General features: G+C 42.2%; 3 protein-coding genes across 4 annotated transcripts in view; all 3 read left to right on the forward strand.

Annotated features, from left to right (window-relative positions):
- The first annotated feature begins 8,136 nt into the window (after window positions 1-8,136).
- On the forward strand, window positions 8,137-14,025 carry LOC102114783 (spermatogenesis-associated protein 31D1-like). The gene is given in 7 exon segments (XM_015437323.3): window positions 8,137-8,322; window positions 9,072-9,118; window positions 9,704-9,772; window positions 10,085-11,034; window positions 11,037-11,696; window positions 11,698-13,522; window positions 13,524-14,025. Coding segments are annotated over 7 exon segments (4,239 nt in total).
- An 8,683-nt stretch (window positions 14,026-22,708) lies between these two features.
- Window positions 22,709-29,181, forward strand: LOC102146462 (spermatogenesis-associated protein 31D1). 2 transcript variants are annotated; one of them, XM_005582007.4, is made up of 4 exons: window positions 22,709-22,925; window positions 23,675-23,720; window positions 24,314-24,374; window positions 24,666-29,181. In XM_005582007.4, exons 1-4 carry the CDS (start codon window positions 22,740-22,742, stop codon window positions 29,131-29,133), a joined length of 4,761 nt encoding a protein of 1,586 aa, XP_005582064.3. In that variant the 5' UTR covers window positions 22,709-22,739; the 3' UTR covers window positions 29,134-29,181. The 2 variants fall into 2 exon arrangements, with proteins under 2 accessions (XP_005582064.3, XP_045228500.2); XM_045372565.2 differs by having other exon boundaries at window positions 22,740-22,925; window positions 23,675-23,719; window positions 24,304-24,374.
- Window positions 29,182-68,978: 39,797 nt separating this feature from the next.
- SPATA31D1 (SPATA31 subfamily D member 1) overlaps window positions 68,979-72,089 on the forward strand; it is a 6,412-nt gene continuing 3,301 nt past the window's right edge. Inside the window, 4 exon segments of the mRNA XM_065531092.1 lie at window positions 68,979-69,164; window positions 69,920-69,964; window positions 70,567-70,637; window positions 70,925-72,089. The exon segment at window positions 70,925-72,089 is cut by the window's right edge and continues 3,129 nt beyond it. Of these exon segments, the coding sequence (XP_065387164.1) occupies window positions 68,979-69,164; window positions 69,920-69,964; window positions 70,567-70,637; window positions 70,925-72,089 (1,467 nt within the window).

Here is a 72,089-nt window from a genome sequence, read left to right on the forward strand (position 1 = left end):
AGTAGATGGAACTACAGGCACCCGCCACCACACCCGGCTAATTTTTTTGTATTTTTAGTAGAGACAGGGTTTTACCGTGTTAGCCAGGATGGTCTGGATCTCCTGACCTCGTGATCTGCCTGCCTCGACCTCCCAAAGTCCTGGGGTACAGGCGTGAGCCACCGTGCCTGGCCAAAAATGAGATTTGTTTTCTAGAGGGCACTTGAGTAGGTTTTCCAGAAAAATTTATGAATGCTTAGTGTCAAAACATAAGCAAAACAAAACAAATCAAAACGGATGTCCACTACAGTTCCCTCACTCAACCATCCTTCTCTGTACCTGTCCATGCTTATGCTGCTGACCCTGAAGTGTCTGAAGCTTGGGATTGCAGCAATAATTCAGATTTCAAGAAGACTTTAAGAAGGACAAAATTGGGATGAAACCAAGGGCAAAGAACTTGTGGAGGTGGAGAATCAGTCACCTGTGGATGCTGGGGGGATTCTCCATGTTCTTCTCTGTAAGCCTATCCTCTAAGTCTTGCAAGGCTGGAAGCTATGCTAATTGTTTTAAAATGGCTGAAGGGGGCCCAGTATTTGGTTTGATTTGGTTCTAAAATGAAGGTCAAGAGCCTTGAAATGAAAGGACAGAGTTGGAGTCTGCTCCTCTTCTCACCATGTCGATGAAGGTTGTACCTTGGTATCAGACATGAGCCCCCAGTTTGAAGGGGCTACATTATCTGGGGTATATGCCCTGGCGTTCATCATCCTGTGCCAGGAAAATTTAGAACACAGACACACATGGGGAGTTTAGGAGCAGAGGTTTAATAGGCAGAAGATAAGAGAAAGAGAAACAGTTCTCTCTATAGACCAGTAAGAGTCTCCAAGTGGAAAAGACTGGCTGGCAGCGAATGCACCAAATTTTATAGTCAGGTTTGAGGAGGCAGTGTCTGATTTCCACAGGGCTCACAGATTGGTTCAATCAGGTATGATGTTTACATAGTGTACGAGCAAGGCTGATTGACCCAACCTAATCTTATTACGCAAATGGGCTTTCCAGTTGATCGGTGCCATCTTGTCTGCTCCTTACTGTACATGTGGCTGACAGAGAAAAGAAGATGGAGCCACCATCTTGAACATGTCTAGTCCGCTAGTTCCTGCCAGCATTCATCTGTGCAAGCTCCAAGCTTGCTTGTCTATGTCTGTAGCTTGAATTTATAGGCTGCTCTTTGTTAGAAAATGATTTGGGGATGCTTCTCTTTAAAAAGAAAAGATTTACTGAGGACTCCCATACCCTTATTATTTGCCTAGGTAATTTCTTCTTAACTCCTGTATCAGCAACATTATAGCCCCAAAGTGAAAACAATTCAAATGTTCACCAACTAAATCAATGGATAAACAAAATGTGATATATCCATACAATGGGGTGTCATTTGTCCATAGAAAGAAAAATGAAGTATTAATACATGCTACAACATGAATGGACCTTGAAAACATCACGGTAAGAAGCCAGACACAAAAATCCACATATTGTATGATTCCATTTAGATGAAATGTCTAGAAATGAAAAATAGATAGAGACAGAGAGTAGATTACTGGTAACATAGGGAGGAATGCAAATATTGAAGAGTGAAGGCTAAGTGAAGCAGTTTATTTCTGGGGTGATGAAAATGTTCTAAAATTGATTGTGGTGATGCATGCACAACACTGAATATGCTCAAAGCTGTTGAGTGGTATACTTTCGGTGAGTGAATTATATAGTAAACAAATTATGTTTCAATAAAAACTTTTTTAAAAAGAAAGTTTGTATAGCAGCTTTATTCATAATTGTCCAAATTAGAAGCAACAGAAATGTCTTTCAGTAGGTAAACTTTTTTTGTATATCCAAAAATGGAACATCATATGCCATTGAAAAGAAATAAACTGGCAAAACACAAAAAAGGAAGAAACCTAAATGTGTATTATTAAGTGAAAGAATACAATCTGAAAAGGCTGTATGATTCTAACTGTATGACATTCGAAAATGGGCAAAACTATGAAGGCAGTAAAAACGGCAATGGTTGTCAGGGGCTAGTGAGGAGGGAGGGATGAAAAAAGAGCACAGAGGATTTTTAGGGCAGTGAACTATTCTATATGATAGTACAATGGTGGATATGTGTCATTATACATTTGTCAAAACCCACAGAATGTGCAACATCAAGAGTGACTGTTAATGTAAACTATGGACTTTGGGTAATAGTGATGTGTAATTGTACGTTCATCAATTGTAACAAATGTACCACTCTAGTATGGGATGTTGACAGTTGGGGAGGCTGTGCCTGTGTGGGGATAGACGGTATGTAGGAAGTTTCCCACTTACTTTTCCTGTTGACATAAAACCTCTGTAAAAAATAAAAGTCAATTAAAAAGAAGAAGATGAGGAGGAGGAGGAGGTTGTTAATATCTCACAAGGCCCAACATCAGAGAGTTGGCATCAACTCTCTGAAGTATTCCCTGAACTCTGCTTTCCCTTCCTCCTGGCAGAAGAATTTTACTTCTTTATCTATCTTCCCATTGTGTATTATCTTTGCTTGTTCTACAGCTTTTTGTAGCATATTTTATTATATTTGTTTGCAGGTCTCACTTCCTGGACTATGACCTGTCCAAGGGCAGAGGCAATATCTTCTTTTACTGATATTTTTACAGTAGTAGGAATACTATATAGTAAAGTTCAATAAATATTTGTTGTGTGAATGTATGAAGAACATCTTATAACTACTGTTGTATTATTTTTATTTTTTTTTAGACAGAGTCTCACTCTGTTGCCCAGGCTGGAATATAGTGGTGTTATCTCATCTCACTATAACCTCCCCTTCTGGATTCAATCTATTCTCCTGCCCCAGCCTCCCAAGTAACTGGGATTACAGGTGTCTGCCACCATGCTCGGTTAAGTTTTTGTATCTTTAATAGAGACTGGGTTTCACCATGTTGGCCAAGCTGGTCTTGAACTCCTGACTTCAGGTGATCCACTTGCCTTGGTCTCCCAAGGAACTGGGATAAAACTATTGTTTTAAAATATAATTATAGAGGATTTTGCCTCAGAACCTGTTCTGCTTCAGGCTTTTGGGGATCCTGAGAACAGCTGCCTCCAAGTGACTTATCCCAGGGACAGTGGTCAGGATGTGAGGGCGTGAGCATTGAGGAAACTTCCTAGGAAACTGGGAACATATGAAAGTCCTAAACGAATAGTTTATCTATACTGAGCACCCTCAGGTGGTATCATATTACTCTAAGAGCTTTTGGAAAAGATGCCTCCTTGGAGATAATAAAACCAAGTGCAGTGTAAAATCCAAGAGCAGACTTCGGGGTGGTGATATAGGTAAATTGGGAAGATGTCATGGGGTCAATGGTGAGACAGTCTCATCCTATCAGAAGCCACCTCTGCCACCTCCCAAAGGCTGCCTAAAATGCTTTGGTAAGTTTATTATAGGGCATGGAGGTAAATATATGTAGAATGGGTGAAATGTTTTCCTGGGAGGGATGACATTTTAAACTATTATTTTATACATTACTGGGAGTCATATGTAATATAGTTCTTGAAAAGAGATTTTGAGAGGGGGTTAGGAAAAAAAACTATGAAGACGTTGATGCTAAGAGTGGAAAGGAAAAGTTATCTAAGGTGTGATAGAGTACCAAAAATAGCTTTTTGTTACTTCCTAAATTTGTCAGTATTTAACGGACAAAGTCAATATTCTTTTTTTTTGAGATGGAGTCTTGCTCTGTCACCCAGGCTGGAGTGCAGTGGAGAGATCTCGGCTCACTGCAAGCTCCGCCTCCAGTGTTCACGCCATTGTCCTGCCTCAGCCTCCTGAGTAGCTGGGACTACAGGTGCCCGCCACCACGCCCGGCTAATTTTTTTGTATTTTTAGTAGAGACGGGGTTTCACCGTGGTCTTGATCTCTTGACTTCGTGATCCACCTGCCTTGGCCTCCCAAAGTGTTGGGATTACAGGCGTGAGCCACTGCGCCCAGCTCAAAGTGAATATTCTTAACCATACAGCTACTTTAATTTTAATATTAGGGCATACTTTTTACTTTAAGAAATTGCATATTAATATTACGTAAAGTAGAAGCATTATGAATGTAGAGAATTTATTCATTAGGGCTCTGATATTTACTGCTGTCTGATTTAGAGAAGTCACTTACCCTCTCTGGGCTTTGGTTTCATTCATTGATAAAATAGGCACTTGAGGTGAAGGGTAGAGCCCGTGGCTTACAGATGCTTGTGTCTCTTAGTTTCCAGCAGTAAATATTTATTAGATGAAAACTTGGCTGAGGCTGCATATCAAAGAGAGGAGGAAGGGGCATCTCTTGGCAGATTTTATCCTCAAGGCAGGTTACCTGCTCCTGCATAAATGAAAGGAGACCTGGCCTGAGTTGAAGGCTCTCTTAACCTTTCCAAAGAGATCAGTAACACTGGTGGCCCATGGGTAACAGTGGTGCCCCATGGTTGTCTAATAAGGAGCTTTACAGTATTAAAAGAAACTTCAGAGAAGTTAAGTTTAAAGGAGTTTAACTGAGCATGAAAGATTTGTGAATTGGTTAGCCCCCAGAATCACAGCAGATTCACAGAGACTCCACGGGTGCCTCATGGTTAGAACCAATTTATGGACCAAAAAGGCAAAATGACGTACATGAATCAGAAGTGCGGTACAGAAAGAGTGAGATTGATTACAACTTGGCCTTTGCCTTATTTGAACACAGTTTGAACATTCAGCAGTCTATGAGTGGTTGAAGTAGGGCCGCTGGGATTGGCCAACACTCAGCTATTGTTACAGGTCCATACTATTGAGTTAGGTTTTCAATTTGTCTAACTATTAGGCTAGGTTACAGTTCATCTGCAAGGACTCAAATATACAAGTATGGAGTCCTTCTCAGGCCATATTTGTTTGCTTTAACAATAGTTTAAGAAAGACATGAGAAGTTAAGAGCAGTTCAGAGGACAGCTGTCATGATAAAGAGTTTAGAAAAGAATGTGTAGGAAGACAGGTCAGGGGTGGGGGATATTGGGATCATTTAAACCTGACAAGAGTCATCTGAATAAAGTATGACAAGCAGTTGGTATTTGGACATTTGCAGAAGTGATTATATAGAATATAGAGCAGATGTTCTCAAGTTTTTTTGGATGCCAAGGCACTCAGGAAAAGATCACATTTACATGGCCCACAGTGTAATCAGGTGAGGTTGCCTAAGACTCTATTCTGCTCTAAGGCTTTGACATGCCTGGGTCCCACTCTGCTACCAAAGGCTGATGGCATCAGTAGTATCATCCAAAAGACCACCAAGATGGCTAAATAGTAGAAAGGAGAGCCTCATTGCTCTCATCAGTTTGCAAGCCAGGAAGGGAAAGCATCCAGTGTGGACTGAAGGTGCTCTCTGTTGGAATAGGGGAAGGACAGGTTGGGTTTTATATTCATATTCATACATATTCAAGAAGTTTGTGGGAAAAGCTATACATATTTATGCAGGTGCCGAGCACACCATAATGAATAAACGTATGTAACATACATCCCATGTTCACTTTGGAGTGGGGGTTTAGCACTAAAATGAGGTAGAATTTGGCCCTTTACATCATAAGATGAACTACAGGACACAGGTGGTTTGTGTGCCGCCTCTGTAAGTTGGCAGAAACTGGAAATCTGTAATATTAGTAACTTATCAGAAAAGAACGTAAGGCCGGTCCTCTGTCCAATCAGAGCTGATAGATGGTTTGGTTAGAGGGAGTTCAGTTATAGAAAGTTAGGAAATTTGCCATGCCATCTGGGCCCTGAACCCTTGACTCATAGGTAACTTTGTTTCCTTAACCTTAGGGTCTGTCTTTGTAGATAAAGGGGTATCTGTTTTGGTCTCTTAGATACAATAGCTTAGGGCACTGTAACCTATCCCTGCTTTAAGGAGTTGCATACTTGTTACCAAATTGATGTAGAGGGTTGGGACTGGCTGCATTTGAGGTAGTTAGAAAACGTGGGCTCAAAATGACAAATAAGAGACTGAAATAAATGGAGGAACTAATTGATTCTGGTTTTGGATATATTGATTGATTTGTCACAGGATGAGTGTGTGGATGTGTTTGTAAAGAAAAGAATTTTATCTGAGGACTGTGAGTCATTTTAAGTTATCAGGCCTAGAGAGACACTAAAATGAGACAGAAATCACAGCCGTATCTCCTCCTTGAGCTATGTATTCATCTCTTGAAACTGCTTGCTATTGCCACATGGAGCTATATAGTAACCCAGTAATGCCACATCTGACACTACAACCCACACCCTATAGCTTAACAGTGTATACCCAATCATTAATCTATGTCACTTCTGTAAACCAATGAGAATTCCTGATTACAACTTTGTATCAGCTCACTCCTTGTCCCCTTTTTGACTTAAAAACCCACTTGTAACTGCTGCTAATTGGAGTGTATATTTAGGTCGACTTACATCTGTGTTCCCAGGTTGCAATCCTCAAGCTTGACCCAAATGAACTCCCTACTTATAATAATTTTCCATCAGCTTCTTCCTTTATGTCAAGGAGTATGTGTGTCTGTGTACAGAGTATGTTCCAAAAGTGCTTGAACAGTTTAAACTTCACTAACTTCAGAAAAAAAAAGTTCTATAAATTTACACCTAAGATCCCTTGAAATTTTAATTATATACATTTATTGTACATTTATTTTCATTTTGTAGATGTTAAGTGATGAATTATTAGTGAAACCATGCCCCTGAGAGTTGAAGAAACCAATGACTAATAAAATTAATCAGTTTACAGGATAGCCGATTAAACAACAAAAACAACAATAACTTGCTAAAATGCCAGAACTCTCCCTGCTTCTGAGATTTAAAAATTGGCTAAAACGGATTAAAACTATTAAGGCCAACTGGAGTTTGCACAGAACAAGCTGGCTGACGTCACAGCCCAAATTTCTGCCACGTTTCAACCAACTCCCCACAAAAGTGCACATGTTATACATGAAGGAGCGTTAAACTAAACTGTGCATGCCGAGGACTTTCAGACCTCCTCTTTCCTTCCACCAATCAACTATTAATTCCAGAGGCCACCCCCTAAACCTCTTCTAATAAAATGACCACATGAAAGCCAGCAAAGGGGACATATTTGAGCTGGACTCCTGTCTCCTTGTTGGTTAATTTACAATAAAAAACTTCTTTTCTCAAAAACCAAATGGGGCTGTGAGCTTCTTTTCCTTGCTAACATTAGTCTTTTTTTTTTTTTTTTTTTTTTTTTTGAGACGGAGTCTGGTACTGTCGCCTAGGCTGGAGTGCAGTGGCCGGATCTCAGCTCACTGCAAGCTCTGCCTCCCGGGTTTACGCCATTCTCCTGCCTCAGCCTCCCGAGCAGCTGGGACTACAGGCGCCCGCCACCTCGCCTGGCTAGTTTTTTTTTTTGTATTTTTTAGTAGAGACGGGGTTTCACCGGGTTAGCCAGGATGGTCTCGATCTCCTGACCTCATGATCCGCCCGTCTCGGCCTCCCAAAGTGCTGGGATTACAGGCTTGAGCCACCGCGCCCGGCTTGCTAACATTAGTCTTAATCATTTGAGACAGTCCCTCTGATTGGAAATTGTAAAAACTGACTTAAAAAAAAAGTAATGTTCAACATTCACCAAACAAAATAAATATAAAGCAAATTTAAGTTTTATATCTGCATTTATGTAAGGCAAAAATATTGTGTAGATAAGATGGATTTGAGGACATATGTGATCCTGAGAGTAGCAAAGCCTGGGTACAACAAATATTCCAGACAGTATTTCAGGCTTTCAAGGGAGTGTACTTGGTGGGGTCCAAGTTAAGGGCTCCAAACAGTAAAGCAAGACTTGGGTAATGCCTGGTTTACTGTTGGAACAAACTGAAAATTCCACTAAGATAAATATATGACATGAAAAAGGATGGACTTGGGAAATGGAGTGGCAGGATAGGGCAAAGGGACCCAGAGAACCCAGGAGAGTCGGCTGTGCTGGTGGGGTTGGGGCTGTGGACACACCCCCCTTTTGTTGCTCCCTCCACCCTCAGAAACCCTCTGTGACTCTTCCATGCTCTGTGATGCAGGCCTGGGTTTATAGTTAAGCCTGGGCACCCTCAGTGCTCAGTTGCTTCAGGCAGCCGAGCTATTCAGACCATGGAGAATATCCTCTGTTTTCTGAACAGCTATATTGAGACAGGGTTGAGCCCTGACTCACATTACTTGGATATTGACCCCAACTTCATTTGCTTGAGTGGGTTGGGGTTGTTTATACTGTACTTGTTCTATGTGGTATTGATCCTGCATTCGTCACCCAGTGAAAAAAATAATGACATCCAAAAGGTAAGGAACTGTGGGTGAACACCCAAGAGAGATGCCCTGTTGTTGTTTCCCAATCCTATTCCCACACTTCTAAATAAGTCTGGTTGGTTCAGGCACATGTCTTACATGGGAAGTCTGAAGAGAGGATAGAGCTTCACTCTTCTGTGGAAGAGGTTGGGCAGACTTATTGGTTCAGGTGGACTAAGGTTTCCATCTGTAGCTCATAGACTACCTATCTGGCTGTGGTGGAGAGTTCCAGGATAAAATCCTAAACACAGTAATTCTGTGGTCCCAGATGGGATTATTTAGAGAGTATGGGCTCTCTGAAGGAGAACAGTCTCTGCTGAAATTTGATCATGAGTCACATTCCCATGTCACCTGTCATTCAACAAAGCCTTCCTTCATGTTGGGCTGACAGGGAAGTAATGCTGAGAGTCTCTGAGCAGAGGCTGGAGCCAGAGGTCTGTCTCTGGGACACTTGTCCTGTGAGGGAGCACAGATGTGACTGTTGGACTCTGAGACTGTGGCCTGGATGAGGACTTCTAACTCAGCACATCAAGTGTGGCTCTCACAGAAGAAATCCTCTTTCAGCTTTTCAGAGACGGAAAAACAGGAAATATTTTATCACCTTCAAATATTGACAACAGGATCATATTTCTATTAATTATAGTGTCATATAATTCTTGTATAATGAATAAATAAATGAATGAGCTTCATAGAGTGTGAGAGAAGTGTGTCCCAGTCTGTCATTATCTTTCTTTTGTTCTCAGCATCAGGGCAGACCCAGGAGGAGAAGGAAAGGTGGAACATTAAAAGGTAATGCCAGGCTGCTCTATCTGAGCTTCAGGGTGACCCTTCCTGTCTCTTTCATGAGGAGTCAGTCCCATGATTTCTTAGAATGTCAGTTACTAGATAGTTTCAGAAAACGCCCTCAGAAGACAGGCTCATGGGAAGCAATCAGACACGAGACACTACTCATAGTCCCTGCTCTGCCCATTCATGAGCATGATGGAGTGATGGACCTGAGTAATGGGTGTTACCCAATTGGTGGCCAACTGCGATATTGAGGAAGGACTACTGGTTGGCTTGGAGACACAGTTTCTGTCTCACAGCTTTGCAAAAGTACTTATCTTACTTGATGCTCAGATTCCTCCTGGAGGTAACCACTGATGTCTGTGTTTCATGTGGTGGTTTTGAGCATCACATGGGGTAATGTATATGAAAGGACTTTACTAATGATGCCAAATACAGATGAGAACTTGTGAATATTATCAATAACTATTTGCCTTTTCCTACTGATTCTTGGGGCTATCAGAGTTTAATATCCCAAGGGTCTTCCACAGAGTGACTTCTGTATGATTCCTGTGCCTCTACGTTCATTGCATATAATATATTGTTCTGTTTTCCCAGACGGCAAAAGTTTCCAGAGGGAAGTAGAAGAGGAAAGGAAGCTACTTTCTATTCTGAAAAGGTGATTAATCACTCTCCTTCTGTCCTGTTCCTACCCCCTCTTTTTATTTTATTTTTTTATTTTATTTTTTATTTTTAGCATGTTTTACTCATTTCAGGGATTCCTTGTAGCCTGCTGTAGTTTTGGGAGTGGGTAGCCATAGGAACGGGTATGTGAATGAATGCTTGTGGAGAGGCTATAGTGAGGTCATATGACCTCATATATGGTAAGGTCATGGGAGGGGGGCAATGTGAAGTGGGCAGCAGGATTCAGGGGGCCCCACCCCTGCCAGGATAATAGACCCTCCTTTCCTTGTTCTGGTTCTGGCTGCAGCTTTGGACCTCCTGTTTCCTGCGGTCCCCTGGGCCAGCATCATGATACCACCCGCTTTCGTCGACTGTTATGCCCAGACCCTGTCTGTCAGGTGTGTAACAGAGCAACTGCTGATATCCAGCGACTGCTGTCTTGGGAGTCCCTGAAAGATGCTGCTCCTTCTGTGTCTCCTTTGACTTCTGCAGCTTCTGCAACTGAGTCATCGTTCACTCTCTCTTCCACCCCCTCAGCAACCCCTCCAGAAGATGTAATACTGTCCCCTCGGCCTAAGCCTTCTCCACTGCCCCAGTTAATTCTCTCACCTGACTTGATCACCTCCTTAGCTAACTTGTTTTCACCCTCACCACTGAGGGACCCTCTGCCACCATAGCCTGTTTCTCCCCTGGATTCCAAGTTCCCCGTAGACCATTCCCCACTCGAAGAGCTTCCCTTTCCCCTTCTCCCACAACATCACATTCAGAGAGCGGAGCCCAATCTCTATCCTGTGGCCAGTATGTCTCTGAACCCCACCTTTTCACTTGACTCCACCATATGCCAAGATATTTCCCAGGCCATGAATCCCACTGATTTGCGTGCTTATCATCACAAACCACCAATCCCATCTGCTTTACCATCGGAAGACTGCACTGTGACTTCGTTGAAATCAAGACTCACCATCTTGAAGCCTTTTCTGGAGATGTTATCTCTTGGTGGCTCTGGTGGGACATCCACCTATGCCCCAACAATCAAAGGCATTGACCATTCATGCCCTGCATCTTCAGAATTCTCCTGGTGGCATCCTCATGCCAAGGGCTCTTTTTCCTCCAATTTTGTGCCATCTGATTTCATGGAGGAGCTTCTTACCCTTCATTCTTCTGAGGCCTCTTTAGCGGGGCACTCTGTGGCCAACGTCATACAGCCTGTTAACATCTCCTTTGTCAGTCATGACATTCTGGCACTCTTGGAGAGACAGTCAAAAAAAGGTGTGATCTTCTGATGTGGAAAGAAAATGAAAACAAAGCAGGATCTTTTCCAACACAACTTAGGCCAAACTACCAGCTAAAGTCTTCACGGAAAATGTTAGCCTCAATTGCTGATAAGCATGACTTGGCAGCCTCCCTTACTTTTTGGGCCAGTAAAGGCAAACTAGAGGGGCAGCACATCCATCAGCAGCCCCCATACTCTAAGTGCTTTGAAGACCATTTAGAACAAAAATATGTGCAGCTCTTCTGGGGTCTCCCATCTCTGCACAGCGAGTCTCTTCACCCTACTGTTCTTGTCAAACATGGCCATTCCTCCATGTTTGTAATCTTCAATGGCATTACAAATACATCTATATTCCATAAATTTTCAGTACTTCCCCCTCCCCAACCTCTGTCCTTGCCTAATACCCAAGCTCTGCCCTTGCCTCAAACCCTGCCCCAAGGTCAGTCCCCACATCTCACTCAGGTCCAGTCCCACAATCAACATCAATCTCTACTCCCAGCCCTACTACCTAGTTCTCCATTCCTGATTAGGATCTGTGGAGTGTGTTTTCATAGACCCCAGAATGAGGCACGGTCTCTTACGCCATCTGAAATTAATATTCTGGAGTGTAATGTGTTGCAGAAAGTGCAGGAAAGTGTGTGGGGAGAGCTTAGGTCAGAAACAACTTGAAAATGCCCTGACAGTACATTTGAGCAAGAAATTTGAGGAAATCAATGAGGGTCGAATGCCTGGGACTGTGCATAGTTCATGGCATTCAGTTAAGCAGACAATGTCTCTTGCTGAGGAATCCCACAGCCAAATAAAACATCGAAATTTGGCAGCATTGGTGAGTGAGGACCACGGCGTTGATACTTCCCAGGAGATTTCTTTCCTTAGCTCCAACAAACAAAAGACGTTTGAAACTCATATTAAATCTTCCCACAGGAAGATGCTGTGGGGCATTCCCCACAAGGTCCTGGAATACATAGAAATCTTCAAATTGAAAAAGGACCTTTCCAATTCCTTTTCCCATTTCAATTTTCCCTCCTCAGCCACCTTCATTTCTCGGGGAGATACCAAAGATGGGGTCTCTAACTCTAATAGACAAAGCACCTTCCAAGGAGGAAAGTTCGGAACAACAAGCTCAGTCCCTGTCCTCGATAATCCTCATCATGTCACCTCACCTGTTGGCAAAGAAAAACCGGAGACTCTAGGAAGACAATTTACTAATGCTGATCATGACCTTATAGAGACAGATTCCAAAGATGGGGCCTCCATGCCCCTTAGAAAAGGTACTACAGATTTTCAAGGAGAAAAGTTAGAAACAACCAGCTCATTCTCCACCCTGGGTCATCCTCAACTGGTCTCCTCACCTATTTATCAAGAAAAGCAGGAGACCCTGAGAAGAGAATTCGCTGATACTGACAATGATCTTACAGAAAGTGTCCCAACAACTGAGGATGGCGGACAGACTTTTCTGCCCCCCGCACACAGCATCATAGACGAAGTCAGTCAGAAACAGACTATACTGGCCAGTAGATGCAGCACAGAGCTGCCCATAATGCAAGCTGGAGTTGGCCGTGAGTCAAGGGATAAGAGAGAGAGTGCCAGTAATGTTAACAGGCTTCAGGGCAGTAGAAAGACCTATCCTGTCACCAATGGGTCGAAGGAGATGTGCAAGGAAGAGGAGAGCTGTGCTCTTCAATCACAAAATAGGAACAACTTGACATCCAGCAAGTCAGGAAGCTGCTAAGAGACAAATGTAAAAGCAAGCACATCTCATGAAACTGAAATTTTCCCACCAAGAGTATCAGTTCCCCAAGATCCTAAATCGTCATATCTTAAAAATCAGATGCTGAGTCAGTTAAAGTTGGTCCAGAGGAAGGATAGCCAACTTCAGAGTCATTTCACTGACATGTCTCTTGCCTTAGATAACTTGAGTTCCAAGGACTTACTGACTCATCCCCAGGGCATTTCAAGTCGGGACACAGAAACTTCCCAGGTGCTGCATGTCCACTTGGAGGACAGAGGGATCTGTGCGGCACAGCAGCAGGAGCCCAGTGTCCCTACCCATGTCTTACAGAAATGCCAAGTTAAGAATTTTTCACCAGTTACAAAGAGAGTGAGCCCTCTAAGACCCAAGGGAGGAGAGGTTGGTGGAGGGGATGCAGGGTTCAGGACATCCCAACTACACCAACTCAGGAGAAAGAGCCACGCTATTCATAACAAGACATCAAGGGAGTTGCTTGGGAGCAAATCTTACCTAACCTTGAAAACACAGCCTCCTCCTGAAAACCTTTTCAGAAAGTGGATGAAGACCTTTTTGCAGTGGTTTAATAAACCCAGCATGACATATGAAGATCAAGAAAGTTCCCAGGCAAAGGATAGCTCCCTGTCATCATCTGTGCAGAATAGAGGTCGAGTTACAAGTAAAGCTGCTTTTACTGGGACTACTGAAGCTCAGAAAATTAGGAAAGACACTGGGGAGTTCCTAGAAGCTGTGGCATAGGCCTGGGATAGATGTCACCTGTCCCCAAGAGCCCCTTGCCTCCCCAGTAGAACTTGGGAAAGCTAAGCACGGGCCAGATGTGGAGGGCAGAGCAGAGCCTGTCCAGGGCTATCCCCACAACTGCACAGCTGCCTCCTGCAAAGTGACATGTACCAAATCTTGCAGCCAACAAGCTATCTTTGTTGGCCAGAATTATCCTATAATGATTAAACAGATCATAGACAAGTACAGACAGCCCGAGAAAGTTGAGGCATTTAAGGGGAAGATATTGTGTCAAAGCCATCCCCCATCCATGCCCCACAGGAAGCCTATGCCACATTCAAACCCCACTTGTTGGTGTCATGTCACCCTGGTGTGTCCAGCTGTCCCAACCAGTGCTAAAAGCACTGTGTTCAGTGATGTGCCTTTACCAACTGGACAGAAAATGCTTCCGAAGCATTTCCAGGGAGGAAAATTTTCCCCCACAAAATCATTCACTGCTTGTTGAGAACCTTGACTCTCCCTAATAAATGTTCTAATAAGATTGGTGTCTTTTCTGTGTGTTGTGTTAGGAGGTATAGGTTTTGGGCAACCGAAGCTTGTGGTTAGGGAAAGGTAGGCGTTAGTTCAGCTCTTACTGACTCCCTCATTTGACTTTTAAAAGGTGACCAATCCTCTGGAGCTCTTGTGGAGGAATGAGTATCACGTGCCTCCAAAAGTCCATTTTCTCCCTGATGAAGTCTGAGGAGATGAGCTCTTTTCTACCTCTTTGCTTGAGATTTACTGATACCGTATGGCAGCCTGCACCTTCCTCCCCATTCACTGCTTCATGTCCTTTAGAGCAGTAGGAAGGCAGGCCTTGCATATCAGAAGAGAGGGTCAAAGACAGGTATGTTTTTCAGAAATAGGGGTTTAATCACTGTTTAAAAAACGTCACTGACCACAGCATTATGTAAGTTGGTGGTAGTGTTTGGGGTATTGCTGGTTGCGGTAGGGTGTCAGGAACACTGTGGATGCTGCTTAAGAATTTGAAAAGCAGGGCATCCTCATGATTTAGGGAAGCACATTTTGACCTCAACGTTGAGGTCTTTCTACTAATAAGTCACTTGGGGAAGTAGTTCCCTTCCCTGTGTATTTCTCCATGCTGCCTGGGTTGATGAAATTTTCACAGAGCAAAAAGATCACCTAGCTATCAGTGGTAGGAATGTTGACCAGACAACCACCTACCTCCTAGGGTAAAATATAGGTGAGAGTAAGGAAAAGATGTCTTATAATGAATGAGAAAGTAAGAAAAAAGTGAAGCTAGGAAAGGATGGTCATGCTAGTGGAAAAAGGTTTATGTCCCATCATGCCCATATCAGGACCCTTTGTCAATCTGGATCTAGGCACTACCCCCTTGAGGTTTACCAGGGCACTGCTAAGCTGACAGATGCCATTTTGGCAGAAGTGTCCATGGGGCTGTTGTTTCAGGACTAAAACAGTATCTGCAGGGCTGTTGTTAACACGGCATCCCTCTCTTTAGAGAAGGTGATCTTTGTGCCTTCTTTCTAGCCATGTTGATGGCAACATGCAAGATCTTCCCTTAGTGTATATGGTGCATCTATCAGGATGGACGTGTCACTTATGATCTTCATGAGCTTAGTGGAATATAACAGATATTGTCTAGAACACCTGCAGCTCACGATCCAGAGGCGAGTCCTTGACTATGCATGACGGTTAGAGATATTTGGAGGCTCATTATGAATCTTTACAGAATGCTCCTTATGGCTAAGAGTGTGCACATATACACCCTTAAAATATTAGAGGTCTGAAGAGAAGGCTACTCCATTTATACAGACTGGGACTAATAAATGAGGTGAGCTTTCTAGAGGTCACTTCAGGTAGGTTTTCCAGAAAAATTTGTGAATGCTTGGTGTCAAAACAAAAGCAAAACAAAACAAATCAAAATAGATGTCCACTACAGCTCGCTCAGTCAACCATCCTTCTGTTTACCTGTCCATGCTTATGCTACTGACCCTGCAGTGTCTGAAGCTTGGGATTGCAGAAATAATTCAGATTTCTTGAAGGCTTTAAGAAGCACAAAATTGGGATGAAGCTCAGGGTGAAGAACTTGTGGAGGTGGAGAATCAGTCACCCGTGGATGCTGGGGGGATTCTCCGTGTTCTTCTCTGTAAGCCTGTCCGCTAAATCCTGTAAGGCTGGCAGCCATGCTAACTGTTTTAAAATGGCTGAAGGGGGCCCAGTATTTGGTTTGATTTGGTTCTAAAATGAAGGCCGAGAGTCTCGAAATGAAAGGACAGACTCGGAGTCTGCTCCTCTACTCACCATGTCGATGAAGGTTATACCTTGGTATCAGACATGAGCCCCCAGTTTGAAGGGGCTACATTATCTGGGGTATATGCCCTGGCATTCATCATCATGTGTCAGGAAAATTTAGAACACAGACACACATGAGGAGTTTAGGAGCAGAGGTTTAATAGGCAGAAGATAAGAGAAACAGTTCTCTCTATAGACCAAGAAGAGTCTCCAAGTGGAAAAGACTGGCTGGCAGCGAATGCACCAAATTTTATAGTCAGGTTTGAGGAGGCAGTGTCTGACTTCCACAGGGCTCACAGATTGGTTCAATCAGGTATGATGTTTACAGAGTGTACGAGCAAGGTTGTAAAGCTGGTTGCCCCAACCTAATCTTATTATGCAAATGGGCTTTCCAGTTGATCGGTGCCATCTTGTCTGCTCCTTACTGTACATGTGGCTGACAGAGAAAAGAAGATGGAGCCACCATCTTGAACATATCTAGTCCCCTAGTTCCTGCCAGCATTCATCTGTGCAAGCTCCAAGCTTGCTTGTCTATGTCTGTAGCTTGAATTTACAGGCTGCTCCTTGTTAGAAAATGATTTGGGGCTGCTTCTCTTTAAAAAGAAAAGATTTACTGAGGACTCCCATACCCTTATTATTTGCCTAGGTAATTTCTTCTTAACTCCTGTATCAGCAACATTATAGCCCCAAAGTGAAAACAATTTAAACGTTCACCAACTAAATCAATGAATAAACAAAATGTGATATATCCATACAATGGGGTGTCATTTGTCCATAAAAAGAAATGAAGTATTAATACATGCTACAACATGAATGGACTTTGAAAACATCACGGTGAGAAGCCAGACACAAAAATCCACATATTGTATGATTCCATTTAGTTGAAATGTCTAGAAATGAAAAATAGATAGAGATAGAAAGTAGATTACTGGTAACATAGGGAGGAATGCAAATATTGAAGAGTGAAGGCTAAGTGAAGCAGAGTTTCTTTTTGGGGTAATGAAAATGTTCTAAAATTGATTGTGGTGATGCATGCACAACACTGTGAATATGCTCAAAGCTGTTGAGTGGTATACTTTCGGTGAGTGGATTGTATAGTAAATAAATTATGTTTCAATAAAAACTTTTTTAAAAAGAAAGTTTGTATAGCAGCTTTATTCATAATTGTCCAAATTAGAAGCAACAGAAATGTCTTTCAGTAGGTAAGTAAACTTTTTTTTATATCCAAAAATGGAACATCATATGCCATTGAAAAGAAATAAACTGGCAAAACACAAAAAAGGAGGAAACCTAAATGTGTATTATTAAGTGAAAGAACACAATCTGAAAAGGCTGTATGATACTAACTGTATGACATTCGAAAATGGGCAAAACTATGAAGGCAATAAAAAGGGCAATGGTTGTCAGGGGCTAGTGGGGAGGGAGGGATGAAAAAAGAGCACAGAGGATTTTTAGGGCAGTGAACTATTCTATATGAGATTACAATAGTGGACACGTGTCATTATACATTTATCAAAACCCACAGAATGTGCAACATCAAGAGTGACTGTTAATGTAAACTATGGACTTTGGGTAATAGTGATGTGTAATTGTACGTTCGTCAATTGTAACAAATGTACCACTCTAGTATGGGATGTTGACAGTTGGGGAGGCTGTGCCTGTGTGGGGATAGATGGTATGTGGGAGGTTTCCCACTTACTTTTCCTGTTGACATAAAACCTCTGTAAAAAATAAAAGTCAATTAAAAAGAAGAAGATGAGGAGGAGGAGGAGGAGGAGGAGGAGGAGGAGGAAGTTGTTAATATGTCACAAGGCCCAACATCAGAGAGTTGGCATCAACTCTCTGAAGTATTCCCTGAACCCTGTTTTCCCTTCCTCCTGGCAGAAGAATTTTACTTCTTTATCTATCTTCCCATTGTGTATTATCTTTGATTGTTTTACAGCTTTTTGTAGCATATTTTATTATACTTGTTTGCAGGTCTCACTTCCCGGACTATGACCTGTCCAAGGGCAAAGGCAATATCTTCTTTTACTGATATTTTTACAGTAGTAGGAATACTATGTAGTAAAGTTCAATAAATATATTTGTTGTGTGAATGTATGAATAACATCTTATAACTACTGTTCTATTATTTTTTTTTTAGAGAAAGTCTCATTCTGTCACCCAGGCTGGAGTATAGTGGTGTAATGTCATCTCACTATAACCTCCCCTTCTGGGTTCAATCTATTCTCCTGCCTCAGCCTCCCAAGTAACTGGGATTACAGGTGTCTGCCACCATGCCCGGTTAAGTTTTTGTATCTTTAGTAGAGACTGGGTTTCACCATGTTGGCTAAGCTGCTCTTGAACTCCTGACCTCAGGTGACTCACCTGCCTTGGTCTCCCTAGGAGCCAGGATAGACCTACTGTTTTAAAATATAATTATAGAGGATTTTGCCTCAGAACCTGTTCTGCTTCAGGCTTTTGGGCATCCTGAAAACAGCTGCCTCCAAGTGACTTATCCCAGGGACAGAGGTCAGGATGTGAGGGTGTGAGCATTGAGGAAACTTCCTAGGAAATTGGGAACATATGAAAGTCCTAAACGAATAGTTTATCTATACTGAGCATCCTCAAGTGGTAGCATATTACTCTAAGAGCTTCTGGAAAAGATTCCTCCTTGGAAATAATAAAACCAAGTGCAGTGTGAAATCCCAAGAACAGCCTTCGGGGTGGCAATGTAGGTAAATTGGGAGGATGTCATGGGGCCCATGGTGAGACAGTCTCATCCTACCAGAAGTGACCTCTGCCACCTCCCAAAGGCTGCCTAAAATGCTTTGGTAGGAGCTTATTAGAAGGCTTGGAGGTAGATGTATGTACAATATGTGAAATGTTTTCCTGGGAGGGATGGCATTTTAAACTTTTATTTTATACATTACTGGAAGTCGTATGTAATATAATTCTTGAAAACAGATTTTAAGAGGGGGCTACGGAAAAAAACTATGAAGACATTGATGCTAAGAGTGGAAAGGAAAAGTTATCTAATGGGTGATAGAGTACCAAAAATAGCTTTTCCCTTCCCAATTTTGTCAGCATTTAACGGACAAAATGAATATTCTTAACCATCCAACTACTTTAATATTAGGGTATACTTTTTACTTTAAGAAATTACATATTAATTTGTGTAAAATAAAAGCATTATGAATGTAGAGAATTTATTCATTAGGGCTCTGATATTTACTACTGTCTGATTTAGAGAAGTCACTTACCCTCTCTGGGCTTCGGTTTCATTCATTGATAAAATAGGCACTTGAGGTGAAGGGTAGAGCCCGTGGCTTACAGAGGCTTGTGTCTCCTAGCTTCCAGCAGTAAATATTTATTAGATGAAAACTTGGCTGAGGCTGCATATCAAAGAGAGGAGGAAGGGGCATCTCTTGGCAGATTTTATCCTCAAGGCAGGTTACCTGCTCCTGCATAAATGAAAGGAGACCTGGCCTGAGTTGAAGGCTCTCTTAACCTTTCCAAAGAGATCAGTAACACTGGTGGCCCATGGGTAACAGTGGTGGCCCATGGGTGTCTAATAAGGACCTCTATAGTATTAAAAGAAATTTCAGAGAAATTAAGTTTAAAGGAGTTTAACTGAGCATGAAAGATTTGCGAATTGGTTAGCCCCCAGAATCACAGCAGATTCACAGAGACTCCAGGGGTGCCTCATGGTTAGAACCAATTTATGGACCAAAAAGGCAAAATGACGTACATGAATCAGAAGTGCGGTACAGAAAGAGTGAGATTGATTACAACTCTGCCTTTGCCTTATTTGAACACAGTTTGAATATTCAGCAGTCTATGAGTGGTTGAAGTAGGGCCGCTGGGATTGGCCAACACTCAGCTATTGTTACAGGTCCATACTATTGAGTTAGGTTTTCAATTTGTCTAACTATTAGGCTAGGTTACAGTTCATCTGCAAGGACTCAAATATACAAGTATGGAGTCCTTTTCATGGCACAATTGTTTTCTTTCACAATAGTTTAAGAAAGACATGAGAATTTAAGAGCCAGTTCAGAGGACAGCTGTCATGATAAAGAGTTTAGAAAAGAATGCGTAGGAAGATGGGTCAGGGATGGGGGATATTTGGATCATTTAAACCTGACAAGAGTCACCTGAATAAAGTATGACAGGTAGTTGGTATTTGGACATTTGCAGAGGTGATTATGTAGAATAGAGAACAGATGTTCTCAAGTATTTTTGGATGCCAAGGCACTCAGGAAAAGATCACATTTACATGGCCCACAGTGTAATCAGGTGAGGTTGCCTAAGACTCCATTCTGCTCTAAGGCTTTGACACGCCTGGGTCCCACTCTGCTACCAAAGGCTGATGGCATCAGTAGTATCATCCAAAAGACCACCAAGATGGCTAAATAGTAGAAAGGAGAGCCTCATTGCTCTCATCAGTTTGCAAGCCAGGAAGGGAAAGCATCCAGTGTGGACTGAAGGTGCTCTCTGTTGGAATAGGGGAAGGACAGGTTGGGTTTTATATTCATATTCATACATATTCAACAAGTTTGTGGGAAAAGCTGTACATATTTATGCAGGTGCCGAGCACACCATAATGAGTAAACATATGTAACATACATCCCATGTTCACTTTGGAGTGGGGGTTTAGCACTAAAATGAGGTAGAATTTGGCCCTTTACATCATAAGATGAACTTCAGGACACAGGCGGTTTGTGTGCAGCCTCTATAAGCTGGTAGAAACTGGAAATCTGTAATATTAGTAACTTATCAGAAAAGAACGTTTGTAAGGCCGGTCCTCTGTCCAATCAGAGCTGATAACTGGTTTGGTTAGAGGGAGTTTAGTTATAGAAAGTTAGAAAATTTGCCATGCCATCCAGGCCCTGAATCCTCCACCACAGGTAACTTTGTTTCCTTAACCTTAGGGTCTGTCTTAGTTGATAAAGGGGCATCTGTTTTGGTCTCTTAGATACAATAGCTTAGGGCACTGTAACCTATCCCTGCTTTAAGGAGTTGCATACTTGTTACCAAATTGATGTAGAGAGTTGCGTCTTGTTGTGTTTGAGGTAGAGTTAGAAAATATGGTGTCAAAACGACAAGTAAGAGATTGAAATAAAAGGAGGAACTAATTGATTCTGGATTTGAAGATACTGATTGATTTGTCACAGGATTGGTGTGTGGGTGTGTTTGTTAAGAAAATAACTTTTATCTAAGGACTGTGAGTCTTCTTAAATTATCAGGCCTAGAGAGACACTAAAATGAGACAGAAATCACAGCTGTATCTCCTCCTTGAGCTATGCATTCATCTCTTGAAACTGCTTGCTATTGCCACATGGAGCTATATAGTAACCCAGTAATGCCACACCTGACACTACAAACCACCCCCTATAGCTTAACAATGTGTAGGCAATCACTAATCAATGTTGCTTCTGTAAACCAATGAGAATTCCTGATTACAACTTTGTATCAATCCACTCCTTGTTTCCTTTTTCAACTTTAAAAACCCACTTGTATTTACAGCTAATTGGAGTGTATATTTAGGCTGACTTGCATCTGTGTTCCCAGGTTGCAATCCTCAAGCTTGACCCAAATGAACTCCCTACTTATAATAATTTTCCATCAACTTCTTCCTTTTAGGTCGATGTGTATGTGTGTTTGTGTACAGAATATGTTCCAAAAGTGCTTGAACAGTTTAAACTTCACTAACTTCAGAAAAATAAGTTCTTTAAATTTACCCCTAAGGTCCCTCGAAGTTTCAATGATATACATTTATTGTACACTTATTTTCATTTTGTAGATGTTAAATAATGCATTATTAGTGAAACCATGCCCCAGAGACTTGAAGAAACCAATGACTAATGAAATTAATCAGTTTACAGGATAGCAGATCAAACAACAACAACAACAACAGTAACTTGCTAAAATGCCAAAACTCTCCCTGCTTCTGAGATTTAAAAACTGGCTAAAATGGATTAAAACTATTAAGGCCAACTGGAGTTTACACAGAACAAGCTGGCCAACGTCACAGCCCCAATTTCTGCCACGTTTCAACCAACTCCCCACGAATGTGCACACGTGATACATGAGGCAGTGTTAAACAAAACTGTGCATGCCGAGGACTTTCAGACCTCCCCTTTCCTTCCACCAACCAACTATTAAGTCCAGAGGCCATTCTCTAAACCTTTTCTAATAAAATGACTGCATGAAATGCACACGGGACAGGTCTGAGCTGGACTCCTGTCTCCTTGTTGGTTTATTTACAATAAAAATCTTCTTTTCTGAAAAACCCAAATTGGGCAGTGAGCTTCTTTTCCTTGAGAACATTAGTTTTAATCGTTTGAGTCAGTCTCTCTGATTGGAAATAGTAAAGGTTGACTTCAAAACAAAGAATGTAATGTTTGACATTCACAAAACAAAGTAAGTAGAAAGGAAATTTAAGTTTTATATCTGCGTTTATGTAAGGCAAAAACATTCTGCAGATAAGACGGATTTGAGGACATATGTGATCCTGAGAGTGGCAATGCCTGGGTACAACGAATATTCCAGACAGTATTTCAGGCTTTCAAGGGAGTGTACTTGGTGGGGTCTAAGTTAAGGGCTCCAAACAGTAAAGCGGGACTTGGGTAATGCCTGGTTTACTGTTGGAACAAACTGAAAATTCCACTAAGATAAATATATGACATGAAAAAGGATGGACTTGGGAAATGGAGTGGCAGGATAGGGCAAAGGGACCCAGAGAGCCCAGGAGAGTCGGCTGTGCTGGTGGGGTTGGGGCTGTGGACACACCCCCCTTTTGTTGCTCCCTCCACCCTCAGAAACCCTCTGTGACTCTTCCATGCTCTGTGATGCAGGCCTGGGTTTATAGTTAAGCCTGGGCACCCTCAGTGCTCAGTTGCTTCAGGCAGCCGAGCTATTCAGATCATGGAGAATATCCTCTGTTTTCTGAGCAGCTATATTGAGACAGGGCTGAGCCCTGACTCACATTACTTGGATATTGACCCCACCTTCATTTGCTTGAGTGGGTTGGGGTTGTTTATACTGTACTTGTTCTACATGGTATTGACCCTGTATTTGTCACCCACCGAAAAAAATAATGACATCCAAAAGGTAAGGGACTGTGGGTGAACACCCAAGAGAGATGCCCTGTTGTTTTTTCCCAATCCTATTCCCACACTTCTAAATAAGTCTGGTTGGTTCAGAGACATGTCTTACATGGGAAGTCTGAAGAGAGGATAGAGCTTCACTCTTCTGTGGAAGAGGTTGGGCAGACTTATTGGTTCAGGTGGACTAAGGTTTCCATCTGTAGTTCATAGACTACCTATCTGGCTGTGGTGGAGAGTTTCAGGATAAAATCCTAAACACAGTAATTCTGTGGTCCCAGATGGGATTATTTAGAGAGTATGGGTTCTCTGAAGGGGAACAGTCTCTGCTGAAATTTGATCATGAGTCACATTCCCATGTCACCTGTCATTCAACAAAGCCTTCCTTCATGTTGGGCTGACAGGGAAGTAATGCTGAGAGTCTCTGAGCAGAGGCTGGGGCCAGAGCTCTGTCTCTGGGACACTTGTCCTGTGAGGGAGCACAGATGTGACTGTTGGACTCTGAGTCTGTGCCCTGGATGAGCACTTCTAACTCAGCACATCAAGTGTGGCTCTCACAGAAGAAATCATCTTTCAGCTTTTCAGAGAAGGGAAAATGGGAAATATTTTATCACCTTTAAAAATTGATAAAAAGAATGTATTTCTATTAATTAGAGAGTCATATCATTCTTGTATAATGAATGAATGAATGAATGAGCTTCATAGAGTGTGAGACAAGTGAGTCGTAGCCTGTCATTATCTTTCTTTTGTTCTCAGCATCAGGGCAGAGCCAGGAGGAGAAGGAAAAGTGTGACATTTAAAGGTAATGTCAGCCTGCTTTATCTGAGCTTCAGGGTGACTCTTCCTGTCTCTTTCATGAGGAACTCAGTCCCATAATTTCTTAGAAGGTCAGTTACTAGACAGTCTCAGAAAACAGAGCCCTCGGAAGACAGGTTCATGGGAAAGCAATCAGACATGAGACACTACTCATAGGCCCTGCTCTGCCCATTCATGTGCATGACAAAATGATGGACCTGCCCAATGGGTGCTGCCCAACTGGCGGCCTACTGAGATATTGAGGAAGGACTACTGGTTGGCTTGGAGTCAGTGCTTCTGTCTCACAACTTTGCATAAGTACTTTGACTTCCTCGATGCTCGAATTCCTCCTAGAGGTTACCACCGATGTGTTTCACGTGGTGCTTTTGAGCATCACATGGGGTAATGTACGTGAAAGTTTACTAATGATTCCACATACACACGTGAACTTGTGAAAATTATCAATGACTATTTGCCCTTTTCTACTGATTCTTGGGGCTATCAGAGTTTAATATTCCAAGGGTCTTCCACAGAGTGACTTCTGTATGATCCCTGTGCCACTACGTTCATTGCATATAACATACTCTTCTGGTTTCCCAGACCGGAAAAATTTCCAGAGGGAAGCAGAAGAGGAAAGAAAGCTACTTTCTATTCTGAAAAGGTGATTAATCGTTCCCCTTGTGTCCTGTTCCACCCCCTCCTTTTTTTTTCTTTTTGCATGTTCTATTCACTTTAGGGATTCCTTGTAGCCTGCTGTAGTTTTGGGAGTGGGTAGCCATAGGAATGGGTATGTGAATGAATGCTTTGGGGAGAGGCTATAGTGAGGTCATATGACCTCATATATGGTGAGGTCATGGGTGGGGGGCAATGCGAAGCAGGTAGCAGGATTCAGGGGGCCCCACCCCTGCTAGGCTAACAGACCCTCCTTTCCTTGTTCTGATTCTGGCTGCAGCTTTGGACCTCCCGTTTCCTGCGGTCCCCTGGGCCAGCATCATGATACCACCTGCTTTCGTCGACTGTTATGCCCAGACCCCCTCTGTCAGGTGTGTAACAGAGCAACTGCTGATATCCAGCGACTGCTGTCTTGGGAGTCCCTGAAAGATGCTGCTCCCTGTGTGTCCCCTTTGCCTTCTGGAGCTTCTGTGACTGAGTCATCATTCACTCTGTCTTCCACCCCCTCAGCAATCCCTACAGAAGACCTAATATTGTCTCCTCGGCCTAAGCTCTCTCCACCTCCCCTGTTAATTCTCTCACCTGACTTGATCACGTCCTTAGCTAACTTGTTTTCACCCTCACCACTGAAGGACCCTCCGCCACCACAGCCTGTTTCTCCCCTGGATTCCAAGTTCCCCGTAGACCATTCCCCACCCCAACAGCTTCCCTCTCCCCTTCTCCCACCACATCACATTCAGAGAGTGGAGCCCAGTCTCCAACCTGAGGCCAGTTTCTGTCTGAACACCATCTTTTCACTTGACTCCACCCAATGCCAAGATATTTCCCAGGCCATGAATCCCACTGATTCATGTGCTCATCATAACAAACCACCAATCTCAGCTGCTTTACCACTGGAAGACTGCTCTGTGACTCAGTCGAAATCAAGACTCACCATTTTGAAGCCTTTTGCAGAGATGTTATCTCTAGGTGGCTCTGGTGAGACATCCACCTATGCCCCAATAATCAAAGGCATTGACCATTCATGCCCTGCATCTTCAGAATTCTCCTGGTGGCAGCCTCATGCCAAGGGCTCTTTTTCCTCCAATTTTGTGCCATCTGATTTCATGAAGGAGCTTCTTACCCTTCATTCTTCTGAGGCCTCTTTAGCGGGGCACTCTGTGGCCAACGTCATACAGCCTGTTAACATCTCTTTTGTCAGCCATGACATTCTGGCACTCCTGGAGAGACAAGTCAAAAAAAGGTGTGATTTCCTGATGTGGAAAGAAAATGGAAAGAAATCAGGATCTTTCCCAACACAACTTAGACAAAACTACCAACTAAATTCTTCACGGAAAATGTTAGCCTCAATTGCTGATAAGCATGACATGGTAGAATTCTTTCCTTTTGGGGCCAATAAAGGCAAACTAGAGGGGCAGCACATCCATCAGCAGCCCCCATACTCTAAGTGCTTTGAAGACCATTTAGAGCAAAAATATGTGCAGCTCTTCTGGGGTCTCCCATCTCTGCACAGCGAGTCTCTGCATCCTACTGTTCTTGTCCAACGTGGCCGTTCCTCCATGTTTGTATTCTTCAATGGCATTACAAATACATCTATATTCCATAAATTTCCAGTACTTCCCTCTCCCCAACCTCTGTCCTTACCTAATACCCAAGCTCTACCCTTGCCTCAAACCCTGCCCCGAGGTCAGTCCCCACATCTCACTCAGGTCCAGTCCCAGGCTCAACATCAATCTCCACTCCCAGTCCTACTACCTAGTCCTCCATTCCTGATTAGGATCTGTGGAGTGTGTTTTCATAGACCCCAGAACGAGGCACAGTTTCTTACGCCATCTGAAATTAATCTTCTGGAGTGTAACGTGTTGCAGAAAGTGCAGGAAAGTGTGTGGGGTTTACCCTCTGTGGTTAAAAAATACCAGGAAGACTTTTGTCCTCCAGCTCCCAATCTTGCATTGGTCAGAAAGTCCTTCAAGGTCCATGTTCCCATCTCTATAATTCCTGGAGATTTTCCACTGAGCTCTGAGGTAAGGAAGAAACTAGAGCAACACATTCGAAAGAGGCTCATCCAGCGCAGATGGGGCCTGCCCCGTAGAATCCATGAGTCTCTGTCATTACTACGTCCTCAGAGCAAAATTTCAGAGCTATCTGTGTCAGAGAGCATTCATGGACCCTTACATCACTCTTCAGTTGAGGGTCAGAGCCTCAATGTTCTAAAGAAGTTCGGATCAATCATCCCTAGAACCTTGCATGAGAGGAGCTCAAATATGCTTTCCCTGGAGAATGTGGGGAATTATCAGGGATGCAGCCAGGAGAATGGCCCAAAAAATCATCTGTTGCAAGATCCAGAGACATCTTCAGATGAGGATCTGAGGTCTAACTCTGAGAGAGACCTGGACACTCATATGATGCATCTGTCAGGGAATCATTCAGGGGAGAGCCTAGGTCAGAAACAACTTGAAAATGCCCTGACAGCACATTTGAGCAAGAAATTTGAGGAAATCAATGAGGGTCGAATGCCTGGGACTGTGCATAGTTCATGGCATTCAGTCAAGCAGACAATGTCTCTTGCTGAGGAATCCCACAGCCAAATAAAACATCGAAATATGGCAGCATTGGTGAGTGAGGACCACGGCGTTGATACATCCCAGGAGATTTCTTTCCTTGGTTCCAACAAACAAAAGATGTTGGAAGCCCATATTAAATCTTTCCGCATGAGAATGCTGTGGGGCCTTCCCCGCAAGGTCCTTGAATCCATAGAAATCTTCAAATTGAAAGAGGACCTTTTGAATTCCTTTTCCCATTTCGACCTTCCCTCCTCAGCCAGCTTTATTTCTCGGGGAGATTCCAAAGATGGGGTCTCTAAGTCTAATAGACAAAGCACTTTCCAAGGAGGAAAGTTGGGAACAACAAGCTCAGTCCCTGTCCTTGATCGTCCTCATCCTGTCACCTCATCTGTTGGCAAAGAAAAATCAGAGACTCTGGGAAGGCAATTTTCTGATACTGATCATGACCTGATAGAGACAGATTCCAAAGATAGGGCCTCCACGCCCCTTAGAAGAGGCACTACAGATTTTCAAGAAGAAAAATTAGAAACCACAAGCTCATTCTCCATCCTGGGTCATCCTCAACTGGTCACCTCACCTGTCGATCAAGAAAAGCATGAGACCCTGAAAAGAGAATTCGCTGATACTGACAATGATCTTACAGAAAGTGTCCCAACAACTGAGGATGGCAGACAGACTTTTCTGCCCCCCACACACGGCATCATAGACGAAGCCAGTCAGAGACAGACTGTACCGGCCAGTAGATCCAGCACAGAGCTGCCCATAATGCAAGCTGGAGTTGGCCGTGAGTCAAGGGATAAGAGAGAGAGTGCCAGTAATAATGTTAACAGGCTTCAGGGCAGTAGAAAGACCTTTCCTGTCACCAATGGGTCGAAGGAGATGTTCAAGGAAGAGGAGAGCTGTGCTCTTCAATCACAAACTAGGAACAACTTGACATCCAGCAAGTCAGGAAGCTGCTCAGTGACAAATGTGAAAACAAGCACATCTCATGAAACTGAAATTTTCCCACCAAGAGTATCAGTTCCCCAAGATCCTAAATCATCATATCTTAAAAATCAGATGCTGAGTCAGTTAAAGTTGGTCCAGAGGAAGGATAGCCAACTTCAGAGCCATTTCACTGACATGTCTCTTGCCTTAGATAACTTGAGTTCCAAGGACTTACTGACTCATCCCCAGGGCATTTCAAGTCGGGACATGGAAACTTCCCAGGTGCTGCATGTCCACTTGGAGGACAGAGGGATCTGTGCGGCACAGCAGCAGGAGCCCAGTGTCCCTACGCATGTCTTACAGAAATGCCAAGTTAAGAATTTTTCACCAGCTACAAAGAGAGTGAGCCCTCTAAGACCCAAGGGAGGAGAGGTTGGTGGAGGGGATGCAGGGTTGGGGACATCCCAATTCAGGAGAAAGAGCCACGTTATTCATAACAAGACATCAAGGGAGTTGCTTGGGAGCAAATCTTCCCCAACCTTGAAAACACAGCCTCCTCCTGAAAACCTTTTCAGAAAGTGGATGAAGACCTTTTTGCAGCGGTTTAATAAACCCAGCATAACATATGAAGATCAAGAAATTTCTCGGGCAAAGGATAGCTCCCTGTCGTCATCTGTGCAGAATAAAGGTCGAGTTAAAAGCAGAGCTGGCTTTACTGGAAGTATTGAAGCTCAGAAAATTAGGAAAGACACTGGGGAGTTCCTAGAAGAGAAGCTGGGGCATAAGCGTGGGATAGATATCACCTGTCCCCAGGAGCCCCTTGCCTCCCCGGTGGAGCTTGGGAAAGCTCAGCACAACCCAGAAGTGCAGTTCACAGCAGAGCTTGTCCAGGGCTATCCCCACAACTACATGGCTCCCTCCTGCAAAGTGACATGTACCAAATCTTACAGCCAACAAGCTATCTTTGTTGGCCAGAATCATCCTACAAGGATTAGACAGAACACAGACAAGGACAGACAGCCTGAGAAAGTTGAGGCATTTAAGGGGAAGATATTGTGTCAAAGGCATCCCCAATCCATGCCCCACAGGAAGCCTATGCCACATTCAAACCCCATTTGTCAGCATCAGGTCAACTTGGTGTGTCCAGCCCTCCCTACCAGTGCTAATAGCAGTGTGTTCAGTGATGTGCCTTTACTAACTGGACAGAAAATGCTTCCGAAGCATTTCCAGGGAGGAAAATTTCCCCCCACAAAATAATTCACTCCTTGTTGGGAATCTTGATTCTCCCCAATAAATGTACTAATAGGAAGGATGTCTTTTATGTGTATTGTGTTGGGGGGAATGTTTTGGGTAACCAAAGCTTGTGGTTAGGGAAAGGTAAGAGTTAGCTCAGCTCTTGCTGAGTCCCTCAGTTGACTTTTAAAAGGTGACTAATCCCCTGGAGCTCTTGTGGAGGAAAGAGTATCATGTGCCTCCAAAAGCCCCTTCTCTCCCTGATGAAGTCTGAGGAGATGAGCTCTTTTCTACTTCTTTGCTTGAGACTTACTGATGCCGTATGGCAGCCTGTACCTTCCTCTCCATTCACTGCTTCATGTGCTTTAGACCCATAAGGAAGTCAGGCCTTCTATATCTGAAGAGAGGGTCAAGGACAGGCACATTTTCCAGAAATAGTGGTTTAATCAGTATTTTAAAAAAGTTGTCACTGACCACAGGATCGTATAAATTGGTGGTAGTGTTTGGGGTATTGCTGTTTGGGGTAGGGTGTCAGGAACACTGTGGATGCTGCTTAAGAATTTGAAAAGCAGGGCATCCTCATGATTTAGGGAAGCACATTTTGACCTTCACTTTGAGGTCTTTCTACTAATAAGTCACTTGGGGAAGTAGTTCCCTTCCCTGTGTATTTCTCCATGCTGCCTGGATTGATGACTTTTTTACAGAGCAAAATATCACCTAGTTGTTTGTGACAGGAATGTTGACCAGGCAACCACCTACCTCCTAGGGTAAAATATAGGTGAGAGTAAGGAAAAGATGCCTTATAATGAATGAGAAAGTAAGAAAAAAGTGAAGCTAGGAAAGGATGACCATGGTAGTGGAAAAAGGTTTATGTCCCATCATGCCCATATCAGGACCCTTTGTCAATCTGGATCTAGGCACTACCCCCTTGAGGTTTACCAGGGCACTGCTGACAGATGCCATTTTGGCAGAAGTGTCCATGGGGCTATTGTTTCAGGACTAAAACAGTATCTGCAGGGATGTTGTCAAACATGGCATCCCTCTCTTTAGGGAAGCTGATCTTTGTGCCTTCTTTCTAGCCACATTGATGGCAACATGCAAGATTTCCCCTTAGTGTATATGGTGCACCTATCAGGGTGGAGGTATCCCCTATGATCTTCATGGGCTTAGTGGAATATAATAGATATTACATAGAACACCTGCAGCTCATGATCCAGAGGTGAGTCCTTGACTATGCATGAGGGTTACAGACATTTGGAGGCTGGCTATGAATCTTTACAGAATGCTCCTTATGGCTAAGAGTGTGCACATATATACCCTTAAAATATTAGAGGCCTGAAGAGAAGGCAACTCCACTTATACAGACTGGGACTAATAAATGAGGTGAGTTTTCTAGAGGGCAGTTGAGGTAGGTTTTCCAGAAAAATTTGTGAATGCTTGGTGTGAAAACTAAAGCAAAACAAAACAAAACAGATGTCCACTATAGCTCCATCACCATCCTTCTCCTTTCCTGTCCATGCTTAGGCCACAGACCCTGTTGTGTCTGAAGCTTAGGATTGCAGAAATAATTCAGATTTCGTGAAGGCCTTAAGAAGGACAAAATTGGGATGAAGCCCAGGCAAAGTACTTAAGGAGGTGGAGAATCCACGGAGCGTCCAATCATCCATGTGGATAGGCTTCCCAATAACCTGGTCTCTTAATTCCTCTGTCATTCCATCTTAGAGATGGATTGACTCTACCTCTAATCCTGTTTAGTAACTGCCACACCCAAGAAGCTATCATCAAAAACATCTAAACGTTATCATCAGAAACACCTCTGTTTTTGGAAGCAGAGTCTTGCTCAATTGCCCAGACTGGTGTGCAGTGGCATGTTCCTGGCTCACTGCAACCTCCATCTACTGGGTTCAAGTGATTCTCCTGCCTCAGCCTACTGAATAGCTGGGATTAAAGGCACATGCCATGATGCCGGCTTTTTTTTTTTTTTTTTTTTTTTTTTTCAGTAGAGCCAAGGTTTCACCATGTTGGCCAGGCTGCTCTTGAACTCCTGACCTCAAATGATCTGCCTGCCTTGGCCTCTCAAAGTGCTGGGATTATAGGTGTGAACCACTGCTCTCAGCCACCTTCTAAGGTTTTTATCTTCAGAGGAATTATACTTCCTGAAATGTCTCTATTGAGTGGTAGCTAAACTCTAGTCTTGATGGACTGATCCATTCTTGTTTTGTAATAGGTACACAGTATATGCTTTAAATGGGTGAATTTTGTAATATGTGTACTATATTGCAATAAAACTTAAAGGATTTAAAAGAAGGAGTGCTTGAGGATAATAAGAATACAAGAGGATACACCAAAAGAAGTTTACATATTCTTGGAAGATGAAATCCTGGTGGAGGAGAGAAAGCTGATTTAGCAAAGTAGACAAAGAACCAGCTATCCTTAGTGCTGCTTCCTTCTCTTCATGACGCACTGAACATGTTTTATTTCTTAAATCCTTTCATTGAAGAGATGGATAAACACATACAAGAGCAGGTATAACAATTTAACTCCCCATGTACCCACCACCTAAATTTCACAATTATCATTCGGTATGGATAATGAATCCCATCTTTTACACTATGATTAAAGTGCAAAAGTCCTTCTCTTCATGACGCACTGAACATGTTTTATTTCTTAAATCCTTTCATTGAAGAGATGGATAAACACATACAAGAGCAGGTATAACAATTTAACTCCCCATGTACCCACCACCTAAATTTCACAATTATCATTCGGTATGGATAATGAATCCCATCTTTTACACTATGATTAAAGTGCAAAAGTGCATTTAAACATCTTGCCATCCATCTCTTAGAAGATATGCCATGTGCCATCTGTCAATGCTGTCACATTCCCTTGATACGTATCACACGAGGAACACACTTATGTACAACAGATGTACACAGCATTGGTGACAAACACATTGAGCTTTAGCGGCCTTGGCAATCAGTTCTCCTTAAACTTCTCCTTTAAGTCAATCCCAAGTAGTCATTTGAATTTCTACCCACAGTCCATACAAGAAGCAACCTTACAGAGCAAATTCAGTGCACAATTTTGCAGTCCCTTAATCACACAGTAACTATAACATGAAAATAACAGTAGAAAACTGTGCATGTTGCTGAAACTTGAGATTGCCATATAAGTGTTTTCAAATATTTAAAAGAAATTTTTTTCTATAGCATATTTAAAATGAGTTTTCATGTTTCCATTTATATAAACTGGATCAACTATACATGTTTATCTACCCTCCTTCCCATAGTGTGATTAAGCGTAAAAGAGTATATGAAAAGATGCTCGACATCATTAATCATCAGAAAAATACAAATAAAAATCACTATGAGATAGCACTTCATGCCCACTAGGATGGCTGGAATAAAATAGACAAATGTTTTAGATAATTTGGGGAAATTGAAAGCCTCATACACTGAGAGTGGGAATGTGAAATGGTACAGCTGCTTTGGAAAACAGGCAGTTCCTCAAAATGTTGGCATATAACCCAGCAAATCCACTCCTAAGTATATACCAAAAGAAATGAAAATATGTGCGTGCAAAGAAACTTGTACACAAAGGTTCATCGCAGCATTATTCAAATAGCCAAAAGATGGAAACAACTCAAATGTCCACATGAATGTATAAACAAAATGTGGTATATCCATACAACAAATTATTATTCAGCCATAAAAAGGAATAAAGTATTGACACATGGTACAACATAGATAAATCTTGAAAATTTTACGCTGAGTGAAAGGTCAGTCACAAACAACCACAATGATTCCATTCTGATGTCCAGAATAGAGACATTTACACAGAGATAAAGTAGATTTAGAACTAGGTTAATGAGGTGCAAGAAGTGTAATAGCTAAAGGATATATGGTTTCTTTTTGAAGTCATAAAAATGTTTTTAAAATGACTAGTGATGGATGCACAACTCTGTGAATATAAAAATCATTGAACTACACACTTAAAATGGGTGACTTATATGGCATGTGAACTGTATTTCAATAAAACTGCTTTAAAAATTGAAGGATTTAAAAAATAAATGCTTGACATGACAGGGACAGGAGAGGATACAACAAAAAGGGTCAACCCATTTTTGGAAGGTGGAAATCTGGTAGAGGACAGGTAATTGACTTAGTGCCTGCAAACCAATTCACATCATGTATTGTCCATTTTCACACTGCTTTAAAGAACTACCTGAGACTGGGTAATTTATAAAGAAAAGAGCTTTCATTTACTCATAGTTCCACAATTTGTTCAGGAGGCATGGCTGGGGAGGCCTCAGGAAACTTACAATCATGTCTGAAGGCAAAGGGAAAGCAAGCATGTCTTCATACGGCACAGGAGAGAGAAAGCTAAGGAGGAAGTACTATACACTTTCAGACAATCAGATCTTGTGAAAACTTGCTATCACGAGAACAGCAATGGGAAAATCTGCCCCCATGATCCAATCACCTCCCACTGGATCTTTCCCCCAACACTGGAGGTTACAATTCAACATGAGATTTGGGAGGGGACACAGAGTCAAACCACATCACACCACAAAACTGCAGGATACAAGTGACATGATGGAATCAAACAAGAAATTAGGAGTTATATGCCATAAACAAGGTTCATTGAAATTTTGATTCTTTTTTGTTTTACATTGTCTGTTCTCATGGTGTGGATAAAGACATACCTGAGACTGGGTAATTTATAAAGAAAAAGAGGTTTAATGGACTGACAGTTCCATGTGGCTTGGAGGCCTCACAATCATGGCAGAAGGTGAAAGGCACATTTTACATGGAAATGGACAAGAGAGAATGACAGTCAAGTGAAAGGGGAAACCCCTTACAAAACAGTCAGCTATTGTGAGACTTATTCACTACCATGAGAATAGTATGGGGGAAACTGCCCCCATGATTCAGTGATCTCCCACCAGGTCCCTCCCACAACACATGGGAATTATGAGAGCTACAGTTCAAGATGAGATTTGGGGCTGGGCATGGTGGCTCATGCCTGTAATCCCAGCACTTTGGGAGGCCAAGGTGGGCGGATCATGAGGTCAGGAGATCGAGACCATCCTGATTAACATGGTGAAACCCCATCTCTACTAAAAATACAAAAAATTAGCCAGGCATGGTGGTGGGCACCTGAAGTCCCAGCTACTCGGGAGGCTGAGGCAAGAGAATGGCATGAACCTGGGAGGCGGAACTTGCAGTGAGCCGAGATCATGCAACTGCACTCCAGCCTGGGTGACAGAGTGAGACTCTCTTTCAAAAAAAAAAAAAAAAGATGAGATTTGGGTGGGGACACAGCCAAACTATATTATTCCTCCTCTGGCCCCTCCTAAATCTCATGTACTCACATTTCAAAACCAATCATGCCTTCCCAACAGTCCCCCAAAGTCTTGACTCACTTCAGCATTAACTCAAAAGTATACAGTTCAAAGTCTCTTCTGAGACAAAGCAAGTCCCTTCAACTTATAAGCCTGTAAAATCAAAAGCAAGTTAGTTACTTCCTAGATACAATGGGGATACAGGCATTGGGTATATATAGCCATTTCAAATCAGAGAAATTGGTCAAAACAAAGGGGCTCCAGGTCCCATGCAAGTCCAAAATCCAGCAAGTCAGTCAAATCTCCAAAATTATCTCCTTTCAATCCATTTCTCACATCCAGGTCATGCTGATGCAAGAGGTGAGTTCCCATGGTCTTGCATTTTCCTTCCACATTTCCCTAGCAGAGGTTCTCCATGAGGGCCCCACCCCTGCATCAAACTTCTGCCTGGTCATCCAGGCATTTCTATAGATCCTTTGAAATCTATGCAGAGGTTCCCAAATCTCAGTTCTTCTGTCCACCCACAGGCTCAATACCACGTGAAAGCTGCCAAGACTGTGGGCTTGTACCCTCTGAAGCCACAGCCTGAGTTGTGCCTTGGCCCCTTTTAGCCATGGGTAGAGCAGCTGGGATGCAGGGCACTAAGCACCTAGTCTTCACACAACAGGAGGATCCTGGGCCTGTCCCATGAAACCATTTTTTCCTCCTTGGCCTCTGGGCCTGTGATGGGAGGGGCTGCCACTAAGCTCTCTGACATGCCCTGGAGACATTTTCCCCATTGTCTTGAGGATTAACAATTGGGTCCTCATTACTCATGTAAATTTCTGCACCTGACTTGAATTTCTTCTCAGAAAATGGGTTTTTCTTTTCTATCTCATTGTAAGGCTGCAAATTATCCAAACCTTCATGCTCTGTTTTCTTTTTAAAACTGAATGATTTTAACAGCACCCAAGTCACCTCTTGAATGCTTTGTTGCTTAGAAATTTCTTCTGCCAGATACCCTAAATCATCTCCCTCAAGTTCAAAGTTCTGCAAATCTCTAGTTCAGGGGCAAAATTCTCCCAGTCTCTGTGCTAAAACATAGGATGATTCACCTTTATTTCGGTTCTCAACAAGTTCCTCACCTCATATGAGACCACCTCAGCCTGGATTTCATTGTCTATATCATCATCAACCTTTTGGTCAAAGCCATTCAACAAGTCTCTAGGAAGTTCCAAACTTTCCTACATTTTCCTGTCTTCTTCTGAGCCCTCCAAACTGTTACAACCTCTGCCTGTTACCCAGTTCCAAAGTAGTTTCCACGTTTTCAGGTATCTTTACAGCAGCACCCCACTACTTCTGGTACCACTTTACTTTATAAGTCCATTGTCACAATGCTGATAAAGACATATCTGAGACTAGGTAATTTATAAAGAAAGGTTGAATGGAATCAGAGTTCCATGTGGCTGCGGAGGCCTCACAATCATGGCGGATGGTAAAAGGCACATCTTACATGGCGGCAGAGATAATGAGAGCCAAGTGAAAGGGGAAACCCCTTATAAAACAGTCAGCTCTCATGAGATGTATTCACTACCATGAGAACAGGATTGGGGAAACTGCCCCCATGATTCAATTATCTCCCACCAGGGCTCTCCCACAACACATGGGAATTATGGGAACTACAATTCAAGATGAGATTTGGGTGGGGATACAGCCAAACCGTATCGCAGTGTATAAATTTTTTATACATAATTAAAAATATTTTTTTGGAGGAGTTCTTTTTCAGTCTATTGTAAAACCCTGTTGAAATGTTAGCATGCTTCAAATGTGGAAAGGGAATTCCAGGTTCTTGCCTGGAACAGAACCCAAAACAAGTATTTTAAAGTTGGCATGGCATACTACTTTGGTGTATTAGTACACCATGCCAACTTTGTACACTACTAGGTCTAGGTATGGTGGTGGCAACTGTGGGAATCAAAGACAAAAATCTCAAACGTTATATAAAAATATAGTCAATGGTTCATTTAAAAATGTTTTTATTTGAAGTTTAATGTAATTAAACTTGCAGAAGAGTTGCATGGATGGTAAGCAACAATATATTGCTACATTTGCATTCCCATAAAGAAATACTTGAGGCTGGGTAATTTATAACAAAAAGAATTTTATTTTGGCTCACAGTTCTTCAGGCTATACAAGAAAGGTGGCGCCAGCTTCTGCTTCTGGAGAGGGCCTCAGAAGATTTTCAGTCATGGAGGAAGGAAGACTAGAGCCAGCATGTCACATGGTGGGAGAGGGATCAAGAGAGAGGATGGGGGAGGTGGCACATTCTTTTAAACAACCAGATCTCATATGAACTCATAGAAAACTCATTTATTACCATGGTGGGGGCACCAAGCCATTCATGAGGGATCCAGCCCTTTGACACAAACACCTCCTGCTAGACCCACCTCCAACACTGGTGGTCATATTTTAACATGAGATTTGGAGGGAATGAAACATCCAAACCCTATCACAACAGTATAACCTTTATCCAGATTTGCCTATTCACATTTTGACCCATTGTGATCGCTCTTCAATCTCCCTCCCTCCTACCTCCTCTCTTCTCTCTCTCTCTCTACACACACACACACACACACACACACACACACACACACACACACGAATTCCTGGACATCTGAGAATACATTTCATACATCATCCACTTTCTCCTTGACTATTTCATTGTGTATTTCTTAAGAAAAGAATATTCTTGTACATAGTCAATTATCCCCTTCAGTAAATTGAGCATTGGTGTAAAACTTTTAACTAATCTCTTATCCATATTCCATTTTTGTCAGTAATATCCTTTGTGGCTTAAAAGTAACCTCCATTACAGGATCCAGTCTAGAATTATGTATTGCATTTAGTTCTCAAGTGTCTTTTGTCTCTAACCTAGAGCAGTTTCTCAACAGTTTTTTTATGGCATCACCCTTTTCAAAGAATATATTCAATGTGTAATTTTTATAATCCCATCTTCTTGGAAAGTATATGGTGGAGCTTATCTTGCTCTGACTTTAAAGGACATTTTTACATTTCTGAGTTCTAGGGACCACACAGGCTGTTAGGACCAGACATTATAAATAAACAGAATGAAACCAAACATACAAAACAACAAAAACCATCAGAGATGCAATGCTATATAGAGATATATTTCTCAACAGAGAGACCTCCTGTAGTCAAGGGAGGGTAGATGTGAGGAGGCAGGCTTAAAGTTTACCTCCTTTTGGGTAGAGAAAATGGAGAAGCTGTGGATACAGGAGAAGACAGGCAAAGCTGTCATCAGCGGTAAGCCCTCATCAGATGAAAAGGATTGGGTACCTGGGGCCAAGATGGAGGCATCAGACTCAATGAGGGAATTTAGGCAAGCAGTGTAAGGCAATGACACAGGGCTTAATTTCAGCAGTTCATAATCTAAGTAGAGAAGCTTCAAGGGTTGTAACTGTTAAATGATTGGCTAACATGAAGAGATAAATGTGTATATACCATAAACAACATTGACATTGTTTAAAAAAGTATAGAGGAGCCAAAAGGAATTGGGGTGAAAAGTTAGAAAGTAGATGGAAAAAAATCATAAAAACTTTCATAAAAGAAGTAATTATAGGTGTAATTCAAAACAAAATGCTATGCTAAGTTTCAATTGTGCTCATTATAGGCTATGTTACACTAAGGAGAAATCTGCTTCTTAAATCAGGATAGATTTGGTTATGTGGGCTGTGGTTCAGCACAGTTGCTCTGTGAAATTGAGGCAGAATTTTAAAATGCTGGGAAGAAGAGAGGTGGTTTGGTAGAGAGAAGAAAGCAGGTGCATAGAATAGAATACTGTATAGCTAGAGGGAGCTAGATTTGAGAGCCCTTAGGGGCCAATAGCCTAAAAGAGATTTGAGGAGAAAAAATTACTAAAAGAGTTCCAAAGTTTTTGCCATAGATGGGCTGTGCCTTTGTCTCCCTCTTTGTTGTACAGGTTACTCTGTTCTCTAATGGCTTTTGGTAAACATGGATCTTTTTGAAGAAATATGGAGAGGATAAGTTGCTGCTGAGTATATTCCTGGTTTTGTACATGTGAGAAAAAAAAAAAAACCATTGTGTTTGTGGGGAGGTTATAGTTGAGGACAGAGTAGATCTTGAAGGTGTAAATCCATGGCCACAGCACTTTCAAAGATAGTGGGTTCCAAAGGGGGATCATGAAGCAGTAAAAGGCAATAGGTGGAATAAATAGAAAATTTTACTGATGTAAACATATAGTATCGTGAAAGGGTGCAGTTGGAGGGTAAGATGGAAGACCTAAAGGGACCCAGGGGAATGGACATCAGTTGGGCTAGATAATAAGGGGAAGAACTGTGGGTTCATCTTCCATTTGTTGTCCCTGCTCCACCCTCAAGAACTTCTGGTGTCTGTGTTAAAGTTCCATGATATGGGCCTGGAACTCTGATCTGGAATGGTGACTTAGTACTCAGCTTCTGATAATGAAGACTCCCTTCTTTGTCTCAGAAGCCTTACTGCACCATGGCTGAGCTCCAGCTTGACTTCCCGGGTATTCTTATCCTTGCCTTCCTGTGTGGGATGGGGTTCCTCCTTCTATCTCTGTGCTACCGAAAGAGGAATCTGTGTTTTCCAGTATTTTGGAAACAGAGACATCTGTCAGTTAAGTGAGCCAGAGCTGCACAGAGATTTTAGGTCTTTATTCTTTTCTAACATGTGTATTTAATGCTAGAAATTTCCTTCTAAACACTGTTTTTGCTGAAATTTTCATTTTGCAGCAAATTTTGATTTTTCCATTTGCATTTAGTTTATAATATTTTAAATTTTCTCTTGATACTTCTTCTTTGCCCATGTGTGTTGTTTTAATCTTCATGTATTTTGGGATTTTCCAGATATCTTTAAGTTATTGATTTCTAGTTTTGCTACATTACTAAGAGTAGACATTATATAATTTCTTTTATAGTTATTAAGGTGTGCTTTATGGCCCAGAATGTGATCTACCTTAGCTAATGTTCCATGTAAGCTTGAACAGAATGCTGTTGAATGAAGTATTCAATATATGTCAATTAGATCAAGCTGATTAATAGTGGTGTTCCAATCAACGATATCTTCACAAATTTTCTGCTTTATCTGTCAATTACTAATAGAGACATTTTGAAGTCTCCCATAATAATAGTGGATTTATCTATTTTTCCTTGTAGTTCTACCACTTTTTGCCTCATATATTTTGACACTATTGTTGTTAGATGTGTACACATTAAGAATTATTATGGCTTCTTGGAAAATTGACCTCTTTGTTATCATGTAATGCCCGTCTTTATCCCTGACAATTTTCCTTGTGCTGAAATCGGATTTGTTTTAAATTAATATAGCTACCTCTATTTTCTTCTGATTACTGTTATTATGGTATGTTTATCTCCATCCCTTTGCTTTTAATCTATCTGTGCCTTTATATATTAGATGGCTATCTTGTGGGCCGGACGTAGTGGCTTACCTGAGGTGTAATCCCAGCACTTTGGGAGACCAAGGCAGGTGGATCACCTGAGGTCAGGAGTTTGAGACCAGCCTGGCCAACATGGTGAAACCCTGTCTCTACTAAAAATACAAAAATTAGCTGGGCATGGTGGCAGGTGCCTGTAATCCCAGCTACTTGTTGGGGCTGAGGCAGGAGAATCACTTGAACCCGGGAGACGGAGGTTGCGACAAGAGCAAAACTCTGTCTCAAAATAAAAGAATGAATGAATGAATAAATAAATAAATAAATAAATAAATAAATAAATAAATAAAATAAATGGGTATCTTGTGGACAACTCATAGTTGGGTCTTATTTTTTAATCTACTCTGACAGTTTGTGTTGTAATTGGTTAAAAAATAAGACCCAACTATGAGTTGTCCATAAGATACCCATTTATTTATTTTATTTTATTTATTTATTTAATTGGTTAATTTACGCCATTTACATTTAAAGTAATTTTTAAAATACAGTTGGATTAATATCATTTCTGCAACTGCTTACTATTCATTGTACCAGTTCTTTCCTTTTTTCTCCCGCACTTTTTTGCCTTCTATGGTTTTAAACAAGAATTTTATACTATTTATTTTTAATTATTTATATTTAAGGTATAAAACATGATGCTTTGATAAACAAAGTGAAATGATTACTACAGTCAAGCCAATTAACATAGTCATCATTTACTTTTTTTGTGGCAAGAGCATCTAAAATCTACTCTTTTAGCAAGCTTCCAGTATACAATACAATATTAACTAAAATCATGCTGTACATTATCAAGTCTCCAGACTTTTTTATCCTACATAACTACAACTTTGTACCTACTTCTTCCCCACTTCCTTCCTTCACTCCCACTGCCCCCACCCCGGTAACCACTATTCTACTGTTTCTTTATATTCGACTTTTTATAAAAACGATTCCACATACAAGTGAGACCATGTAGTATTTTTCATTCTGTGTCTTGACTTATTTCATTTAGCATAAGCCCTCCTGGTTCATCCATGTTGTTGCAAATGACAGGATCTCCTTCTTTTTTAAAGGCTGATATATATATCTCACAATTCCGTTATTCATTAACTGATGAACACTTCGGTTGTTCCTGTATCTTGGCTATTGTGAGTAATGTTGCAATGAACATGGGAGTGTAGCTATCTCTACAAGGTAGTGATTTCATTTTCTTTTGGCATATTATATCTATTTTGTCTGATGTAGTATAGCCACTCCTGCTCTCTTCCGGTTACCATTTGCACGAAATATATTTTTCCACCTCTTTACTTTCAGTTTATGTGTGTTCTTAAAGCTAAAATGAATCTTATAGGCAGCATAAGAGTCAGGTATATATTATTATTATTATTAATTTATTTATTTATTTTTGAGATGGAGTTTCTTGTTTTGAGATGGAGTCTCTTGTTGCCTAGGCAGGAGCACAGTGGCGTGATCTTGGCGCACCACAACCTCCGCCTCCTGGGTTCAAGCTATTCTCCTGCCTCAACCTCCTGAGTAGCTGGGATTACAGGCATGTGCCACCATGCCCAGCTAATTTTGTATTTTTAGTAGAGATGGGGTTTCTCCATGTTGGTCAGGCTGGTCACGAACTCCCAACCTCAGGTGATCCACCTGCCTCGGCCTCCCAAAGTGTTGGGATTACAGGCACGAACCACCGCGCCTGGTCAGTTATATCTTTTTTTAAAACCCAGGCACTCTATGTCTTTTGATGACACTCTATGTCTTTTGATGAGATTCACATTTAAAAGAATTATTGATATGTAAGGACTTACTATGACCATTTTATTAATTTCTGTTTTGTAGTTCCTTTGTTCCTTTTACCAACTTCCTTAATGATTTGAGGATTTTTTCAAAACAAGCATTTTATACGATTCAATTATTCTCTTTCCTCTTAGCTTATAAATTATATTTGATTATTTTTGATATAGGGTCTAGCTCTGTTGCCCAGGCTGGAGTACAGTGGGATGGTAACAACTCACTGCAGCCTTTACCTCTTGGGCTCACAAAATCCTCCCACCTCAGCCTCCCAAGTGGCTGGGATAACAGGAATGTGCCACCACGCCCAGCTAAGTTTTAAAAAATCTTTTTGTAGAGTTGGAGTCTCACTATGTTGCCTAGGTTGGTCTTGAACTCCTAGGTTAAAGTGATCCTCCTCCTTTGGCCTCCTAAAGTGCTGAGATTACAGGTATGAGCCACTATGCCCAGCCATAAATTACATTTCTTAAAAAAAAATTAGTGGTTGCCCTAGTTTGTAATATATTGCATTTACAGCCAATCTTAATTCACTTTCAAATAACACTATACTGTTTCACAGTATAGTAGCACAGGTACCTTAAAATAAAATGTTTCCAATGCTTTCTTCCTCTCACTTATAACATTATTGTCATTCATTTTACTCATCCATGATACTATAATCACACAAATGTTGTTTTTGGCGTTGTTATTATGACAATTAAGAACAATGAAAGTTTTATTTTACCTTTATTTATTCCTTTGTTGGTGCCCTTCCTTTTTTAAAAAAATAGATAGATAGATAGATAGATAGATAGATAGATAGATCTGAGTGATCATTTTCCTTTTCTCTGAAGAGCTACCTTTAAATTTCTTGTAGGGCGGATTTGCTGGTAATTAATTCCTCCTGCTTTTTTGTTTGTTTGTTTGTTTTGACCAGGGAAAGTTTTTATGTCTTCTTCACCTTTGAAAGATAATTTTGCTGGATTTTTCTGGGGGTGGGGTGTGGGGTGAAGGGGGTGGGCTTCTAGGCTTCTAGCAACACTTTAAATATTTTACTCTATTCTTCTTCCTTGCATTGTTTTATCATGAGAAATCCAAATTTTTTATTCTTGTTCCTCTATAGGTAAGGTGTTTTTTTTACCCCTCTGGATTCTTTCAATATTTTTTTCACTGGGTTTTCTGCAGTTTGAGTATGATATGCCCAGCCGTAGATTTTTTTTTTTTTTGAGACAGAGTCTCACTCTGTTGCCCAGTCTGGAGTGCAGCAGTGCGATCTCGGCTCACTGCAACCTCCGTCTCCTGGGTTCAAGCAATTCTTCTGCCTCAGCCTTCCGAGTGATTACAGGCACATGCCACCACATCCAGCTAATTTTTGTATTTTTAGTAGAGACAGAGTTTTGCCATGTTAGCCAGGCTGGTCTTGAACTCCTGACCTCAGTTGATCCATCCGCCTTGGCCTCCCAAAGTGCTGGGATTACAGGTGTGAGCCACTGCGCCCAGCCCTGGATGTAGATTTTTAAAGTATTTATTTTGCTTCGTGTTATCTGAGCTTCCATGATCTATAGCAATCTGTCATCAATTTTGGAAAATTCTGTCATTATTACTTTAAATATTTCTTCTGCTTTATCCTCTCTTCTCCTTCTGGTATTCCAATGATATATTATGGTAAACATTTTGAAACTGTCTCACAATTCTTGGGTAATTTGGGTTTTAAAATTTATTTTTTTTCCCTTCCCAGTTTGGGAAGTATCTATTGATATATATTCAAACTCACTCATTCTTTCCCTGGCCAAATGTAGTCTCCTGATGGCCCATCAAAGGCATTCTTCATGTCCACCGTGATTTTTTAAAATTTCTAACATTTCCTTTTGATTCTTAGGGCTTCCATCTCTTTATTTACAGTCCTCATCTGTTCTTGCATGTTGCCTACTTCTTCCATTAGAACCCTTATTAATCATAGTTTTTTCTATTCCATGTCTGATAAATCCTAAATTGGTGCCATATGTGAGTGCAGATCTGAGGCTAGATTTGTTTATTTAGAATTCTTTTCTTGCCTTTTGGCATGCCTTATGATTTTCAGTTGAACGCCAGACCCAATGTATTGGGTAATAGGAAATGAGGTAAATAGGCTATTAGTGCTAGGATTTATGTTAATGTGGCTAGGACTTGAGCTGTGTTTTTTTTTGTTGTTGTTGTTGTTTTTTGTTTTGTTTTTTTTGAGTCGGAGTCTCGCTCTGTCGCCCAGGCTGGAGTGCAGTGGCCGGATCTCAGCTCACTGCAAGCTCCGCCTCCTGGGTCTACGCCATTCTCCTGCCTCAGCCTCCCGAGTAGCTGGGACTACAGGCGCCCGCCACCTCGCCCGGCTAATTTTTTGTATTTTTTTTGGTAGAGACGGGGTTTCACCGTGTTAGCCAGGCTGGTCTCGATCTCCTGACCTCGTGATCCGCCCGTCTCGGCCTCCCAAAGTGCTGGGATTACAGGCTTGAGCCACCGCGCCCGGCCTTTGAGCTGTGTTAAGTGTTTGCTGCTGTAGTACATAACAGAGCCTCCTCAATTTTCTCCAGTTTCCTTGTTTTTGTCTCCTCTGGTATCGTTAGCTTTCCCTAAGATTACCTTCTTAAATAAGAGTCTACACCTTGTAGCTCTTTGCACCATCATCCCGTTCCTATACTGGAGTTCTGTTAATGTGGTGCTAGGGTATGTAGGAGGTGATGCAATTAAATCTCAGTCTTTTAGTCCTGTGTCCCTGGGCTGTGATGTTCACCAGTGTTTCCAGGCTTTTTTCCCCCCACCTCTTAGGTGAGACGCGAAGGCTAGATGGGGCTGGAGTTGGGTAACTTCCTTTTGTCATGTAAGATCATGCTCTGGTATCCTTTTTCCCTAATGAATAGGCCTCTATTATGAAGAACACTCAGTATTTTGAAAATGGTAACCTTTCCCTTGTCCCTGCCAGAAGCATGAGTTTTCTCATTGCTCTTCATTGTGAGAACCTGATGGGTTTCCCAGAGGTAAAACCCATGAAAATGTAGGGGACTCCCTAAGACTGTGACCCTAGGAATTTTCTCACTCTCATACTAGTTCACAAACTTCCTCCAGCAATTTGTCAAAGTGTCCATCTAAGCGTTCCGACTAGTTTACGGCTTCAGTGGCTTCTGCTCCAGGTAAGCTGATCTCAATTATGATTCTCTTTATTCATATTTCTGAGGATTTTAGGGGGTGGTTTGCCCTACAACCTCAATTCCCCAGTGGCTCCAGGAAGTTATTTTCAATTTGTTCAGCCTTTTCCTTCCAAAGATGGGAGTGGTAAGTTTTTTGAATGTCAGAGCTGGAACCAGAAGTATCCCCTCAGAAAATGATTCCTTATTTTCCTGTTCTTCTTCCCACATTTATAAATGAGTTTGTTGGCTTAGAGAGACACTTGACATGGGAAGTCTGAGGAGAGGCTAGAACATCACTATTCTAAGGGAAGATGTCAGACAGAGGTAGGGGTTCAGGAGGACTAAGGTTTCCATCTGAAGCTCACAGACTCCCTATCTGGCTGTAATGGAGAATTCCAGGATAAAATCCAAAAAACAGTGATTCTGTGGTACTGGATTAAATTATTGAGACTGTGGACTCTCAAAAGAACAGCTTCTCCTGACACTCGATCATGAGTAATATTTCCATGTCACGTGTCACTCAGCCAAACCTTCCTTCATGTTGGGCTGATGAGGAGGGCAATGCTGAGAGCCTCTGAGCAGAAGCTGAAGCTGGAGTGCTGTTTCCAGGACACAGGTTCTGTGAGGGAGCAAGATGTGACTGTTGGCCTCTGAATCTGTGCCTTCCTTGAACTGAGGACTGCTAACTGAGAACATCAAGTGTAGCTCTCATAGACAAAACCGTCCTTTGAATTTTTCAAAGGGAAAAATTGGAAATATTTTATCACCTTTAAAACTTGAAAAAAGAAGCTTTTTTTTGAGACTGAGTCTTGCTCTATTGCCTAGGTTAGAGTGCAGTGGCATGACTTGGCCCACTGCAGTCTCTGCCTCCCGGGTTCAAAATATTCTCATGACTCAGCTTCCCGAGTAACTGGGATTACAGGCTTTCACCATCACACCCAGAATAAACACATTTCTATTAATTAAGATAGAGAGTCATATTATTCTTGTATAATCAATGTCTGAGCTTCCTAGAGGAGTGAGAGAAGTGAGTTCTGGCCTCGCATTATTTTCTTTTTGTTCTTAGCATCAAGGCAGAGCCAAGAGGAGAAAGAAAAATGGAACATTTAAAGGTAAGGTTCTGCCCATTCAACCTCAGCTCCCCAAAGATGACCCTTCCTATCTTTTCCATGAGGTTTCAGGTTCCCAATCTCTGAGGATGTCAGTTACTAGATACAGTCTCTCTTAGAAAACGGTCCTCACAGGAGAGGCTCACGGGAAAGCAATCAGACCTAAGACACTTCTCGGAGTTCCTGCTCTGCCCAACCATGCACAAGAAGGAGTGATGAACCTGGGCAATGGGTGTTGCTCAGTAGGTGGCCATGTGAGATCTACTGTGGAAGGACTACTGGGTGGTTGGTTTGGAGTCACAACTTCTGTCTCTCCACTTTGTATAAGTACTTTGACTTCCTCCTTTGTGAGATAACCGCTGACATCTGTGCTTCATGTGATTTATTTTTATTTTTATTTTATTTTTTTTGAGACAGAGTCTCACTTTGTTGCCCAGGCTGGAGTGCAGTGGTGTGATCTCCACTTACTGCAAGCTCCGCCTCCCGGGTTCACACCATTCTCCTGCCTCAACCTTTGAGTACCTGGGACTACAGGTGCTCACCACCACACCCGGCTAATTTTTTGTATTTTTAGTAGAGATGGGGTTTCACCATGTTAGCCAGGATGGTCTCAGTCTCCTGACCTCGTGATCCACCCACCTTGGCCTCCCAAAGTGCTGGGATTACAGGCATGAGCCACCGCACCTGGTCCCATGTGATGGGTTTGAACATCACATGGAATACTGTATGTAAAAGGACTTTATAAATGAAGCCACTTACATATGTGAACCGTGTTAATATTATCAATGACAATTTGAGCTTTTCTACAGATCCTTGAGGTTCTTCAAGACCAATCAACCAAGGGCACCCCTAAGGGGCATTCTACTTAGCCTTCTATAAGATCTCTTTGCTTCTAACTTCATCACTATCCTGTTACTCACCCTACTGGCTTTTCAGTTGGAGAACTTGCCAGAGTGAAGTAGAGGAAGAGAGGAAGCTGTTTTTTCTTCTGCAAAGGTGACTCAACATTATTCTTCTTTCCAGTATCCCTCTTTTTAGTAGAGTTCATGTAATTATAGGGTGCTACAAAAGCCTGGGGTTGAAATGGGAGGAAAAATCCAGTGTCAGAATGTAAAAGCCATAGGGAAAGGGGTAAAAGGTATACTGTGAGATAAGGAAAGTGGAAGGGGGCATATGAAAAGACAGCATGCATTGTGAGGTCTTATCTTTGCAAGACCTGTCAAGGTCACATATGTTTGTTTCAATCCTGGCTGCAGCTTTGTACCTCTTGTCTCCTGTAGTCCTCTGGGCCAGCATTACAATACCATCCGTTTTCATCAACTATTATGTCCAGACCTTCTCTGTGAGGTGTGTAATAGAGCAACTGCTGAGGTCAAGTGACTGCTGTTCCAGGAGTCCCCGTAAGATGCTGCTCCCTCTGTGTCCCCTTTGGCTTCCACAGCTTCTGTGACCAAGTCATCATTAACTCTAACCTCTGCCCTTCCAGCAACCCTTCTAGAAGACCTAATACTGGCTCCTCTCTGCCTGAGCCTTCTCCTCTGCCCTGCTCCATTCTCTCCCCTGACCTGAATATCCTCTTAGCTGACTTATTTTCACCCTCATCGCTGAGTGACACTCTGCCACCACAGCCTGTTCCTCCCTTGGATTCCAGATTCTCTGTGGACCATTCCCCATCCCAACAGCTTGCTTTTCCCCCTCTCCCACCACAACACACTCAGAAGGCAGATACTGATCTCCAACCCAAGGCCTCTCTGTCTCTGAACCCCGCCCTTGACCCCACCCTTTCCCAAGATATCAACCCCTTATCTGATGTTTCCCGGGCAATGAATCCCACTAATTCATGTGCTTGTGATCACACGCCACCAACCCTGTCTGCTTCACCACTGCAAGACTGAACTGTGACTCAATCTAAATCAAGTTCTGTCTTATTGAAACCTGTTTCAGAGATGCCCTCTATGGAAAGTCCCATTTGGTTGTCCACTTATGTTCCAACAATCAGAGGCATGGACCGTTCCAACTCAGAATTCTCCTGGTGGCATCCTCACATCAGGAACATGTTCCTCCCCAGATTACCATACCCTGATTTTCAGCGGGAGCATGTTTCCCTTCCTTCACCAGAGACCTGTCTCTGGGAAGATTCTGATACCAAGCACATGGAGGCCAGTAGCCATTCGTTTTTGGCCTTAAGATACAGGCACTCCTAGAAAAACAAATAAAAAAAGAATGGCTTTCCAGATTTTGGAGAAGAAAGAAGAGGAGAAGGGATTATTTTCAAAGTAAATGTGGTCAGAATACCAACTGACATCTTCAGGAAATTTATTGCAGTCCCTTGTTGATGAGCAGGACACCACAGGCCCCCAAACAAGCTGGAACACCAAAGGCACACCAGAGCAGCTGCGTGTTTGTCAGCAGCTCCTGCATGTCAAAACTTTGGGGGGAAGTGTGCAACAGAAATATAGCCACGGCCAGGCTTGGTGGCTCACGCCTGTAATCCCAGCACTTTGGGAGGCCGAGGGGGGCAGATCACGAGGTCAGAAGATCGAGACCATCCTGGCTAACACGGTGAAACCACGTCTCTACTAAAAACACAAAAGATTAGCGGGGCGTGGTGGTGGGCGCCTGTAGTCCCAGCTACTTGGGAGGCTGAGGCAGGAGAATGGCGTGAACCCGGGAGGCAGAGCTTGCAGTGAGCCGAGATCATGCCACTGCATTCCAGCCTGGGGAACAGAGCGAGACTCCATCTCAAAAAAACAAAACAAAACAAAACAAACCCAAAAAGAAATATAGCCAGCTTTTCTAGGGTCTTTCCTCTCTGCATAGTGTGTCCTTAGTGGTTACTCTCCTGGTCTCTAGGAGCAGCTCCCCACTAGTGTCTTGCTTTATTGTATTCAATACAGTCCAAATGCATGATCAAGAATCTCTACCACTTCCTCAGTTCCACCATCATCCCCTCACCCTTATACATCCCCAATCCTTTCCTCAAACCAACCACCAACCCCAGATCCTACCTATCACTCAGATCCATTCCCAGGCTCACCTTCACTCCTCACTCCCTACCCTACCATCATCTTCTCCATCCCAGGTTAAGGACTGTGGAATATCTTCCCATATACTCCAGAATGAGGCTGACTCTCACACCTCAAATCTACATCTGGAATGGCATGTGTTACAGAAACAACAGGAACGTTTGTGGGGTTTAGTCCCTTTGCTCCAAAAATCTTAAGAAGCCCTTCATCCTCCAGCTCCCAACCTTCCATTGGTCAGCCAGTCCTCCCAGGCCTATGTTCCAGTCTCCACTTTTCCTGGTTATTTTCATATCAGAAATGATCCCCAAGAGAAATTGGAGCTCCATGTTCCAAAGAGGCCAATCTTACGCTGGTGCCTTCATACCTGCAGGAATCTAGGGTCTCTATCACTGAGGAAGCCTCAGTGCAAATCAACAGAAATATCTTAGCAGAATTGTAGACATACTCACAACCCCTTGAGCTTCAGGGTCACAGTAGCAAAAATCTAGGGAAGACAGAATTGAGTCTCCCAGGAAGTTTCCATGAGAGGTCCCAACAAAGTTTCAGCTATGAAATGACACAGCAAACAATCTTGAGTATATCTTGGCGAAGTGCCCATTACATAACCCACCAATGGTCTCAGAAAACTACCTGGTGAAGGGTCTGAGGGCTGTCTCTGACAGAAAAAGTAACTGGGTAGGTCACTCAAGGAATGAATTACTAAGTGTATGAAGGAGGAACTTAGACCAGAATCAAGTGAAAACCATTCTTAGATTACATTTGAGCAGGAAGTTTTGGCAGGTCACTTTGGATAGGATTCCTATCTGAGTATGTTGTTCATGTCTGGCTCACAATACATTGCCTCCTTCTGGGAGTTCCCATACCAATAAGGAAAACAGAAATGTGGCACCATTGGTGGGAATGGTGTACTGCAAGATTACCACTCTGGAACTTTCCTTTCTTGATTCCAAAACCCATCAGGTATTAGAGGCTCATATGATGAGGGTTAGGGTAAGTCAGAGGTGGGGGTCTACCCTTCAAGGTTCTTGAATCCATAAAATTCTATATGTTGAGAAAAGCCAAAACATGGCCTCTTCCCCAACTTAACTTTCCTTTGTCTACCACTTATATTTCTAGGATGGTTTCTAAAGGTGTGGTTTCCAGGTCCCTTGAGGGATGCTCTAATGCTTTTCAGGGACACAAGTTAGAAATGACAAATCCAGTTCCCAGCTTGGATTGTCCTCTCCCTGCCACTTCATCTGTAAACACAGGATAGGGAGCCTTGAGACAATCACCCTCTCCTACTCGCTGTAAGCTTATAGAGACTGCCCAGACAATTGAGGATGGCAGACAGACTTTTCTGCCCCCTATACACAGCATCATAGACAAAGAGAATCATAATGAGACTGTACTAGCCAATAGACACAGCTCAGAGCTGTCCACAAGGCAAGACAGGGGTAGAGATGAATCAAGGAATGAGAAGGTGAGTCCCAGCAATAGTGTAGAAAGGCTTCAGGGCAAACAAAATGGTAGCAGAAACTTTAGAACATTTTTCTATGTCCAACGTGTCCAGGGAGATAGAGGAGCTCTGTGCTCTTCAATCATAATCTAATGATATCTTGACAACCAGTGAGTTGGGAAGCTCCTCAGTGATGAACGCAAGTAAAAGTAAAGAAGAAACTACTTTGACCTCCAAATACTCCCCACCAAGAATATTGATTGCTGAAGATCCTAAATCATCAGACTTTAAAGGACAGCTGGTTAGTGAGTTAAAGTTTAAATTGCAGAGTGGGGAGCATAGTAGGCTCAAGGTTGTCTCAGCAACATGTTCTTTACTTCAGATAGCTTGATTTCTGATTCCTCACTGGCTTACTCCCTGAGTGTCTCCAGTGAGGACAAGGCAGCTTTCCAGGTACTGCATATCCACCGGACAATGGAGGGATCAGCATGAAGCAGTTGCAAGAGCCCCAAGTCTCTAAGTATGTCTTATGGGAGTGCCAGGATAAGAATTTCCCATCAGCCAAGAGGGGACCCAAAGCAAGAGAATGTGGGAGCGAGGACTTGGGATTAGGGACATCCAAAGCCACAAGGAAGAGCCATCTTGGCAAGGACAGGAAATTAGAGGCGACTTCAAAGTCTCTGTCACAGAAAGAACCATTTCGTCCTGGAAGTTACTTCGGAAGAAAAGATGAGACATTTTCTTCAGTGGATTGGTTTTAAGAGAAAAAGCACGGGGCAGAAAGTCCCATGCAAAAAGACAAGTTAATGCCAGCCTTTGTACAGCACCAAGACCTAGCGGAAGGTAGACCTGTCTTTATGAGGCCTCTTGAAGCTCTTGAGCTCATGACAGCCAATGGGAAGATACTAGAGGAGAAACTGGCATGTAGGCAGGAACCTGAGGACTTGGAATTAAGTCAGCGGAAGAAAAGCTGCAGACTCAGGCAGAGCCTGACAACAGATGACCCTCCAACTATTGGCTTCCCTCTGAACACTGGCAAGGGGAAGGGGCAAGTACCAACCCTTATAACCAAGAAGCTGTGTCTGCTGACCCAAGTTATCTTTCAAGCATCACATGGATCAGGACTAGGATCAGTCATCCCCAGAAAGTTGTGACATTTAAAGAGCAGCTATTATGCCAGAGTAATCCCCCTTCCCTGCCCTCTAGTGAGTCTGTGTCCCATCCAAGCCCCACCTGCAGGCAAGTATGTGCCCCTGACATCACACCAGCTTAAGGCACTGTGTTCAAAGATTTGACCCTTCTTTGCAAACAGAAAATGCTTCTCCAGCACTTACAGGAAGGAAAAATTTTCCCCAAAGAATAATCCAGTTCTTGTAGAAAGAGCCTCTCAGTTTTCATGATAGTATATCCTCTGATGAGAGCAATCTCTTTTTAGCACAATCAAGACTATTGACCCTGCCCAACAAATGTTTCTTGTACTATAGAGTGGTGTTCTCCGTGTACTGCTCTGGAGGTGTGGGTTTTGGGTATCCCAGAGCTTGTGCTCAGGGAAAGGAAGGAATTAGTTTAGGTCTTATTGTTTTTCTCTTTTGCCTTCTAAAAGATGACCAGTCCCTTGTAGGGAGCCTGATAATGGCCTTCTCAGTCTTATCCTAGGGTCTTTTGACACTTTTCAGATGTCCTGTAATTAAAACACTATTATTTCATAAAAGTACAAAAAGTTTACTCTAAAACCTTTCAAGGCTTTTCAAAGTGAGAAAAACCCTTTGAAAAATCCAAAGTCCAGAACTTGGCTCAAATTATCCTTTTACTGGCTACCTGGCTATCTTAAAGTACATACAGCTGTAGAGTACAGTGAGTTACTCTGGCATAATAAAGCCAGAAATTCCCTTGCTGCCTCCAGGCAGTTTTTTTTTTTTTTTGAGACAGAGTTTTGCTCTTGTTGCCCAGGCTGGAGTGCAGTGGCATGATCTTGGCTCACTGCAACCTCTGCCTCCTGGGTTCAAGTGATTCTCCTGCCTCAGCCTCCTGAGTAGCTGGTAATACAGGCATATGCCACCACACCTGGCTAATTTCATATTTTTAGTAGAGACGGGGTTTCTCCATGTTGGTCAGGCTGGTCTTGAACTCCTGACCTCAGGTGATCTGCCCACCTCGGCCTCCCGAAATGCTGGGATTATAGGCGTGAGCCACCGCGCCCAGCCATTAGGAAGTTTTAGAGTTGGAAGTGTGGTGGTTTTTAGACCCTGAAATCAGTGACAGGGAGAAATCTTTTTCTTGGATCTCTTGGTGAGGAATAAATATTCCTCCCAAGAGCCAGCCCTTCTCTCCCTCATGAAGTTTGGGGCAATGTGCCCTGTTCCCCACCTCCTACCTTACCCTAATGATAATGGAAAATGGGTAGTTGTATATCTTTTCCCTTTCTGTAGCCTTTTTGGAGCAGTAGTGGGGATAGAAAGTGCAGCTCTGAAAGAGGCCAGGAATAAAAATAATTTTCTGAAAACAGTAGTTTACTTTCATTTTTAAAAAGCTACTGACTCCAGAACATCAGACAGGTGAGTGGTCATTGTATGAGGCACGAATGGGTGGATTTTGCTATTGTGGACACTTATTTGGCTGAGGTATGGTCCAGGCAGTGGGTGGGTCCTGCTGAAAAATCTGTTATATGTGGCATATTACTCTGTCTAAAAAGAGTATTTTGAAGTTGACCGTAAGGTCTCTTTGCTTATGAGGTTATCTTGAGGAAAGAGAAGACTCCCTTCCTTAGGGAATCTCTTCAAGATGCATGGCTTGATAGCACTCTTACAAGACCAAGGGATTGCGTGGCAATGACTTGTAGGAATGGTCACCAGGCAGTTACTCAGAACTTGGGAGAAAAGGAGACAGAGAGCAAGAAAAATGTAATGGGAGAGTGAGTGGGCAAGGAAAATAAAAAGAAGAGGGAAAAGTATAACCTCATCATCCCTACTCATAACTCCATCCTGGCATCCACTGCACCCAACACTCCTTTACCTAGGCCTCACCTCCTAGAGTCTAATAAGGGATTTGTAGAGCACAATGATTCCACTTCAGTATAAGAGTACGAGGGATGATCTTTGAGCATAAAGACAATATTTGCAGGGATGTTGTCAGACACAATATCATCCTATTTGGAGAAGGTGATCTTGGTCCCTGCCTTCCAGTCATGCTGCTACACCTTACACCAAAGTTATGATGATTTACAACTATGTTAGATATGTATTGCTGTGTAATAGACACCTCAAAATTTAGTGGCCTAAAAAATATGTTATCTTACAGTTTGTGGATCAGGAATCCAGGCAAGGCCTAGCTGGGTTCTCTGCTTCAGGGTCTCTCACAAGGCTACAATCAAGGTGTCAGCTGGGGCTGGGGTCTCGTCTGAAGGCTTTACTGGGGAAGGATACCCTGCCATGCCCACTTATGTAGCTGTTGGCAGGATTCAGTTCCTCAAGGTCTATTGGACTAAGGTCCTCAATTCCTTGCTGACTGTTGGCTGGAGCTGGCTGGAGGCCACCTTCAGTTCCTTATCATGTGGGCCTCTCCAATGTGGTAGCTTGCTTCATCAAAGTCAGGAAAGGAGAGAGTCTGCTAACAAACCAGAAGTTATATCTTTTGTAAACTAAAATTGAAAATGATATCCCATCATCTCTCCCTTTTTTCTACTGGTTAGAAGCAAATCAGAAAGTCCAGCCCACATTTAAGGGGAGGGATAATTACACACATGTCAGTACCATGAGGTAGAGTCACTGGAGACTTCTTAGAAGACTTCCTAACAAAAGGGTCTCTTCTTGGCCATCCCATTGAGTTCACTGAAGCCAAAGTGGCCAAAGGTGCCAAATAGGTCGTCACCCTGATCCATATCCAGATTATCAAGGTGGAAGTTGTTTAACAGTTGAGTGGAGTGGTGGCTGGTTAAAAAACAAAAATAACTCCCCCCGCCGACAAATATCAAAGAAGTTGTAGCATCCAAAGAAAAAGAAAGTTGGTATGAAGGTAGAAGTGGTGTGGGGTCATCATGAATGGTAAAGTGAAAGGAGCCCTTAGAACCACCTGAAATACCACTGCCAGTATTCAAACTTAGAGGAGAAATTAGGGGCAAAAAGTCTGGAAGTAAGACTGGCCCTAGGCAGGAGGGTTCATACGGGGACTCCATTAATTTCCTCAGAATTCATTTCTATCCATGCCTTTGCTCTGTGTTATGAGTTGGCTTCATTAAGACTTTGTATCTGGTAAGTTCATAGCTATATTCTCCAGGCTTCAAGTGCAGATAAAAATAGGTTGCCTTTCCCATTAGTTCCTTCAAAAGTTCCATTAGTACCCTGCTGGCTCCAACTGGGTCGCATGCCCATTCCTAACCAATCACTATCGCCAAAAATGTGGAATGATCTTTTCAGCCAAGCCTGAGTTACATACCATCCTCAAAATAGTAGTGTTGGGAAAGGCAACTCCACCTGCACATGGACTGAAACCGAAACTGGGGTTAGTTCCCCATAAGGCAATAGAGGAAATATTTCCAGAAGGTGAGTAAATTCTGGGTGACAAAGATAAAATGGATTTACTAAAGCCCTCTCTCTTACTGCTCCATTTCTTCCTTCTTGTTCAGAGTCATGTCATTGACCAAAGCTTAGAAATTCAGGAAGAATGGTAATTCTGTGGATGCCTTGGGAGGGGAAAAAGTTGGGATGAGGTTCAGGGTAAGGAACCCTCAATGTGAAGGAAATCAGTTGAAGGCCTCAACATCCAGGTGAATAGATGTCATCTTAAAGCCCTTTACCTTCATTCCAGTCCAGTTATTGCCATACCCTAGAACTACCAGGAATATCTCTGCTTTTGGAAAAAAGACAGTCTGACATTCCACCCTTTATCCTTCTCACTTATGCCCTCAGTATGCCAGTTCTTCAACCAATTCAGGAATTGCAAACCACTTTAAACTTTCTCCTTGCCAATCAGGTAACCTTTTATTTCCCTCCTCTTCAAGAAAAACCTCATAATCCACACTTAACCACAAACCTGGTTAAGATCTGGACTTTATGATCTACTCCAAACAACCTATCCCAGTGTCTTTTCATCTTTCCTGCCTGGAAAAATCCAACTTGCTACCTTCACTAGACCTGTCTTCTAAAAACAAGCTGATTCTTTTTGGATAAAATCACACAATTAAGTGTTTGGTGCCACCATTAATTCATTATCTACAACTAATGGCCAGTTTCTAACACTGCCTGAAAATAATCCGTTCATTCCTCCAGTGAGTACTTTGTGCTAGGCAGTCTTCTAAGCACTTGGGTCATACCAGTGAGGGAGCAAAGCTCTCTGTGTTGTGGAGTTTATCTTATTATTTTCTTAGTAAATTTCTTTGCTTATCTACTCAAAATTACAATTTTACTTTCCTAATTTTCTCGACCGTACTCACCCATTGAACATATGTGCTGGACCACATATATTACAAAGGAATGAGAAGCCAACAGATGGGAACCTTTCATCACAAAACTTAAAAATATCTCAAACACCTTGAACTCCCATCAAATAACTTTGCTCTTTCCTTCCATTATACTGAAAGAGGTTTCCCTCAGATACCCGCCTTGATCCTCCCAAGCTGTGATCCGTCCTTGGTTTCCAGTTCACAACACCCTCCACAGTGTATTGGAATATTTGGCTTAATAGTCTGTCTTCCAGACTGAGATCATGTCTCCCTCATCAAGGCTCTGTGCCCAGCATTTAGTAATTAGATAGCTCAGAAACTTCTGGAGGAATGAAAGAGCAATAGGAAAGATTTCAGACAGAAGGCACTGCCTCCTGTCCAGATACTCCAGCATCTGTATAGCAAAATTGTATAGCGTCCTTTGGGGCCCAACCTTACCCGGGGGTGGAGCCACGGCCGGGGCGAGGCTTCATCCAGGGACCCGGCCTGAGAGGACGCGCTGCTGGGCTTCCTAAAGGCGGCAGCGTTGGCCACAAATCTCACCTCAGGCTTCTGGATTCTGTGTCCATCGCTTCCGGAAGACAAGAGCTGAGATTTGCTTCAAAGACATGGTCCTGGAAAAGGTCTCTGGTCACGGAGTACCCTTCTTCCCTACCCTGCTTGAAGGAGGATCCTTTCCTTTGTCCGCCATTTTCTTTTCTTTCTGTTTTTTCTTTCTTTTTTTTTTTTGAGACGGAGTCTCGCTCTGTGGCCCAGGCTGGAGTGCGGTGGCGCCATCTCGGCTCACTGCAAGCTCCGCCTCCCGGGTTCCCGCCATTCTCCTGCGTCAGCCTCCAGAGTAGCTGGGACTACAGGCGTCCGCCACCAGGCCGGCTAATTTTTTGTATTTTCAGTAGAAACGGGGTTTCCCCGTATTAGCCAGGGTGGTCTCCATCCCCGGACCTCGTGATCTGCCCGCCTCGGCCTCCCAAAGTGCTGGGACCACAGGCGTGAGCCACCGTGCCCGGCCTGGACCGCTAGTTTCATCCCAACTGGCAGCGCGCCTCGCTGACGTTCCCCCAACGGAACTCCAACGGCCCCGCCGGGGCTTGAGGCCTCGGAAACCGCTCAGAGCCCTGGGCGAGGGGCTGCACTCTCCAAGTATACTCGATGGAACTCGATGGAGATGATGGTATAATAATTACAGTAACAATGTTGACCGCTATTAAGGCTTCGCTTTGCATTGGCTGCCTGGCTTTGCATTGACTGCCTGGTTTGCACGAGTAACCTAACCTGAATCTCATATTTCACGTATTTTTGGGGGGAGATACTGATATCTGCTGGTAGGGTTGGCCCTGAGTGCTGCAATGAACGAGTAAAGAACTTTGTTCAGTTAAGGGCCGAAGTTAAGGAATGGGCTAAGGGCCCTGATGCAGTTACGACATGGCATTTTTCAGACACCGGAGAGGCCAGTGCCTTGGAAATAAATGCCTGCGCTGGACAGAAGGACAGTGTCAGATGCCAAAATGCTGGTCCATACACAAAATTAAGAGCTCATCATCCCTCTCTGTAGGATCAGTAACTGGAAGAAGGATGCTGGCTCTACACACTGTTTTTCAGAGGCGTCAAGTGCTCTAATCCCCTTCCCTCTGGAACCCAGAAGTGTGTCTAGTAGGAACGGTGGTTGGGAGCCCCAGATAAAGATCTACCAAGGCGCAGCGCCAGTGGACAGAGATAAGGTGTACTTCTGAGAGTGGAGGCACAGCCCTTTGTCATGCCTTTCAAGATCCAGGACAGCAAGACAGGAGGCTCTCCAGCAGGAAGGACTGCAGGCTTTTGTGGAACAGCAAATCTCAGGTAACTGTCTTTAATTACACAAATATTGATATAGTCATGCATTTATTGAGAGCCTACTACGTGTCTGTGTTCCCTCTTAGACAGGAATATCACTATGTTTGCCCTCGTAAGAGGTGAGAGGGAATCCTTTTTGTGACTGTTTGCCTTTTTAGAAAGTAGTACAGGCCGGGCGCGGTGGCTCACGCTTTTGTAATCCCAGCACTTTGCAAGGCTGAGGTGGGCAGATCACGAGGTCAAGAAATCAAGACCATCCTGGCTAACATGGTGAAACCCCGTCTGTACTAAAAATACAAAAAAAAAAAAAAAAAAAAAAAAAAAAGCCGGGAATGGTGGCGGGCGCCTGTAGTCCCAGCTACTCCGGAGGTTGAGGCAGGAGAATGGTGTGAACCCGGGAGGTGGAGCTTGCAGTGAGCCAAAATCAAGCCACTGCACTCTAGCCTGGGAGACAGAGCAAGGCTCCATCTCAAAAAGAAAAAAAAAAAGAAAAAAGAAAGTAGTACACTGACGGTCCTTGACTTGATGGCTCTGCTTAGGGTATTTTCAAGTTATGATGGGTTTAATCAGATGCGACCCCCTTGTAAGTCATGGAGCATCTGTATAGCAAATTTGAAAGATATGGAAAAGTAGAAGAACCCCGTACATTTCCATCCTTAAAACAATTATTCTTAGCATTTTGATGTTTATTTCCGGATTTTGCTATGAAAACTGTTTTACATTACTTAAATAAGTACTTAAAAAGAAAAGCACACATCATATACATTTTATGTGATTATGAACTTTAATAATCTTTATAACATTAAATGGTAGAATATTAATTTTACTTTTTGTTGATGTTTGGGTAGTTTCTAGTTTTTTAAAATATAATTTCAACTTTTATTTTAGATTCAGGGCAGGTTCCTTACCTGGGTATATTGCATGATGCTGAGGTGTCAGATACAAATGATCCTGTCACCCAGGTACTGAGCATAATACTCAATAGTTACTTTTTCAAGGCTTTCCCCCTCCCGCCCCGCTCTAGTAGTCCCTAGTGTCTATTGTTGCTATCTGTATGTCCATGAGTACCCAATGTTTAATTCCCACTATAAGTGAGAACATGAGGTATTTGACTTTCTGTTCCTGCTTTAATTTGCAAAGTGTAATGGCCTCCAGCTGCACCCATGTTGCTGCAGAGGACATATTTCCTCGTTTTTTTTAAATGGATGCATAATATTCCATGGTGTATATGTACCACAATGTCTTTATCCACTTCACCGTTGATGGACACCTTGGTTGATTCCATGTGTTTGCTATTGTGAATAGTGCTGCAACGAACATATGAGTGCATGTGTCTTTTTGGGAGAGTGAATAATTTTGGATATACACCCAGAATGAGAATGTTGGATAGAATGGTGGGTCTGTTTTAAGTTCTTTGAGAAATCCCCAAATTGCTTTCCACAGTGGCTGAAGTAATTTACATTCCTGACAGTGGTGTATAAACATTCACTATTTTTCTACAGCCTCACCAGCATCTGTTGTTGTTTGACTTCTTAGTAGCTATTCTGACTGGTGTGAGATGGTATCTCATTGTGGCTTTGATTTGTATTTCTCTGATGATTAGTAATGCCGAGCATTTTTTCATGTTTGGCAGCTTGTATGTCTTCTTGTGAGAAATATCTGTCAATTGTACTTTTTATTGACATTTAAGTAGTTGCTAATTAAAACATTTAAAAATATTTTGCTTACCGTGTTTGTTCGTAATTCTACTTGTTTATAAACTGTCCTATTACAAACAGCAGAAAGCTTTTTTCTAAATGTTTATTTTCTTACTGCCCTTGTCCTACTCACTTTTCTGTTTATCGGTTTCCTTAGATAAGTTATTCCCTCATGGAGTTAACTATTTTAGCACTAACTTAATTCTTTGAATTTTAAGCCAGTGAAACCAACTGATTGCTAAACATCCTCAAGGTAAAATCTTACGAACTGAACCATTGTCTTCTGTCACCAAGCTGCTTTTCCTCTGACATTCCCATTATTAATTAGTAGCACCAGGACACCCAAGCTAGAAACAGAACAGCCATTCTATACTTCTCTCTTCATTTTCTCCATAGCTAGTCTACTAATAGATGGATGAAGTGGAAATATATGCTGGGCAAAGAAATCCTAGAATTCTCACTATTCACTATGCTTCCCCCCAGTAGACTTTAAGAACCTTCAGGTCATCAGCTGTACTTTGAAGTACACTTTTAATTATATTAGTAATACCTATTCACAATCCGAGTCAAAATTAAAATATTCTTGTTAAGGTTAAATATCCCATTCAAAAACAAAAACAGATATGCAATTCCACATAAAATTTTCTATCTATTGACTTACTTTATATCACTATAGATTCTTGTTTTCTTACTGAATCCAATTCAGTCTGTTACTATCAATATTTATTTTGATGCCCAAATTGTCATAGATTTAGCTAGTTACTTCAATTTGACTTCTGTATTCTTTGGATATATCTCTGTTATTTCTTACTTTCTGATACAAAAAGATGTTTCAGACTCATCATATACTTTTGCTGCATCAGTCCCAGGTTCAGCCATTTCTCTTAGTACCCCTTGTTCCTTTATTGGAGAATGGTATTTAGAAGTCAAGGTCAGGGTGCTACTTGTGTTCATTATTATTAATATTAGGCATTGTTGGTTTTAGGCCCTCTCAATGGACAGAGCTAGTATACACACATGTTCATCCTTTAAATCTCAACCTATTTCTCTACATATCTATGTATCTTGAAAATCATGAATTTACATCAGTACCTCTAGGTGTAATTTAACACTACAGGGTTTACTCTAGTTTTCTTGCTTTCCACATTGGTGACTTCTTTCTCCAACAATGAGAAATCTGGTTCCCGTTAGCCTCAATATATTTGCTGTCAGTCCTCCGTCTGTAAGCAATCTCTCATCACCACTATGGCCCTACAGGTATGGCTGTCCTCTCCTACCCACTTGGGCTTAGACCTCTGTGCCCAGCAGCTGTGTTATGTAGGCACCCTCCTCAACCCACTGGATATCCAAAACCTGGAATCAGGCAACCTTTCTACGAAAAACGCCTATTCACCCTGCTTCGGCTCTTACACTCTGCTCTGGGACACTGCAACAGCTTCTAACCGCTCCCTTCCTCCTCTTTAGGTTTGGATGCCTATTTTGCTTGACTTAACTAATGATTATAAGATTGAATTCCTCAGGGAAGAGGAAGAGACATACTGTATTCCCTCCCAACACCTCACCCCTTATTTTATTGAAGATTAATTGACATGCAAAAAATGCATGTATTTAAAGTGTACAATTTAAGGAGTTTTGATATATGTGAATATGTACATGTTAAATCATTACACTCAAGATAGCAAACATATCCATATTCCCCCATTCATTTTGAGGTTTTTTTTGAATTGAACTTTCTATTTTGAGATAAATATACATTCATGTGTAGTTGTAAGAAATAATAGAGAGAGCTCATGTACACTTAACCCAGTTTCCTACAATGGTAACATCTTATAAAATTGTAGTATGATAGCACAACCATTGACATTGACATTAACATTGACATTGAAATAGCCAAGACACAGAACATTTCTCTCACCATGAGAACCCCTCATGTTGCCATTTTATAGACATAGCAACTTCCTGCCTCCTTCCACTCCATCTAATCTGTTTTCCAATGTTACATTTTTGCCATTTCAGTAATGTTATATATATGTGTGTGTGTATATATATGTGTGTGTGTATATGTATATATATGTGTGTGTGTATATGTGTGTGTGTATATGTATATATATGTGTGTGTGTATATATATATGGAATCATATAGTATATAATTTTGGGGGAATTTTTTTCCCCTCAGCTTAACTCTTTTGAATGTCATTTAAGCTGTTGCATTTATCAGTAGTTTCTTCTTTTTATTCCATGGCATGGGTGTACTGCAGTTTGCTTTACCACTCATTAAATGACAATTGAGTTGTTTCCAGTGTTGAGCTGTTATGATTAAAGCTTTCATAAACATTTCTGTACAGTTTTCGTGTGAACATAAATCTTCATTTCTTTATAATAAATGACCAGGAGTATGACTGCTGAGTTGTATGAGTGCTGCATGTTTAGTTTTTTATGAAACTGTCAAACTGTCGCCGTACCGTTTTACATTTCCATCAGCAGTGTATGAGTGATCCAGTTTCACCTCATCTTTGTCAGCATTTGGTGTTGTCACTGTTTTTTAGAAACAAAATTCGCCGCTCTGACGAGTGTGTAGTGATATCTCACTGTGGTTTTAATTTGCATTTTCTGAATGGCTAATGATGGTGAACCCTTTTCATGTGCTTATTTTCCATCTGTATATCTTGTCTGGTAAAATGTCTCTTCAAGTCTTGGTCCATGTTCTAGCAGGATTGTTTGCTTTTTTTATTGTTGAGTTGTCAGAGTTCTTAATAGATTCTAGATACGAATCCTGTGTTGGATAGATGATTTGTTAAGAGTTTCTCCCAGTCTGTAGCTTCTTTTCATTTTCTCAACAGTCTTGTACAGAGCAATAGTTTTAAAGTTTGATGAAATTCAGCTTAGCCATTTTTTCCTTTTATGAGTTGTGCTTTTGTTGTCATGTCTAAGAAGTCTTTGCCTGGCCTTTCATCCTAAAGACTTTCTACTTTTTTTCCTAAATTTTTTATAGTTTTGTATTTACATGCAAGTCTGTGATTCATTTAGAGTTAATTTTTGTGTAAGGTGTGAGACTTAGGCAGAGGACTTTTCCCCCCTATGGATATCCATATGCTCAACACTACTGAATCGAATTGAATGTTTACTCCGTTGAATTGTTTTTTGTACTTTGTCAAAAATTCATCGAGCATATTCGTGTGGGTCTATTTCTGGGTTTTCCGTTCTGTTTCACTGGTCTGTGTATCTCTCTGTTAACACTACAGTCTTGATTCCTATAGTTACATAGCAAGTCTTAAAATTAGGTAGACTGATTTTTTCTATTGTATTCTTCTTTTCCAAAATTGAGCTGTTCCTGTAACGTGCCCTTTCTTTTTTTTCCTTTTTTTTTTTTTTTTTGGGACGGAGTCTCGCTCTGTTGTCCAGGCTAGAGTGCAGTGGCGGGCTCTCTGCTCAATGCAAGCTCCGCCTCCCGGTTCACGCCATTTTCCTACCTCAGCCTCCCGAGTAGCTGGGACCACAGGCGCTCGCCACTATGACCGGCTAATTTTTTTGTATTTTTAGTAGAGATGCGGTTTCACCATGTTAGCCAGAATAGTCTCGATCTCCTGACCTCGTGATCCGACTGCCTTGGCCTCCAAAAGTGCAGAGATTACAGGCGTGAGCCACCGCGCCCCGTCTGCCCTTTCTGTATAATTTGTAGAATAATCTTGTGTATAAAAAATATGCTGAGATTTTGATAGCTACTGTATTAAATATTTGTGTAATTAGGGGAGAACTGACATCTTTGTATATTAAATCTTCCAACCCATGAACATGCTATACTAAAGCTTTCCATTTATTTAGGTCTTTTGCATTTCCTTCATTGGCATTGTGTAGTTTTTAGCATACAAGTCTTGTATATGTTTGATTAGATTTACCCTTAAGTATTTTTTTAGTTATTCCATATGATATTGCATTTTAAAATTTCTTGCCTATGTACTGATTGATAATATATAGAAACAATAGGATTTTGTCTTTATTTTGTATCCTTTGACTTTGCTGAACTAATGTATAACTTCTAGGAGTGTTTTGCAGATCCCTTGATCTGTAAAAGGGAGGTGATCCACCCGCCTTGGCCTCCCAAAGTTCTGGGATAAAACTACTGTTTTGAAATACAAATATAAAGGATTTTGCCTCAGAACCTGTTCTGCTTCAGGCTTTTGGGGATCCTGAAAACAGCTGCGTCCAAGAGGCTTATCCCAGGGACAGAGGTCAGGATATGAGGGTGTGAGCATTGAGGAAACTTCCTAGGAAACTGGGAATATATGAAAGTCCTAAACGAATAGTTTATCTATACTGAGCATCCTCAAGTGGTAGCATATTACTCTAAGAGCTTTTGGAAAAGACGCCTCCTTGGAGATAATAAAACCAAGTGCAGTGAGAAACCCAAGACCAGACTTCTGGGTGTCAGTGTAGGTAAATTGGGAAGATGTCATGGGTCCAGTGGTGAGACAGTCTCATCCTGCCAGAAGCGACCTCCGCCACCTCCCAAAGGCTGCCTAAAATGCTTTGGTAAGAGCTTATTACGAGGCTTGGTGGTAGAAATATGTAGAATGTGTGAAATGTTTTCCTGGGAGGGATGACATTTTATTTTATTTATTTATTTATTTTTTGAGATGGAGTCTCGCTCTGTCGCCCAGGCTGGAGCGCAGTGGCCGGATCTCAGCTCACTGCAAGCTCCGCCTCCCAGGTTTATGCCATTCTTCTGCCTCAGCCTCCCGAGTAGCTGGGACTACAGGCACCCGCCACCTCGCCCGGCTAGTTTTTTGTATTTTTTAGTAGAGACGGGGTTTCACCGTGTTAGCCAGGATGGTCTCGATCTCCTGACCTCGTGATCCGCCCGTCTCGGCCTCCCAAAGTGCTGGGGTTACAGGCTTGAGCCACCGCACCCGGCCGGGATGACATTTTAAACTTTTATTTTATACATTACTGGGAGTCATATGTAATATAGTTCTTAAAAGCAGATTTTAAGAGGGGGATAGGGAAATAAAAAACCTATGAAGACACTGACACTACGAGTGGAAAGGAGAAGTTATCTAAGAGGTGATAGAGTACCAAAAATAGCTTTTCATTACTTCCCAAATTTGCCAGCTTTTAATGGACAAAGTGAATATTCATAACTGTACAACTACTTTAATTTTAATATTAGGGCATACTTTTTACTTTAAGAAATTACTTATTAATATTGTTTAAAGTAGAAGCATTATGAATGTAGAGAATTTATTCATTAGGGCTCTAATATTTACTACCGTCTGATCTACAGAAGTCGCTTACCCTCTCTGGGCTTCGGTTTCATTCATTGATAAAATAGGCACAATATTCAGAATAAGATCAAAGTGCCCGTTACAATAAAAACAAATAATAATAATAATAATAATAATAAAAAAGAATAGGTATAATACCTGACCTGCTAACCTCATAAGTTGTGAAAGTGCACTGAGATGGCTGGATGTAGAATCCTTTATAAAGTAGACAAATTTATTATTTATAGTTGGTGCTAGTGCAGAAAAGATAAGTGGTGTGAAGCACTGCCACTCAATGTCAGTGGAATTTACTGTTGGTAGTACAAAAAAAAAAAGAAAATAAATATATCTCTAGTCTCTTGTTCCTTTAAATTTTGAAGGAGCTTCTGCCAGGTTTAGAAAAGGAATCTTATTAGCATTTGGGGAAAAGCCATTTTACTGAAACTTCCGGTAGGTTTTAACTGTAGCACACATATGTTTGTAAAGATTTCTAGCCAATGAATGACATTTTAAAAGAGAGAAGCTGTTCTTTGACCATCTCCTCAAAGAATCATTAATCCGTATCAGGAAATTGGAGAGGGTGCACGTGCAGGAATTTTTGCTAAAGAGCATGATGTGTCTGAGGAGTTATGACCCACAGTATCTCTGTTCCAGAGATCGCTTGGGCGATTGTAAATGCTGGAGGCGGGGGAACCTCTGTTCTCTGCATTTGTATACCTCTTGAGCTGCGTAGAACTAATTGCTCCAACTGCACGAGGAGGTCAAGGGTGGAGCCTGTGGCTTACAGATGCTTGTGTCTCCTATTTCCAGCAGTAGATATATTAGATGAAAACTTGGCTGAGGCTGCATATTAAAGAGAAGAGGAAAGGGCATCTCTTGGGAGATTTTATCCTCAAGGCAGTTACCTGCTTCTGCATAATTAAAGAGACCTGGCCTGGCTTGGAGGCTGTCTTATCCCTTCAAAAGAGATTGATGAACAGTGATGGCCCATTGGTATCAAATAAAGAGCTTTATAGTGTTAAAAGAAACTTTAGACAAATTAAATTTAAGGAGTTTGAGCAATGAACGATTTGTGAATTGGGCGGCCCCAGAATCGCAGCGGTGCCTCGTGGTTAGAACAAATTTATAGACAGAAAAGGTAAAGTGATGTATAGGAATTGGAAGTGAGGTACAGAAAGAGTGAGATTGTTTAAAGCTTGGCATTTGCCTTATTTGAACACAGGTTGAACATTCAGCAGTCTATGAGTGGTTGAAATATGGCCGCTGGGATTGGCCAATGCTCAGCTGTTGTTACGGGTGCATACTATTGAGTTAGGTTTTCAATTTATTGGACTATTAAGCTAGGTTACAGTTCATCACCAAGGACTCAAATATAGAAGTATGGAGTCCTTCTCAAGCCATACTTATTTTGCTTTAATAATAGTTTAAGAAAGACATAAGAAATTAAAAGACAGTTTAGAGGACAGCTGTCATGATAAAGAGTTTAGAAAAGAATGTGTAGGAAGATGGGTCAGGGGTGGGGGATACTGGGATTATTTAAACCTGACAAGAGTCGCCTGAATAAAGTATGACAAGCAGTTGGTATTTGGACATTTGCAGAGGTGATTATATAGAATATAGAGCAGATGTTCTCAAGTATTTTTGGATGCCAAGGCACTCAGGAAAAGATCACATTTACATGGCCCACAGTGTAATCAGGTGAGGTTGCCTAAGACTCCATTCTGCTCTAAGGCTTTGGCACAACTAAGTCCCACTCTGCTACCAAAGACTGATGGCATCAGTAGTATCATCCGAAATACCAACAGGATGACTTAATAGTAGAAAGCAGAGCCTCATTGCTCTTATCAGTTTGCAAGCCAGTAAGGGAGAGCATCCAGTGTGGACTGAAGGTGCTCTCTATTGGAATAGGGGAAGGACAGGTTGGATTGTATATTCATATTCATACATATTCAACAAGTTTGGGGGAGAAGCTATACATACTTATGTGGGTACGCAGTACACCATAATGAGTAAACATATGTAACGTACATCCCACGTTGCCTTTGGAATGGGGGTTTAGCACTAAAATGAGGTAGAATTTGACCCTTTACATCATAAAGTGAACTACAAAAGTGGTTTGTGTGCAGCCTCTATAGCTGGCAGATACTGGCAATCTCTAATATTAGTAGCTTATCAGAAAAGAATGTTTGTAAGGCCAGTCCTCTGTCCGATCAGAGCTGATAGCTCGTTTGGTTAGAGGGAGTTTAGTTATAGAAAGTTAGGAAATTTGCCATGCCATCCAGGCCCTGAACCCTTGACCCATAGGTAACTTTGTTTCCTTAACCTTAGGGTCTGTCTTAGTTGATAAAGGGGCATCTATTTTGGTCTTTTAGATCACAATACCTTAGGGCACTGTAACTAATTCCTGGTTTAAGGGAGTTGCATACTTGTTACCAAATTGATATAGAGGGTTGGGACTGTCTGTATTTGAGGTAGACTTAGAAAATGTGGGGTCAAAATGACAAATAAGAGATTGAAATAAACGGAGGAAATAATCGAGTCTGGATTTGAAAATACTACTTGATTTGTCACAGGATGGGTGTGTGGGTGTGTTTGTAAAGAAAATAACTTTTATCTGAGAAATGTGAGTCCTTTTCAGTTGTCAGGCCTAGAGAGACAGTAAAATGAGACAGAAATCACAGCCCTATTTCCTCCTTGAGCTATGTATTCATCTCTTGAAACTGCTTGCTACTGCCACATGGAGTTATATAGTAACCCAGTAATGCCACACCTGACACTATAACCTACACCCTATAGTTTAATGATGTATAGCCAATCACTAATCAATGTTGCTTCTGTAAACCAATGAGAATTCCTGATAACAGCTTTGTATCAGCTCACTCCTTGACTTCTTTTTTTGACTTTAAAAACCCACTTGTAACTACTGCTAATTGGAGCGTATATTTAGGCTGACTTGCATCCGTGTTCCTAGGTTGCAGTCCTCAAGCTTGACCCAAATGAACTCTCTACTTATAATAATTTGCCTCAACTTCTTCCTTTTAGGTCGATGTATATGTGTGTTTATGTAGAGAGTACGTTCCAAAAATGCTTGAACAGTTTAAACTTCACTAACTTCAGAAAAGTAAGTTCTGTAAATTAACCCCAAGATCCCTTGAAGTTTTAATTATATACATTTATTGTACACTTATTTTCATTTTGTAGATGTTAAATAATGCATTATTAGTGAAACCATGCCCCAGAGAGTTGAAGAAACCAATGACTAATGAAATTAATCAGTTTACAGGATAGCCGATTAAAAAACAGCAACAACAATAACTTACTAAAATGCCAGAACTCTTCCTGCTTCTGAGATTTAAAAACTGGCTAAAATGGATAAAGCTATTAAGGCCAACTGGAGTTTGCACAGAACAAGCTGGCTGATGTCACAGCACAAATTTCTGCCACGTTTCAACCAACTCCCCATGAATGTGCACATGTGATACATGAGGCAGTGTTAAACAAAACTGTGCATGCCGAGGACTTTCAGACCTCCCCTTTCCTTCCACCAACCGACTATGAAGTCCAGAGGCCACTCCCTAAACCTCTTCTAATAAAATGACTGCATGAAAGCCAGCACAGGGGACGGATTTGAGCTGGACTCTTGTCTTATTGTTGGTTTATTTACAACAAAAACCTTCTTTTCTGAAAAACCCAAATGGGACAGTGAGCTGCTTTTCCTCAGTAACATTAGTTATAATAATTTGTGTCAGTTCCTCTGATTGGAAATAGTAAAGCCTGACTTCAAAACAAAAAATGTAATGTTCATCATTTACAAAATGAAGTAAGTGGAAAGGAACTTTTTTATATCTGCGTTTATGTAAGGCAAAAACATTCTGTAGATAAGACGGATTTGAGGACATATGTGATCCTGAGAGTGGCAATGCCTGGGTACAACAAATATTCCAGGCAGTATTTCAGGCTTTCAAGGCAGTGTAGTTGGTGGGGTTCAAGTTAAAGGCTCCAAACAGTAAAGCGAGACTTGGGTAATGCCTGGTTTACTGTTGGAACAAACTGAAAATTCCACTAAGATAAATATATGACATGAAAAAGGATGGACTTGGGAAATGGAGTGGCAGGATAGGGCAAAGGGACCCAGAGAGCCCAGGAGAGTCGGCTGTGCTGGTGGGGTTGGGGCTGTGGACACACCCTCCTTTTGTTGCTCCCTCCACCCTCAGAAACCCTCTGTGACTCTTCCAAGCTCTGTGATGCAGGCCTGGGTTTATAGTTAAGTCTGGGCACCCTCAGTGCTCAGTTGCTTCAGGCAGCCGAGCTATTCAGACCATGGAGAATATCCTCTGTTTTCTCAGAAGCTATACTGAGACAGGGCTGAGCCCTGACTCACATTACTTGGATATTGACCCCAACTTCATCTGCTTGAGTGGGTTGGGATTGTTTATACTGTACTTGTTCTACGTGGTATTGACCCTGTATTCGTCAGCCACCGAAAAAAATAATGACATCCAAAAGGTAAGGAACTGTGGGTGAACACCCAAGAGAGATACCCTGTTGTTGTTTCCCAATCCTATTCCCACACTTCTAAATAAGTCTGGTTGGTTCAGGGACATGTCTTACATGGGAACTCTGAAGAGAGGATAGAGCTTCACTCTTCTGTGGCAGAGACTGGGCAGACTTATTGGTTCAGGTGGACTAAGGTTTCCATCTGTAGCTCATAGACTACCTATCTGGCTGTGGTGGAGAGTTCCGGGATAAAATCCTAAACACAGTAATTCTGTGGTCCCAGATGGGATTATTTAGAGAGTATGGGTTCTCTGAAGGAGAATAGTCTCTGCTGAAATTTGATCATGAGTCACATTCCCATGTCACCTGTCATTCAACAAAGCCTTCCTTCATGTTGGGCTGACCAGGGGAGTAATGCTGAGAGTCTCTGAGCAGAGGCTGGGGCCAGAGCTCTGTCTCTGGGACACTTGTCCTGTGAGGGAGCACAGATGTGACTGTTGGACTCTGAGACTGTGGCCTGGATGAGGACTTCTAACTCAGCACATCAAGTGTGGCTCTCACAGAAGAAATCCTCTTTGAGGATTTTTTGGAGAAGGGAAAATGGGAAATATTTTATCTCCATTAAAAATTGACAGCAGGAACGTATTTCTGTAATTAAAGAGTCATATGATTCTTGTATAATGAATGAATGAATGAATGAATGAACTTCACAGAGTGTGAGAGAAGTGAGTCCCAGTCTGTCATTATCTTTCTTTTGTCCTCAGCATCAGGGCAGAGCCAGGAGGAGAAGGAAAGGTGGGACATTTAAAGGTAATGTCAGCCTGCTCTATCTGAGCTTCAAGGGTGACCCTTTCTGTGTCTTTCATGAGGACTCAGTCCAATGAATTCCTAGAATGTCAAGTTACTAGATACAGTCTTAGAAAACAGAGCCCTCAGAAGACAGGCTGATGGGAAAGCAATCAGACCTGAGACACTGCTTATAGGGCCTGCTCTGCCCATTCATGGGCATGACGGAGTGATGGACCTGAGTAATGGGTGTTGCCCAATTTGTGGCCAACTGAGATACCGAGGAAGGACTACTGGTTGACTTGGAGTCAGAGCTTCTGTCTCACAAGTTTGCATAAGTATGTTGACTTCCTCGATGCTCAGATTCCTCTTGGAGGTAACCACTGATGTCTGTGTTTCACATGGTTGTTTTGAGTATCATATGGGGTAATGTATGTGAAAGAAGTTTACTAATGATTCCACATACACATGTGAACTTGTGAATATTATCAATGACTATATTATCAGGGACTATTTTCTACTGATTCTTGGGGCTATCAGAGTTTAATATCCCAAGGGTCTTCCACAGAGTGACTTCTGTATGATCCCTGTGCCACTACGTTCATTGCATATAACATACTCTTCTGGTTTCCCAGACCGGAAATGTTTCCAGAGAGAAGTGGAAGAGGAAAGGAAGCTGCTTTCTATTCTGAAAAGGTGATTAATCGTACCCCTTGTGTCCAGTTCCCACCCCCTCCTTTTTCTTTAGTATGTTCTGTTCATTTCAGGGATTCCTTGTAGCCTGCTGTAGTTTTGGGAGTGGGTAGCCATAGGAACGGGTATGTGAATGAATGCTTTGGGGAGAGGCTATAGTGAGGTCATATGACCTCATATATGGTGAGTTCATGGGTGGGGGGCAATGTGATGTGGGCAGCAGGCTTCAGGGGGCCCCACCCCTGCCAGGCTAACAGACCCTCCTTTCCTTGTTCTGGTCCTGGCTGCAGCTTTGGACCTCCTGTTTCCTGCAGTCCCCTGGGCCAGCGTCATGATACCACCCGCTTTCGTCGACTGTTATGCCCAGACCCTGTTTGTCAGGTGTGTAACAGAGCAACTGCTGATATCCAGCGACTGCTGTTTCGGGAGTCCCTGAAAGATGCCGCTCCCTCTGTGTCCTCTTTGGATTCTGCAGGTTCTGCGACTGAGTCATCGTTCACTTTGTCGTCTGCCCCCTCAGCAACCCCTACAGAAGACCTAATATTGTCCCCTTGGCCCAAGCTCTCTCCACCCCAGTTAATTCTCTCACCTGACTTGATCACCTCCTTAGCTGACTTGTTTTCACCCTCATCACTGAGGGACCATCTGCCACCACAGCCTGTTTCTCCCCTGGATTCCAAGTTCCCCGTAGACCATTCCTCACCCCTACAGCTTCCCTTTCCCCTTCTCCCACCACGTCCCATTCAGAGAGTGGAGCCCAGTCTCCAACCTGAGGCCAGTTTCTGTCTGAACACCATCTTTTCACTTGACTCCACCCAATGCCAAGATATTTCCCAGGCCATGAATCCCACTGATTCATGTGCTCATCATAACAATCCACCAATCTCAGCTGCTTTACCACTGGAAGACTGCTCTGTGACTCAGTCGAAATCAAGACTCACCATTTTGAAGCCTTTTGCAGAGATGTTATCTCTAGGTGGCTCTGGTGGGACATCCACCTATGCCCCAACAATCAAAGGCATTGACCATTCATGCCCTGCATCTTCAGAATTCTCCTGGTGGCAGCCTCGTGCCAAGGACTCTTTTTCCTCCAATTTTGTGCCATCTGATTTCATGGAGGAGCTTCTTACCCTTCATTCTTCTGAGGCCTCTTTAGGGTGGCACTCTGTGGCCAACGTCATACAGCCTGTTAACATCTCTTTTGTCAGCCATGACATTCTGGCACTCCTGGAGAGACAAGTCAAAAAAAGGTGTGATTTCCTGATGTGGAAAGAAAATGGAAAGAAACCAGGATCTTTCCCAACACAACTTAGGCCAAACTACCAACTAAATTCTTCACAGAAAATGTTATCCTCAATGGCTGATAAGCATGACTTGGCAGAATCCTTCCCTTTTAGGGCCAGTAAAGGCAAACTAGAGGGGCAGCACATCCATCAGCAGCCCCCATACTCTAAG

Source organism: Macaca fascicularis, chromosome 15 (genome assembly GCF_037993035.2).
Source record: "Macaca fascicularis isolate 582-1 chromosome 15, T2T-MFA8v1.1".
NCBI classification, from domain to species: domain Eukaryota; kingdom Metazoa; phylum Chordata; class Mammalia; order Primates; family Cercopithecidae; genus Macaca; species Macaca fascicularis.

Bases quoted from the DNA above. Each gene is read 5' to 3' on its own strand.
- LOC102146462 (XM_045372565.2), top strand. From the start codon at position 22,740: ATGGAGAATATCCTCTGTTTTCTGAGCAGCTATATTGAGACAGGGCTG. The intron at 23,720-24,303 runs GGTAATGTCAGC...ACATACTCTTCT, and splicing joins GGAAAAGTGTGACATTTAAA to GGTTTCCCAGACCGGAAAAA. The intron at 24,375-24,665 runs GTGATTAATCGT...TTCTGGCTGCAG, and splicing joins CTACTTTCTATTCTGAAAAG to CTTTGGACCTCCCGTTTCCT.